The following is a 62,060-nucleotide window of genomic DNA, read 5'->3' as shown; positions in this document are numbered from 1 at the left end:
CCCCTCCCGGGGGCCGCCTGGCCAAGCTCGGCCGCCGGCGGGGGTCTGGGGTCCCCCCGTCCCGGACCCCCGCCGGTGGCGGAGCGCGACCCATGCTGTGCCCCTAAACGAGGGGGGAGTCACTCTTGCAGGCCTACTGGCCGTGCAGTGCTTTCCTTGCATCCCGTAGGTGTCTAGTTTCAGGGCAGGGAAGGTTAGAAACGGTGTTTTCTGCTGGCTCTGTGGGTTTATTTCAGCGGGGTGGGGTAGAAATTGTTATTTTCCACTTGCTCTGGATTTTGGTGAAGGTGTCGAGCTTCTGCTAAAAGTTATCTGGCTAAAAGAGACCCTGTTTACTTATTTATTATTTTTTTTTTTGGCTAGAAGTAGTAGAGAAGCAAACTCTTCAGTTGTAACCAGGATTGCTTGAAATATAGCTGGCTCCGGCACGCAGTAGCGTGGCATGCATTTTCAGAGTCCTCAAACCTGGAAGGGGTGCTATCGCTTTTTTTTTCCCCTCTCAGGAAGGTACCTTGAAATCGTGGCTGCTGCTGGGTGGTAGATGAAAGAGCAGCATCTGGCCGACTGCCTTTTCCCACTCGGTCATGGGGAGCGGCTGTCGGTGCCCAAGCACTCAAGTGCCGCTTCCCCTTCCCGCTCTGGCGTGGAGCCAGTGTGTCACTACCTCCGTGTGGGGGACAAAGGCAGGGCCCATGGCATGCCTTGGTGTGTCTGTCAGCATGTGTAGCCCGGGACAGTATCGAGAGTTTGCACGGCTTGTGTTGCAGTTGCTTTCGGTTGCCAAAAGTTAGCTTTTTTGGAACCGAGTAAATGCTGTGCACCTTGTGCACGGTGTGGTCTAGACTGGCCTGGGGTTGCTGGAAGCATGCTGTGTGGTCAGGCTGTTCTCACCTTAGTCTCTCTGTGCCAAGGCTTTGCAGAGAAAACGGCTACTTACTGTGTCTAAAAGACGTATGCAGGTTTGCTATTTTATTCATTAGACTAGACGGCAGCTTTTGCACAGGGTTCCTGGCTTCTGGAAAGCTAACAAGGTTGGCTGTGTACTCAGGGGCTGAAGCTTTCTCTGGAGAAACACTGATATGTGACATTTTTCCTAAATTGTGGTTTGAATCTGCGATCCTCCCCATGACCTTAGCAAGGGGGATTGTGAGGCACTGGAAATTCTTTCACCTAGATGAAGAAAAACCTCGCTTCTCCCATGCGCTGCACACTTCCAGCCTACTAAGCACAGTTTTCCACTCTCTTGCTACCCTTACAAGTTATAGATGAATTGCTAACCTGAGCGGTGGAGGATCTGCTGAGATGACGCCTTGCTCCTTGCCTTTGATTTCTCCAGCGCATGCTTCTGCTGTTTGGTGGTGTTAAGATAAACCTAATCACAGTGTTTATTGTGTATATGCGGTTTAATTGGTGTGGCAGTGATCAAAACCTTGCTGTGACTGTCTTGGCAAAAGGGATTCAGTAGAGCCCATTTCCGTGAATACAGATTTTGAGGTGCTGCTTACCTCTTCTGCCAAACACGTTGTTCTGGCAATAAAAAGGTGTAGTTTCAATCTGATCTCTTGCACCAGCTGTCTCCCACTACAGACCACAGCGTGCAGTGAGGCTTGTTTCAGAAGGCCTGACCTGTTCACACTCTGGTTTTTGGAAACGGAGTGATGTATTTTTGACTTGCTCTCATTCCCTGCGCCCCAGGTGGTCAAAGACATCCCCTTTCAAGTATTAGCAGGCCTTCCTTCTGGAGTATTTAGTACTGAAATCTCTTTGTGGCTCACTGGCTAAACGGCTATGGCCCTTTACTGGTTAGTGTAGCCATAGGGGCTTTGAAGTACGTTTTAGTACGGTCCTTAGAGCGTGATGTGTAACTGAGATTTGGATCCTGTCGATTGATGTTGTAGGTAGCAGGTACGTTGGTCTCTTTGCAGTGGACTGTGGTGACCGTGATACGATTTTCTTTATTCTTTTTTAGGAAAGATTTGTGTTTCATAGAAATTTGCAGGTAAAAGTCACTTGGAAGCCCTCGTGTTTTGAGCGTTTCCATTTCCTTTGCCCCCCTTAGCTCATTGAGATCCATCCATGCCACTTATCGGGAAGGGCATGTGACTAGGTATCACAGGGGCTGAAGGGTTTTGCACGTTGGTGTTGATAAGATAGTCTGAGCACCCTGCGCTGTGGTCAAAGTTGCCCAAGAACAGGGCCCTTAACGTGTAATAGCGGCATTCAGTTTGTGGTGATACTAGGGGTTTTGTCAGAGGCTTGCATAACCCTGCTAGGAAGCTGTGCCAGGTCTTGGTGCTGCCTTTGTTCGCGGATGCCTGTTCCCAGAACAATTGCCATGCTATCGTCTGCTTTCAGACAGCTCCCGCCAAGACTTTATCTTTTAATGCTGTGTGTACCTCTGCATGGCACTGAGCTACTCGCAAAATGTTTCAAATAAATGCCCATTTTGTTCTCCAGAAGGCATGCAGAAAGGACTGCGTGATCCGCATCTGAGAGTGATGCCGAGTGGAGGAACGAACAAATGTGTCCAGATGAGTCCCAGCACACAGGGAACTGAGTGCTGCTTTTATCCTAATTGTTGCGGATGCTGGGAGAGGACGTTTCCTTGCAGAAACTGCACCTTCTAGGAGGCAGCGACCCACAAGGAGATCCATAATCACATAGGGCATCTATCGAGTGAATCCTGTCTCTTACGAGATTTGAGATCTGTGCTACCTGGAGCGTGCCTAGATGTGTGCGGAGGCTTTGCTTTTATAAATTGGTTTGTTGTAGTGAGCAAAGTGAACAATAGGTAACAACGTCTTGTGCGTGTTTTGGGTTAAATGAAATTTGAAATTGTACCTAATTTTGAAAGTCCATTGGGCTCTCGTAAAACTGCACGTTTTTTGAGCCTTGAATCAGCCTTTTTCCATCTTGTTTCGATAGTTTTACATTCCTTCTCTGCAGTGGAAGCTGGGATGCTGCTGATCTTACTCTGAGTTGCGGCCTTGTTTGTTTTTGTGCTGAAGCTATGATTAGCCATTGTCCAGCCACTCCCCTTGAACTCTCAGGGCTGGTGGGATAGTGCATATACATTCATCTTGCATATACTGTATATGGCCAAAAAAAAAAAAAATTGCTGTCCCTCTGGGGAAAAAAAAAAGGTTTCAGTATGGCAGTGGTGGAAATAAATGCAACACAGAAGAAGCTGGTGGTACCAGTGAGCTGTGGTAAGATGAGCACGACCTGAATGTGTTTTTCTTTTCACATAGTTCAACCCATGCATCTAAAGGTTCATGATTCTTGAGTTCTGAGAGATCCTGTGTCTGGTATCTCTTGGTGGGCCCACATCCTTTGGTGGGGGGGGCAGTACACAGTCCAAACCTCGAGCTATAATTAGGAGCTGACTAACAAATATTCTCTGCCTGGTGCTTATGTAAAGATATTTGTCACGCTGGGGGTGGCAGGGAGGGACAGAGGAGCGGATTCATTACTGGGGTGCGAATCAAAACACTGCAGGCACATGCAGCAACTAGCACCCTCCAAGGCTGAGGTGGCATTGCTCAATCCCATTCCCTGGCTCTCCGGTAGGAAGCTGGCTGGCTGAAGGCTGCAAGTCCAGTACTTACCTGCGGCTCGGCCAGTTACGCTGCGTAGTTACGCTGGTCAGATGCGACTGTTGCGGCCAGAGCCTGTACTGGCAACAAGGTGTTAGCTAAGGCATGGCTAATTGAAGTCTTCCTTCTTCTTAGGAGCAGAATAAATAAACGAAGCTGCTGTGTCTTTGCTGGTTTTGTGCAGGTTTTTTTCAGTCGGGAAGCCTTCTGCTGGGAAAAACTTGTTGCATAGGAGCACAGGCCTTAATTACAGTGGCGATACCTGTATTCTGCGTGTTACCCTAATCAGAGTTGACCTAGCTCGTGCAGTTGCTATGAGCAATCTCCCTCGGCCTTGATTTACTATGTGCCGAGTTGTGCGACACGCCACCTGATTCATCGGCTCTGTTGAAGTGAGGAAAGACAAATGGCAAACGCAAATGTTAAGGTTTGGGCACGGGGAGGTGGTCAGGGGGTCCCTGGTTTGGGAAAATGTGTGGACTCAGAAAGCTGAGGATGTGGTTTGATCTTAGCGGTTCCTGCTTGCACAGTGAGCCTAGGACTCATGCTATTGCTTAAAATAAACTTGCCTTTAAAGGCTACTTTTATTCTGTGGCCTGCTTTAAATGCTTTCCTGGGGGAAGGAAGATTCTGCTGATAAAACCTTTTTTTATACTCTTCCCACAGGTAAACTTTAACGGCACTTCCACTTTACAGTGTCAGAAACAGGAGGCACTTGTAACAAAAGTGTGAGGTCCTCCAGTTTATTGCCTTTCTGTTTCTCTTTTTTTTTTTTTAAGCCTTATTTGAGTCCTAAAACTTGCAGCTGAGGAAATGCTGTTCTGGCAAAGCATTAACTGCAGTTAATTTGTCCTCTTTTGTAGTGGAATAAGTGCTATCCCTGGAACAGCTCAGCTAGCTAATGGCTTTTAGAAGTAAAGTACTAAGGATGTACTCCTAATCTGTGGAGCTAAAAATTCAATATGTAAACTGCTTGGGTTGCTGAGTGCATTAATATTGGTACAAATGAACACTGCAAGTCCTAATGATAGCAATTAGTATTTTATCCGATACCTGTGTCTATCTTAATGCTCTGAGAATTAAAAACAAATCCTCCAGTGGAGATTTTTCCCCCATGCTTTTTAGTGTGCTCATAAGTCGGGCTTTTAAACTGCTTCTAAAATAATCCTGTGTCTTGTGAAGCTTTTGTGGGGGGAAGGTTCTCTTAAGGAAATAAAATCGGCTTATCTACTCTGCTATAATGGGAAGGGAAACTTTTTTTTGATGTCTTCACAAATAAGCAGGTTATTGTCTTACATGAAATTCTGTCCTGTAGATAGGCTTAAAATCAGGCCAGCTTGTTGTCTTTGGCCCAGCTGAGAGAGCGGTAATGGCAGGGGCGAATGGATGCTATAATCCCATAAAGCTGTAAGTGCATCCCTTCTTATTGCATGTGACGAACATTTCTTTTGGCTGAAGTTGATTGGAAAAAAAAAAACCCTGGTTTTTACTCAGTTATGAGCAGCTCCTTCAGGGCTGCAGGGGAGGGGATTCAAATGGCTTGGCTGAATGTAGGCAATATATTTATTACCCCTGCCTCCTCCCTGTAAAATAAGGAAGCGGTGTAGGGCTGCAGCAGCAAGTCTGCAATCACGTGTTGTTGCATGTAATAAAAACAGAGTACATTCGAATGCAACCTTCTAAATACCCTCTAGTTTCTCTAGGATTAAGTTAGTAATTCGGAAAGTAGAGGTCTCTCATATCTTGCTGGATACTTTGGGGCAAAGAGGTGCTTTAAAAACACTGAGTGCGTAGTTAGCCAGAGAGCTGAGAAATTGTATTTCATTGCTAACTCATCTTCCATGCCAATTTTCAGGTTTTTTAATCCCTCTTTTTAGTATCCTCCTAAATTAATCAATATAATCCTTCAAACTCTTGTAAGTATGGAATGACTGAAGAAGGAGAAAGTGAGAAATACAGAGAGAACTTTACCCTGTCAAACTGTATTCTTTGTGGAGTGATCCCAGGTTGTTTTTTAAAGCAAGAAAGGGAAAGAAATTCTTCAATAGCTTAGAATTAACATCATGAAAATCTTCTCTTATTTGTTCAAAACTTGGACATACCATGGAGTTACTATATATCACTGCTGGCGTGCACGCTTCTAGCTTGGGGTAAACTTAAGGTAAAATATTTTTTCTTGCATCTCAGCAATAGAAAAGTGAGTCGAGGCAGAGGCATAGTGCCTTGTATATGCGGTAGGCTAAGAGCAGAAAGGCAGATGTTGCTCATTCATCCGTGATATCTTTGTTATGCACCTGAACCTTTTTTGCTGGTAATCTGGCTGAGAAAATACCTTTGTATGTACGCTGGGGTTACTGTGGCATCATGCATTGCAGGCGTGCCATCTGCACTTCTCTTGGGATCACCTGAAGTTCAGAGTTGAGCAGCCTGAATTTACAAACCAGCGTACCGGTTTGATGGGCTCTCAGAAAAGAGAGGACAGAAGGGCTTTTCCAAGGGTTTGCTTATCCATGTGATAGGATGCAAGATTTGCCACTGGTATTCATTGTGCCTAAAAAACCTGATGTTTTTCCTCCCATCCCAGTGGAGAGCCGATGTGCTGCAGAACGCATTGGTTTCAGTGGGGAGTGTGTGACGACAACAGAATGTGCAGTTGGCTAGGGTCTTCTGTCCACAGCGTTTTCCAAGAGCGAGATCAATCTCTTGCCAGATTCATTTATTTTAACTTGGCCATTGACTTAAGTGACTGCTGTCTAGAAGGTCATGTTCCGTTTTGATTTTGGGCTTATAGCTTCCAGTATCCTCCATCTTCAGGAAAAAAAGCACAATCCATTTTATATTTGATGCTGCAGCATTTTCTTGCCATCAGTTGAGAACAGCTATTGAGACACCAGCACATTAGTGGCTCCGTTTCCATCCTTTAAGTGCAGTTCCAAAACTGGATGATATCCCGGCATTAACTCTTAGGCAATGAACCAAAGTCACTGTTGTTGGTTAAACATGCCTTTCCAGGGATTTTTCAGAGAAGATTGTGCAAACTCGATGAAACTTAAGTACCGCCTCTGGTTAGTTGGAAAAGGTAGCTCTTCCCTTAAATTCTAGGGTTAAATCAGCTTTGTGGTGACTGGATTGGAGGACTGGGCATTAGCTAGGACATTGCCTATTGCAGTGGTTTATGTGGCTGTCTTGTTTTCAAGGCTGAAGTAGCTGGTGTATTTTTAAATTTCCCTTTGCCAAGTGGATGAGTGCTAATTTGTCTTCTCACAGCTGAGTGCTGCTCCTTATGAAGAGACCTGGTTTTGCCCAATTCAGTCCATGTCCTTCAGCCTGTGCTGGGACGTGGTTGATACTAGTCCTCCGTCTGGGTTGACACTCTTGTTTTGCTGGAATTTGTCAGCTTTATGTTTGGGTTGCTTAAATATTTTTAAACTCTCTTGCATTATATGCATTTTACTGCTTTTCCAAAGTAGTGAATATTCATTAGTGGCTTTTTTGTAAGCAATCTTGCCTTTTTCCATTGATTATTTGGAAGAACTTGGCTTTTTTTAGGCTGTTTGTAGCCTCTCCAGTTGTATTGAAATGACGTTACCCCTAAATGTGACCTAAAAAAAAAATATATTAAATGCTGCTTCTGTTGTTGACTTGACCCAGAAGTGAGATCTGTAAAGGGTGCTGAGAAGGGAAGTTTTAGCAGCTTTTAATCGAGTGGTTTATTTATATCCATCTTTGCAAGCCGCTCTAAACTCACCAAGAGTACGACAGCATAGGTATCAAGGATGTATTCCTTCCAAGGTTTATTAACAAATCTTTTGAAAGGCCCCATGTACTTTCTCTGTTGTTTGGAGAGTGAAGCTTTGTAGTGCTGAAGATCCCCCCCAGAAAACTCTCCAGCAAAACTGGGAAAAATTAGGCTTGACAGTAGGTTAAAAGGGGAGAAGGGTTGGGAAGATTGCTCTGGGGGTGGCTGAAGAAGCTTTAAAAAAAGTAAAGTAAAATGCACAAACTTTTGTCTGTAACATGCAAAACCCCCCCCCCCCGACACTTGTTTTTGGTCATAGCTCCAAACAAGGTGTGGTTACCTGGGTGGTTCTTATCCCTAGAAACCTTTTTCCAGAGAATTGTACTGAAGACCCCTGTTTTGGGGGAAAATGGCCTTTTTCCCTTGTGTACATCCATTTTCCCCCACCCTGTTCTTCTGAGACTCTTGAAGAGAGTGTGCTTTGAAGATATTGATTAGGTACTTGGGCAGTAATTGCTAGTTTGACATTGTAATTGTTATTGCATCACAGTTTTCTGGGGTTTTTTTTGGCAGCAGCAGTGTTTGTCTCTTCCGTCCTTCCTTTGTATGGAAAGTACTAATTAGATCTTAAACTTAAGGAGTTGCTGAGTACTTACATCTTCTTTAAAAATCCAGCCCTGGGTACTTAATAGACCATCAGGTGGTACCTGATGAATGGTGGCTTCTCTGATGGGTATATTGTAGTAGTTCAGTCTTCACTCATCACCTAATAATTCCTTGGAAAAAATATTGAGATTAACACAACTGCTTCTGTCGGGCCATGGTAAGATCTGGTGATGAGTCTTGGGACTGTGAAGCTTGCACATCTTACTTGTCTGCCCTTGGCCCTTCTCTCTGAATATTTGAAATCTCTCAAGGTGTGTATTTTTATCGGTGGCTCTTGGCTAGAAATGAATGACAACTATTGCCTACCTGTTCTGTTTACAGGAATTAAGGAAAGCATGGGGTCTGCATACTGAAAAGCACCTTTTTAATAGATAATAGACTCATAGACTTTTTGATGCCCTCTTAGTGTGCATTTGAACTTCTCTCAATATCAGTCTCATTTTCTTTTGTGCAGGATGCCATTATTCCCTACAAGGAAATCCTCCAGATGTACTGGGAGAAAGCAACGAGCTTTGTGAATGCACAGTGCAATGGACTTGAACCTTGGCAACTGATTGGGTTGACATTTTCTTCTACGCTTATAAGTGTATGGCTGCATGGCTTCCTTTTCCAGTCGGAGAGTAAGTATTTGAAATGGGGGATTTTCTTATGTTTGGGGGCAAGGGAAGGCGGGCAGAGTTGTTCCTAAGTAGTGGAGGGAAAGAGGATGAAACAAGGCCAAACACTTGTTAAAACAGACCTTCTGCTGTCAACTAGTATTAACAAAACCCTCTTCCAAATTAAGGTCAAGGCCTGTCTGATCAATGAAACACCTCCATTCCTTCAGAGGGTGCGGTAGGCCAGCCTGAAATGCACCTGCATCTCCTTCCCTTCCTCTCGTCTCCTTTTTGCTTTTGGCTAAACCATTTACTTGTCGCAACACTCTCTTCTTGCTCAAAACCTGGGGCAATTTCTCTGAGAGCTGGGTTCTTGTGAACTTAGTCACTGGTGAAAAGTGTCTGCATAACTCTTGCTCTTGATTGTTTCCCTTCCTGCTGGGGGAGGAGGTGTGGTTTTGATTTGGTGTTGGAGGCATGTTTCATCCTCAGGATGTTCAAGATAATTGCATGTGGTATTGTTGTGTGGATTTAAACACACACACACACACACACCCCCCCCAGCATCTTCCTGTTTTGAGCAGTTTCTGATACTGACAGCTCTTCAGTGAGATCTCTTTTGATGAACCTGCCATTTCCTCTGGCTGTGTGATGGTCAGAGATAACTACCTTGCCCTCAGAGGAGAACATGGTGCTTTGCAGTTCCCACAGGCCTTAGGGTTACACTCCAGTGGCAGTTTGTTAAAAATAGTTGAGTTTTTAACTTGATGTTTACTTCACTGCCTGTCTCTTCCTCAACCAGTCTTTTCTTTTTAAAGACGGGAGTAGCTGAATAGTGGAAACGTCTATGGAAGGAACAAAATGGTATGAAGCTTTTGCTCAATACAGGGTTATATTAGCGTCTTGGCTACTATTTGTACTATTGCATGGTATTTTTTTTTAAGTATTGACTAACTGTTATAAGATCTGATTAGATTGTCTGAATTTTTCAGGTGTTAGCAGTCTTGTCTCACTGTGGAAGTTATTAATTAAACAATGTGCACGCTGAAATGTGCAATAGAAATGTTATTGTCAGAGTGCTAATGAGTATTTGCTACAGAATGTGCCAAACTGCAATTACTGTCCTTCTGTAGCTCTTCAAAATGTACATGAAGTGGCGGGGGAAAATGTAGATAAAATTGCAAAGTCCTAAAATGGTTGATTTTTAAAGTTTGTTTAGTTATTTCTTAGTGTAAGTGTCCTGCTGGTACTCAACTGAAATGCCTGTAGGACTCAAAAGGCATTTTTGGTGGCTACAAAGCATCTGTGTCATCCTGCTTTCATTCCTGCCGTTAGAGCTACCACGGGAGTTTTCTGGTGTTTGTCATCAGTGGCTTCTCTCACTTCAGTATTTGGAATGTGGTGGAATTTCTGCTCTTCCCTCTGTCCATCCCCTTTCCCTGAATCACCTCCTGTTGCATTATGCGTTTCCTATATCGGATGGCCAGGCACCAGGTGAATCCTTGTCATGTTACTGACATGGCTGAACTACTCTTTCCTCCTTTGGTCTGGGAGCCTGTTTCATGTTGCTGAGTGTTTTCATGTTACAGTACTATTCTGGTTTGAAGATGTAGAAAATAGTTTCAAGAAGTATTTTCCCTTTTTGCTGGAGACCTTGCCTTTAGCAAATCCTAGAGTCCCTCTCTTCTCTGTAAAATTCTACATGTGGGTGCAAATTCCCATATAAGTAAGAAAACAAATCAAATTACTGATTCCCATAGATGGCTACTGTTCTGCAAGCCAGATGTTTCTGTAGGCTGGTCCATTTCTGAACCTTGCTCTTTGATATGCTAATCTGTCTCACCATGTGCCCTTGGTCACTGTGTTATTTTAGCCTGGATCAGAAATACTGAGCCTGTGTCATGGGCTGTATCGGAAGTATTGTGCTCTGAGTCCATTTTTTTGTTTCTTGAGTCATTTTAGGTTAATTTCTGACTTTTGTCTTTCAGGTTTAACATCCCGAACTAAAAAACAGTTTTTTAAACTACTGAGAAAAATGCCGTTTATCGGGGCTATAGTAAGTATTGGAACAACTTTTCTTAATATTATCCCAGGTCCTTGTTTCAGCCTGCATAGTGCTGAGACCTTACAGTTCTGTGCATCTTTGCTGTCATGTTGCTGTGATCATAATGATTCAAGGATATAGGTCTGGAAGGCCTTCTGCTGCCACCTGGTTTAATGAAAGTTACAATTTCTACCTGGTCTTTTTGTCATAGTATCACTCAAAAAATGGGGGTACCACCTTTTTTTTTTAACCAAGAATCAGTAAGTGCAGTTACAGAATTTTCCAGTAGTTACAGAATTTTCCAGTAACATTTCCTCGTTGTTAGATTTTAAGAAAATTTTATTTGTGGAAGAAGGGGACAGGATTGAACTTGAGTTGTTCTTCTGAAACAATGTCTTATTCTTGAGCAAGTGTGAGATAACCAGGTGTTTGTTGTGCAACACAGAAAGATAATTTTTTTTAATCAGATGACTGGCCATGATTAGTTTAGAGCTCAGATACCTATTAACAATAGTTAGCATTATAGCACAAAGATAGCAGGTTTGTGTAATCATTAAAATGAAACAAGCTTTAGTGTTTGGGAGATTTTTTTTTTTTGCATAAAAACTTGAAACTACAAATGTCAGCATGTTTTAGCACATTAACGACTTAATGATTGAGAAATGCACAGCTTGGAATATTTTACCTAGTAAATGATGGTATCACACTTGATGATTGTCCTTCTTTCTGCTTGATGAGTTGGCAGATGTACACATTGATTTGGAGGATCAGGTCTGTTATAGGCAATTTTATCAAATGAAAGTAGCAAAGAGGAACTTTTTCCTTTTGCTGTGGATGTGGAAGCTGTTCTCAAGTTTCTCCCCCAGCCCTCTGGAAGGGACTAGCGTCCCCCCTTTATGTCACGTTAAGTGCCCCAACTTTTACCTTCTGACTTGAGTAGCCTTTGGTGAGATGAATTAATGACTTGTTCTCTTCTGCTTATATTTGCTGTCTGCCTGTTAGAAAAGGACACCTTCCAGGCCCCTTGTATACAATCCCTATTTTGTCCAGACTTACCTTCTCAGGGCTAGCACTGTTAAGCTCTCCTGTGCCAGAGGACTCCTGGTGTGTCCTGTCTGTGTACTGTTTCCGCTCTTAGGTTATCAGGTATCAGCCTACCAATCAGTTGCTTACAGGAGGCCTTGACTTTGAGGCATTCCAATGTCCAAAAGTCTTTAAAGCTGATGATATCCCAACACCTGTGTTGCCTGGAAGAAGAGTCTCTGCTTTGGAATGTGTTGTGAGAAGTCTGGGCCTCCTGAATGTAAAGTGTGGGTGGGAGGAAGGGAATCTCCTAACTGTGCCTGTAGTGGAGATTTCTTTATTGTTTTTCTCTATTTCCATGAGTTTGTAAACCTTGTGTATGATGGCAGAGGAGACAAGGTACAAAATAGAATGCATCTGAAGACTTCTACAAATTAAAAACTGTGACTTAAAAAGGTTTGGTGGATAAAAATGCAGTATTTTTGCCTTGAGCTTTGTTTTCTCAAGCATTAAGGAAGGGGCTCAAAGCTCCCACTGCTCATCGATACCCAGTAAAGAACGTACTCTGTCTGAACGTTGTGGTGGTAGTGTCTGTGTTGTTAAATGAAATGCAGCCAGGCAGTGGCCCAAGTGCCACTCTGCAATCGCCCATAGTGGTTACTTGGCACAAATCTGGGCTGTGCCAGCTAGCATTCCTACAGGGAATTCCCAGTGTGGCTTAGAGACTAGTGCATGCCAGTTCACCATTCCAGGCAGCTTGTGTTTGGAGGGAGAGGTTGGTAGGAAGGAAGAGTTGAACTGTGTGGCTGTCAACTCTGCTATGCTTTTTGGTTGTAGAGCTGAAACAGTTCCTATCTATTCTGCTCAATAGTATGGATGTAGCTAGTGAGTTCAATCTTGCATGCACTCAACAATTATTTATAATATAGCCAGCGCCATTGTTGATAGGGTTTTCCTTTCTTTTTAGATTCAAAAGAAGATTGATGAAGCCTTGAATGATGTCACTTCCAGTTTATCCTTCCTGAAAGATGAAAAGGATTATATCAAAGCACTGCCAGAAAAAGGCATGAGCCAGCCTGAAGTACTAGAAAAGATGAAAGAGTACAGCTCAAAAGGTATGAATGTGAGTCCATACTGCAGCAGAGGTGGGTCCGTTTCATAGACCTAACATTAAGACTTACTCTCTTAAATGAGATCTAATGACTCCTGCTCATGGTTTCATCTCAAATATTTCTTCCCTGATGTTCTTTTCTTGCAAATTTTTGTCTGTTTTCCTTCTGGAAGTGACTAAGATCAGTATTCATGACTTCTAATACTGTGTTTGGGTATTTACAGTGAAATTCCGTTCCTTCTCAAAGAGTTCTAGACTGATGATGGGAGAGCTGAGGAGAAGAGAAATACGGAGGAAATTATTTGAATGCATTTTTGATTACATTTCTGAGCAGTTGCCTTGATGTTTGACTTTTACCAGAAATGTGTTTTCTGTGAAACCCCAGGGAATACTCATAATAAAAAAAAAAAAGCTTCCAAGCAGGATTTTAAGGGAATTTCCAAGACGCTCTCTCTTAGTCAAAGTCATAATGGTTTGCACCTTGAAAATGCCACTTAAGGAAGGCAAAGTCATGATGTTGTTCTCCTGGCTTGAGTCCACGTAAGCAGTGTGAGACTTAATTTGAGTTGCCTCACTCATGTAAATACCTCCACCCTGATTCATGTACTTATTACTTGAAATAAGCAAATTTGAGGGACTTGCTGTCCAGAGGAGAAGATATGACTGTCTGCTCCTATACCAAATTTGAGAAATGCCTTGAATTTTCTGCTAGAACAGTACATCTACTCCAAATTCAGAAACAAACAGTTTTGCAGTCAGGTATCCTAGAACAACTTCCTTCTTTTCTACTTTTATGTATTGCTTATGTAGCTTCTGTCTGTGTTTTCCCTCAAATGATTATTTCCGTCCTTCACCAGGGGGTTCTTTCCTTTTTTCTTTTCCTATGGCCCCCTCCTTCCCACACACATGCACTCCCCTTTGAAAGTTGCTTGGAAATGAGGGTTGGATTGTGACTATGTTCTCGTTATATATGCTTGTGAAGCTGAGGCCACTGAGTTTTATGAAGGAGGCTAACAATTAGGAGAGGGAGCAAATAACCAAACAAGTGGAAATACACTGCTGGGGTGTTTGGAGGCAGAAAGTTACTTGGTTAGGTACAATCATGTTGGGTAGTGGGTTGAAACACTTTTCAACAGCGTGTGCTGCTGATGCTGTTCCATCCACCTGCTCTCATTTGCTAAAGCTTCAGCGGCATACTGTTTTACATGGAATTTAATTGAGGCACCTGGCACTGTAGGTTTTAGCAATACAAGCTTGGCCTTTCCATCTCTTCTCGGCTTATAGTGGTGATGGGTGTGAAAGTGGCTTTAACTTTAGCCACTTTAGCGTTCAGTTGGTTGGACAGCAGTTTGGGGAGACTGAGTGGGGATTAAGTGGATTACATATTAATATAACTGCTTGCTGCAGCTAGATGTTGTTTATGTGCTGACTCTTTTTAGTCATCATTGACTTGCAGTTTGCTAAGGTCGTGGGATACACGATGCCAGAGGCTTAGCGTTGCACACAGCTATCTCCGTGGCACAAAAATCATATTTGTTCCTCATCAGTGAAATCTCAAAAGCTGAATCCTCATCTGCAGAACTGGTGGGAGGACTTCTCTGCTTTCTGAGAATGGCTGTGTTTGTAAGCAGTGTGCTCTTCCTTCTCTTTCAGGAGATGTACGTTGGCAGGATGGGAAAGTCTCTGGGACTGTGTATAGTGGTGAAGAGAAACTCACCCATCTGCTAGTGAAGGTAAAGTGCAAGCAGTCTAACTTTGCATCTTTGCAGATATCCTTAGCATCTTCAGGGTGACCAGAAACCCCTCAACACTGTTGCAGCATCTTTCAAAATAAATAGGGAAGATCCGAAACTAAGACTGCCCAACTATGAAGACAGAGCCTAGGGTAAATGTAGGTGGAAGGGGAATTATTAGTAAAGCATTTGGGCAGTGTAAAGCTGGCCAAGTGACCGTCCCTGCGAAAACACAGTGTAGAGATAACTAGGATCCAATCAGATGAGATGTTGTTTTGAGTAAGAGAGAAAGAAGCTGGTTACAAGTGAACTGGAAACTGGTACTGACCTTCTAATTCAGGGAATGGTAGAAGGCATAAAATTGCCATAGACCAGCTTCAGCAAGCCTCCTGACAGATATGCCTTTGCTGCAGGCTGAAGTGAAAGTATCCTTGGCTGTCCTGTTACTGGGAAGCTGTGGGACTTTGGACTGGAACAGCTTCACTGAGCAAAACTGAGTTCCTCTTGGTTTAAGCAAAAAAGACGTTTGTAAACTGGTTTTGGTGGTCCAAATCTTGCAATGATGTAGCATTGGCATGCTTCAGTGGCGTCTTTGTTAGGTCTGTTTATCTACTCAGGAACTTTTCCCTTTGAGAAGGTTGGAAAATAACCTAAACAGCCCAAAGGTCTGTTTTCAAATATATCTACTTCAAGAGGGTTTTTGCTAGAAAGGGAAGTCTAGCCTTCTTGCTCCTGGGAACAGCTTTTATAACAGCTGTAATGAGCTCTATTTGGTGGTTGCTATTGGTGTTTTCTTCTGCTCATTGACATTTTCTGTGCCACTTCTGGGAAAACAAAGCTCCAAGCAGCCTTTCTAGAGGGGCCTCAGCTTGGATTGAGTGTTGTGGAAACATTCCCTCTGTTTGTGCTGATTACTTGCTGGTTTTTCTGCTGTATTTCTTTTAACATCCTTGCAGTTGCTTTTTGATCTCAGCTGCAGGAGGTCGGAACTGGCCTGTTCCAGCCTTATCCTGTGAGCCCACAGTTGCAGAAGGAGCATGAAATACTGGTTTCCATGGCCACTTTTGTTGCAGTGTGGGTAGACAGTTGTGCTTTTCTAGCTGCTTCAGAATTCCCCTTTAATAGTAAACTTGAAAACTAGTTCTGCAAAGTAAGAAAGTAAGTTTTTTGGCCTGCTTTGTGTAAAGCAATCATAGGGTGCGTATTGTGTTCTTTTTAAAAAAATAGCTAAATGATTCAACCTGTCTTTACAAAAAGAAATATTGTGATGTTATAGAATCACTCCGGAGGCCAGAATGCCCTAGAAGAACAAGCGAGGTTTTTTTCCCCCTCAGCCGTAGCTTCCCAGCTTGTGATATTTACTTGCAGCAGGAGTTAAGTCCAAGGAGATCTGCAGTATTGTCTATGGCTAAATATAGCTGATTTGCTTATACAGTGTGTATGGTGAGTTCCCAAATCTGCACTGATAATTCAGTGCTTCATCTGCAAGGCTAACTTTCTGTCTTTGTTTTCTGAAGGTGTATGAAGAGTTTGCCTGGAGTAATCCTCTCCATCCAGATATATTCCCTGGTTTGAGGAAGATGGAAGCAGAAGTAGTGAGGATTGCCTGTACGCTCTTCAACGGGGGCCCCAACTCTTGTGGTGCTGTAAGTAGCCTGTCTTCAAGTGTCTCATGAATGTTTTGGATATTCCTGACTTTGATTTAAGTGTAAATGCACCTTCTGCTATCCGGCTGAGGTCAAGCTCATTCTGGCATATGCCATGCCAACGTAAGCTGTACGGAAGACGGTTGCTAATTGCTCTTCTTGGTGAAGCTTTATGAGAGACAGTTTAACTAGACAAGACCATTTACTTCACCTTTTTTCCACACTCTTAAATGATACAGGCTTGATGGCAGTTGGAAAAGAGAACCAGTGTAATGTAGCCTGGCTGGTTGTCAGTGGGGGATGGTGAACAGAGCAGTGTCACTTTGAGTAGCTCCCCTCAGTTTTAATCTCTGAACTGAAATCTGTGAGCCTGCCAGAATGCTAAGATTGAGGACAAAGCCGGCTGGCTGGCTGGTCACCAACAAGCAGCTTGAAATATTGGTGATCAAGCAGGCATGGCACGTATTGTCATCTGTCCAGCTGGAAAGCTGTCTTTCCAGGCTTATGTGGCCTTCCAGTGTGCTAGGGTGGAAACCAATTTTAAAGCCTTGATAGAGTTCCTAGCAAGAATCCAGGTGTGTGTCCTTAAATTGATGATGATTTCAAAGTTGGTCAAAGAGCAAAAGTTGTGAACTTGCACCGTGAATTATTGTTATAAAAATGAGCCGTGCTTTTTTACGCTCCTTTCTCTTGCTTTACCTTTTTGGTAAGGATCCTGAATTCCTTAAGCAAAATTCTCTCCCTGCTTACATGGTGCATGGGGCAGTGGGGTCTTATCTCCTAGCATGGTGGTCAGGTGCAGCTGTGATACAAACAGACTGCTTAATGGCTTGCGAGAAAGTAGTTCCATTTGTGAGAAGGATCCAGATGAGATTTTTCAGAGGCTGGGCATGAGGTGATTGCTGTCTGTAAATATGCTAGGTAGGGAGAAGGCCAGCAATTGTTGAAGATCAATATGGGAAGGCAGTGTTGAGACGAGGTTATGAAGTGAACTGGCCTTGAATGGGCTTAATCTGACAGTTGGAGGCTTGGTTGTGTTAAGGAGGTAAGTACTGGAGTAGCCTTATAGTAGGTGTGGTTGGGACCAAACTCCAACTGGATTGAAGATGAAACTTGACTGTGCAGTGTCTGGGAGTATAAGACGTGATTGCTTTTGATAGCAGGAGGTTTCACCCTGTGACCTGACTTGTCTTCTCGGGACTGTACTCCTTGTGCCACCTTCAAGTTTAGAGAAGGAACATGTCTCTTTGCTTATAAAAAGCATTTAACCTCACCTCATCTCCTTCCTGGTTTGTAGTGCTGAGAACACTGGTGAGATTATCCCTGGAGTGGGGAAGAGGCTGGGTCTAAAGCTGTTGAAACTCATCTTTATCAACAGTTGAGATATCAATTGATACGACAGTCAGATAGCTCTGTGACACTTATCGTATGCTTGGAGAACTTTGCTTGCTGAAGCCTGCAACGCGCGTTCAGTTTTTGTTACGTGAAGCATGTATTGTAAAAGTGTCAACCTTGGCCCCGTGTGCTCTTTCACTGAAATTTAAAAGTAGAATTGCCTAAGAGGAGAGGTTCAGAACGGGTAAAAAACTGCTCCAAAACAATCAGTGATCATGGCCAATGTGAGACCTCCACAGATGCTCTCTGGGGAATCCTGCTTTTTCCTCTGCTCTGTTCTTCTTCCCCTCCGTTCCGAGGATTGTGCTGCAAAGCTCCAGCTGAGATTCAAGCAGAAGCAAAGCAAACGGGGAAGCGTGCAACCTGCCGTGGAGTTACATTCTAGCTGGTTGAACAGTCAAATTTACAGGGTGAGAGGGAGGGTTGAAAAGTTGATTGGCCGGAAACATAAGATTAATTGCATCCCTGTAATTATCTTGTCCAAATGAGTCTCTCCAGTGGACTTTTTGTCTTCCTCCCACGTTGCCCTTCCTAACTGTGAAGTGTCCAGAGTTGCTAATCATTGATGGAGACATGTGGGTGGATATATGGAGGTCACATGCTCTTTAAGCAGTTGGGCTCAAAGACTTATTTTCTTCTCCCCAAAACAGAATTAACATTTCAAAATTATTTCTGGAGGCTTGGACAGTTACAAAGTAATTTTAAAAGAGCATTTTTACAAACTGATGCTATGCTTTCTGTCTCTGGAAGGCCCTGCTGTAGCTGATCGCTCAGACTGACGCAGTTACGCTTCAGTAATTGGTGAGGCTGTAAAACAGAGAGGGTGCAATGCTGTGAGTTATCTTTATCTTTAAATTGATCTGTTCAGGAGGTGCTGCTGGCTTTTTCTACTGAGAAGGCTTCCGGTTTACCCGATTCAACTTTTGCAGTGTTGTAACTAAAACAATTTTTTTTTCCTGAATTTCATCACTGCCATCTCCAAGAAGCAATGTGTCTTATTGCCAGGTCCCTGTCTGCTGGATTTGCTGACCTGATTTAAGCAGCTGGGACTGCTTCTCCAATTTTGTTGGTGCCTGGTGATGGTCCCTGAAGGCAGATGGAGCTTGTTGGTGTTTCTGGAGAGTGTATCTGTGGCTATGCTCTGTGGAAAACATCAAAAGTTTCTGTCTGTACTTCTCAGTGAGGCAATTTCACTTCCTTTGTGCCCTGATTTCTGTGACACATTGCAGAACAGCGCTTTTTGGGGCTAATTGCTGCTCAGTCTGGGAAAGCAGCACAGTGATGCATTTGTGCTGTTCCCAGGGCTTTCAGCAGCTTGGGGATCCCTGCGCGGTCCTGCCCTGTGTCATGTGGACATCTTTCTAAGCAGGATCTCTGGAGAGCAGTCCTCTGATTCCTCTTCGAATGTTTTTGGTGTGCTTAATAAATGCTAAAATGAAACATGTCTCTTTAGATTTCTGAATGTTAAATCAGATGAGCAGCAGCTCCCATTATTTATAGAAGTTGCCTTTATTTGAGACACGGGGGCTATAATTCTCCTTAGTTTAAACATAGGCATAAAAACACTAACAATGCCCTTGTGGTGGGGGGTGTGCGGGCATGCCTTTTGCCTTAAATTGCACTGAGAGATGTTCCATGTTTTTAAGCAGTTTTTAAAAGTAATCATTTTCAGCAGCGGATGGATGCTTCCTATTTCTCACTAATTACTACTGTTGTTCTTACTTTTAATCGCGTTACACAAGAGCAAAGAGACAGGAATTGGTGATTTTTGGCTCCCAGGAGATTCTAATCACTTTCTTGCAATGATTTGGAAGGACTAATTAAGCTCAGCACATACAGGAGAAGTGGGGGGAGATTGTTCTTGTCCGATGCGTGCATGTGTTCCTGTTCATAAGGTGCTTTGTTTTGCAGTGCTGGTTCTGTGGATTTCCCCTCTAATTTGGGGAGAAATCGCCACTTTTATGCAAGCTTCAATGATGTTTTTTTTTTTTAGTAGTTGTTTGAACTTTAAAAAGAAAGGGCAGCTTTTGAAGTGCAGGGGAAAATTGCGCGGGGGGTGTGCGTGTGTATTTTATGTCAATCTGTGAATTCTTCTCTGCACTTTCTGCAGGAGAGAGGACAGGAGAGAGGAAGCAAAATCAGTAGATGCAAACCTAAGCCTCCTGTAGAAACCATCTTGTCTCTTCTCCCAAATTCTGGGGCTTCCAAACTTTGTTGTAGTGCTGGCTGCACATTTGAAGTAGGACTTTTAACAGTGAAATGTGAGTGATGTGTCTTGGGGGGTCTTAAACTCTGCAGATCTGTCAGGCTTTATCTGTAGTGATGAGCAGGTCACCTTGAGAGAGACAACTAGTGGAATTTACAACCTGCAGGTTTACAGGGGTTTTATGCGAGTCTGCCACTACGTTATGACCATGCAGTGGATTGTGGTATATTTTTACTCTAATGCTACCTTAGAAATAAATTGTAGTTTGCATTCTTATTCACGGGGTAGTTCAGCTCAGTGAAACTTTTGGTCAACTTTGTCTCCAGGGTCTGAATGGATGTGTTTCCTAAGGTGAAAATGCAAGCAAAACTTTAGAGACCACAAACCAAAGTGGTTCTTTCATGTCTGACCATTTGGCAGTGACATGCAAGTGGCATGGCCAAAGAAATCCTAGAATAGGGACCGTACCTCTTACTGCTGTTTTAATGATTTGGAGGGAGGGAGCAATGGAAGGGATATATCGAGTTTAGAAAGCGGGAGGGATATTTTTTTCCCTGTGCTTTCTCCTCTCCCCTCCCATTTGGAAAATAATAAATAAATCAAGAACAAAAAAGTCGGTTTGCTTGCCTTTTTCCACACACTTTGTCTGGCTTTTGAAGATAGCGCAGGGTTGGAAGGCTGCTTAAAACAATGCCTGTTTCCAGTCCCTTTTTCCCATGGCATTGCTTGAGCCTGTGGACTTTATTTAGAGGAGAGAAAAAAAATATTTGTATGAGCCATTGGTGGGTGCTGAATCACTGCGTGTTGGCCAGCTGCCGACATGCTGCAGGCAGTGGGGAAGTTGTATCCTGTGACAGTGATTCAAGCCCTGGCTATAGCAGAACGAGTTTGCTGTTGATAGCTAAGCTGACAAAGCCTCCTGCAAAGGAGCAGACTCCCTCTGCAGGTATAAACTGCGTGGACCAAGAGGGTTTTTGCTGTTGTAGCTGCGCCAAGCTAAAGGTGCTGCTGTAGATCAAGCTGCTCTGGCACATCTCCGTGGCATACACTCATGTTGGTACTGATGTGCCGACTGTGGGCCAATTTAGGAAGCTGATCTGGCTGAAATCCAGCTTTTTGGGTGGATTTTCAGCTGCCTGAACAAGAGTTCTGTGTGGTCATCTGCATTCCAATCTTGGTGCCCGAGAGGAGGATCCGTCCTGGATGCTGTTCCTTAACCTGCATCTGACCAACTGCCGAAAAGCGTTGACACTGACCTCCCTAAAACTGTGTGTGGCTCAGCATATGCATGCAGGTGATAAGCCAAACTTTGAAGGAAGGTTTGTCATATGTAAGGGCAAGATGTTGGTGCTTTGGTGGAAAGATCGAAATGGGAATAAGACTGTGCAGAGGCTGCTCTTTGAGGAGCAGGTTATTTAGATGAGAGTTGAGGTAGGGACTGCTTGCTCAACAAGGAGCAGGCCTGGTGGCACGAACTGTCTGGTGTTCAGTAACGTGAATCCCAAGATCCCCAAATCATGCCTAGCAAAGTTTTCACAATCCATTGCAATATTGTAAGCAATATTGCAAGCAATGTTACAAGTATGCAATAATCCCATTCCTCTTCTCCCACCTGGCAGTAGGAAGGCAATCCATGTTACACCAGCTGTTTTTTTTTCCCCAACGTAATAGCTGACAACTTCCCAGATCTTTTCATAAGAAGGGTTGAGAAGCGAATGACACAGCCCATAAAATGCTTAGGACATTGTGTTCCTGCTACCATCTATTTGCTTCACAATAAATGCAACGATTTCTTTAACCAGTGTGAGGCTCTGTTAGGGTTTATCTGTGACAGCTGTTGCTTTACAAACTACCAAAAAAGCAGAAATCGTCTGTGATGTGACAGTCACTTCCACGCTGCCTGTGGCAGCAGCTGCTGCTAGCGTGGATCATGTTAGGAACAAATGTGGCAGGCTGTTTTGTGTGCCTGTGAACTTTGTTCCTTATCTCTGTACTTAATGTTTAGTCATTGTCACGCAGTCACGCTACTTCTTTGCATTTTGGGGTTTTGCAGCTATGTCAGCTGGGAAAAAACCGAAGAAAACCCAGACTAGCAGATGTTATAAGGCATACAAATGTGAATGCATCCTTTTTATGTTTATTTTTTTTGGGAAGAGGTTAAAAGGGGAAGTTGCAGTTGGTTCAGCAGGTCTGAGGATCAAAATTAGTCTTCCATAAGGGCTATAAGTAGCTTTTGATTCCTCTCTTTCACCTGCAGTTCTGTATACCTGTCCCAGGTACCCCTCATCCTCAAGTTATGGCTCACCCAGCATTAGCAGTAAGTCAATCCTGCAGGCTGCTTGAAAAACCAATCTTACATTTTACTAGGTTAAAATTTTACTTTGGAAGGTTTGTGCCCACACACTTTTCTGTCCCCTGTGTGTCAGAACTCATAAAGGCTGGCCGACAAGAGAGAGTCCTCCCACTTGAGAAATTTCTTCATGTAAAGAGTTTCATTTATTTATTTGCGACAGCTCTTGAGTTTAGTAAGCAATAGTAAACTTGATCAAACAGCTTGTGTGAGTACCTTCTTCTCTTCCACCTCCTGATGCAAACCCCCTTCTTCTCCTATGGTCGGAGTAAAGAGGGCTGGGACAGCATGGGTAGTGGGTTGTGTGGGGAGAGTAATGCAGAAATTCATCCTGCTATAAAATTTCTTGGGTCCTTGAGGACTTACAAGCTCTGGCCTGGTGTTGACCAGACCTAGGCTGGCCTCTGCAGAGAGGAGGTGGAAGAGAGCTCTGTGCTCTGCAGTGTTCTAGGTTCTGGGAAGGTTTTGTAGCTCGGGAGTGGTGCCAATGCTGAGCTGGCTCCGTGCCTCAGTGTGGCACTACTCCAGACCTAATAAACCCTGCTGGACTTCAGTTGACTTAATACAGAATCAACTTTGTTGTTTCCGTATACATGGCATAATTAATCTGTAATCCAGATAAACAATCCCCGGGTAATCAAGAGCTAAGTATGTACTAGTAGTTTCATGAGGTGTGGTGATGTTTGCCAGCTAGTCACTGTGCAGTATAGTCCCCTCTTGTCAGGCTTTTGATGTTTTTTTTTGTTTTCCCTTTCCCCCTCCCCCTTTAGAGGAGTCAACATTTATTTAAATGTGCACTTTCAAGGTGAATGTCAGAAAGCTACCTTGAGCTGTTCAGTGGCTTCTGCTGCCATTGAAACCTGAGTTTTCCTGTACATCTCTTGCCTCTGAAGCACCTCTGGGCAGAGATGCTGTGGCAGTGTCCCTTTGGTGCATTTCTTTTCTGCAACATCCATGTAAGCGGTGGTTTTTCTTGTTTGCTTCTTTTCTTCACGACAGATGACATCTGGGGGGACTGAGAGCATTCTGATGGCCTGCAAGGCGTACCGAGACCTGGCTTATGAGAGAGGCATCAAACAGCCAGAAATGTGAGCAATACTTCCGCAGCTTGGTTTTCGCTTTGGGAGCTTGTGGGACTTACTGTTCCTCTGAGCGGAGGTGGCTGCTAGACCCCAATATTCCTTCATTTCATAGCTCATTACCACCTCCTCCTTGTCCATCTGTGTCTGAAGGAGAGAAACCTGGGTTGAAAGAAGCAGTGCAAAAGCACAGGAACCTTTAAGCAGCCTGTGGGGCATGATGTTGCTGGGGGGCTGTGGTAGCTATGCTGTGCAGATGTTTTTGGCAATACCTGTGTGCTTCTCTAGACAGAGCCTGCTCATATCTGCTTTGGGCCCCTCTCGAGCAGAGATTGTCAGGCCCTTTGAAGTGTTTAAGGGTTTTGATTTATTCAGATCAAAGAAGGTTTAGCCTGAAAACTCTGGGACTAAAGTTGGGGGGCTGATTGGAGCTGAAATGAGGAACTGTGCTAATTGTTATGCTGCTAATAGAGGATTTGCTCTCTCTAGTGTGCTTCTTTTTTTCTAGACTGCATCAAAAATATTTCTCTGGTTAATTGCTTACAAGGGGAAAATGTAAAGAGAGATGAAACACTGGTGTTCATCTTCTGCTGAATTTCTGCGGTTCTTTTCTTCTCTCTAACATTTTTGCATGCTATTAAAGGCCCTGATAAAGATATGATGCCTCAGAAAACAAGGTTAATTAAGGCTGTTCAGCCACTGCCATTCGAGATGGGAGACAGCAAATGTTATGTTCATTTTGTGTATTTATGCTGCTCCTTCCCTTTTGTATCATCTCATATGCCCCTCTCAGGGAGGGTGGTTGGCTGGAGACAGTACAATATCGTGTAATATGACAAGAAATTAGCTTTCTTGGGAATTCTGGTTCCTTGTTCACAGAAGACCATGCAGTGGAATAGAATTACTTCAATAGGTTTTCTCTGTATTGTTCAAGATCTAGTGTCCATCATTTTAATTCAGAACAGCACATGGCCTCTATTCTGTCCCAGAGAGTATTTTCCCCGACGTTTTTCTTTTTTCAGTCTGTATGATTTTTGGCTAGTTGAAACATACAATTGGCCTGTTTGTGACCTGTCTATCACAAATATCTGCAAGTTGAATTTTTTTTGCTCTTTCCCCTCCTGTTCATGGTAAGGCTTAGGTGCTGCCTGGGTTGACGTATGCAATCTGTTATTTTTCTAGGTTGGTCCCGGTGAGCGCTCACGCGGCGTTTGACAAGGCAGCACACTACTTTGGATTGAAGTTGATTCACATACCATTGACCAAGGCTATGGAAGTGGATGTTCAGGTATCACTTTAGGCAGCACAGCACTCTTTCTGTGGGAAATTAGCATTGTACAGCAAATAGCAAGAAATCTACCTATCCAGGTGGCAAATCAGTAGATAGAGAGGGATGAATGCTTCCTGGAAATAAGGAAAAATGGCAGAAGTAAGCGCCTGTCATTGCAGATAAGGTTTTGTTTGAAATAATTGGATGTAAGCAATCCCTTTTTCCTGTGTGATTCATTTAGAATCAAATAACTTACGTATTTCAGAAATAGCCCCATATTTCAGATGAGGGCAAACAGAAGCGTTCTAGTATTTCCAAGTGGATGACTTAAATTACTCAGTTGACATCTGCTGATGGTTGTAGCTCATTGCTTTCCTTTCTATAGGCTTTTGTGTGTTGGTTTTTAAGACCAGACACTGCATGTTTTCACTTTTTATCTTTTTTGGCAGGGTGGCACTTGGTAAATGGAATGTGAGTATCTTCTCTCTTTAAATCTTCAGGCAATGAGGAGAGCTATCTCGAAGAACACAGCCATGCTGGTCTGTTCCGCTCCCCAGTTCCCGCATGGAATTATGGACCCCATTGAAGAGGTGGCAGAGGTAGGGTGCCCCTGGTGGTGTAGCAATAAAACCAGCATGTCCTTCTGTACAAGAAGAGCAGAGGGTGCCAGGATGCCAACCAGTGAATCTGGTGGGAGGAGCAGACTGGTTGGGAGGGTATTAACCAACAGCAGGGTATGTACGACGCAATTTGGAAGTGAGGAGGAATATGGAACTATTTTCTTGCACTCTGTAACTGCTGTGGGAGGGTGGGCTTTAAATACCAGAAGTACCTCTGGGCATTGTCATAAAGCTGTTTGTGTGGGACTGGATTTCAGACTTGAGCTGGTGCATGCAGTGTGTCACAGCAAGGCAAAGTGGCAAGTCTTTTTTGCATGTACTTTGTCTCTGAACTGTCAAGTTTGTGCCATAAAGTTCTGCTGTAACTGAAGGTGTGTATTGTGTACGTGACTTTGAGCTCTGCTGCACCCACTGCGAGACCAACCAGAAGGGCATTCTTTGATATCTGAGAGGAAATAACAGCAAAATAGTCTACCTGGTAAAAAGGCTTTGATTTAGGGCCTACTGGTTGTAGCAAGCTTGGTGCAGAAGTTGGAGGAATGCTTGGAGGGAGTAGGAGTCAAAGGGCCTGAGATCTTACTTTTCAAACATGCCTCTTGATTTTACTCTCCGTGCTCCAGTTATTTATTTTGTATGTAACCAGCCAAGGCCTCTGACCTTCTTTTCATTTGGATCACGCCCTTACACTTTATTGTGGATACTCCTTTCAGACCAAGTTGTCACATCTCTTTGACAAATACAGCAAACTGCCAAAGTGTGGTGATGTTTTTCCTCTTGCTGGCAATCTTCAAATATGTGGAAGGCAGGAGAAGGCATCCCACAAGTAGCCAGCCCTTCCAGATCTCTTATCCTCAATGGCTTGAGAGTGGCATGATGCTCCAAAAGGGTCCAGAAAACATTTAATTGTGAAATGCAGAGTACCTTTTGGTGACTGGAGTTTGGATGCCCTGACCATATCATTTTCTTGCCTGATTGCATGTTACTCACCAGAATCTCTTGTTCACACAGCTTGCGGTGAAGTACAAAATCCCCTTCCACATTGATGCCTGCCTGGGTGGTTTTCTCATTGCTTTCATGGACAAGGCAGGGTTCCCTCTAAAGCGTCCATTTGACTTCCGTGTAAAAGGTGTGACCAGCATTTCTGCTGATACCCACAAGGTAAGAAGGAGGGGAGAAAGGTCTTCCAATGCTTTCATTTCTGTGAAGCAGTTCCTGGTGCCATCCCTGCCTTCAGGCATTTCTGCTCTGTGATGTGGAGGAGTGCTGAAGTGCAGGGGTAAGGGCTGCCCTATTCAGATGCTTTGTGCAATCACCGAAGTACGGGCAAGTGGGATCTTGGTGACTGCATGCAGTGAGTGCTTGAATGTGTTCCTGTGCCCTCCTGCTGCTTTTTAATGCTTTCTGTGCCCCTTGCAGTATGGCTACGCTCCCAAGGGCTCCTCAGTGGTGCTGTACAGCGACAAGAAGTACAGGAGCTACCAGTTCTTTATAGCAGCTGACTGGCAAGGGGGCATATACGCCTCCCCCTCCGTGGCAGGCTCCAGGCCTGGTGGAATCATAGCCGCGTGCTGGGCAACTCTGATGCACATAGGGGAATCAGGCTATGTTGAGGCTACGAAGAGGATCATTAAAACGGCTCGTTTCCTCGAATCAGAGTACGTGTGTGCCTTAGCGTTTTGATCACACTCTTTAACCCCGTTCTAGACACCTTCTCCCAAACTGCTTTTGTTTCTTTTGCGATGTTTTTTTTCCCCCTGGAGAAGCTGTAGCATGTTACCTGCTGGGTGGGGATCCATCAGGCAGTTATGGCAGAAGATGCTTTGTTTATACCCAGGTTGCTGCTCTGTGCCAGATAACCGAGAGGCACTGAGAGGAGGGGTGCAGGCATCTTTATTTAGCTCGCTTTGCTTCGAGAGTTTCTTCTGCCTCAGCCATGGTTGAGGGGGAATCTGGAAGGACTTACTGAAGATGATAAAAGAAGGGTTGTACTCTCTGTTGTTGGGGTGCTTGTGTTGCTATGTGAGTCGATAAGCTGATCTTCTCTGCTACTCTGTCTTCCTTTGCCTCTCTGTCCTCCCTCTTTTCCATTTCTTCCTAAGTGTACTTGACTTTAGGGCCTCTAATGACCTGAGTCCTCTTGCGAGTCCCAACGACTTGGGCTGCTTGTGTGATTTTTTTGGTAGGGATGTGCTGTCATCTGTTCCCTTCTGTAGCTTTTCCTTTAAGGCTCCAGATAGATGGACAGAATGTCTGGCCCCTGTAACCCTGGTCAGTCACTTCTTTTCTCCTTTTTCTTTTTAAGGTTGAGAAAAATTGACAGCATCTTCATTTTTGGGAAACCTGAGGTGTCTGTCCTCTCCATCGGTTCAGACACTTTCGACATTTATCGATTATCTAATTTCTTAGCTGCAAAAGGATGGAACTTAAATGTCCTACAGTTCCCATCAAGGTGAGTTTGTGGAGACCAGTGGAGTGATGTGCGTAGCCAGGGTATGCAAGATGGTCGTCTTCAGGCCATGTAGCTCTCTTGATTTGCTGAGTGGCGTTGTCCATATCTGATAAATTGTGTGTAGACTTTTCCTCTGCAGAGAAAGAATTACTTTTGCAATTCACTGCAGTGAGGATAAGGCAATAGTAATTTTAATGAGCCTGGCAGTGGACATATCTGAGGCTCCCTTTCTATTTACCTCTGTCTAGTACAAGCAGAAAAATAAATATAGCCAGGGCTTTATCTCATATTAGTTAACTGAGGGTTTGTAGCTTTATTTATTTATTTTTAGTATCTTTTTGCTGCCCAGTGAAGGTAATTGAAAGAACAGTGAAGGGCTGATCATTTTCAGTGATCTTTCCAGCCTCGTGTAAAATGAATGTTTGCCAGAGAGTTTTCTTGAGTGGGTAGTTATTGTTTTTCTGTGGATAAAAGGGGCAAATGCTCTCAGATGTAGCTGCACTGAAAAAGCAGCTGCACTGCTACTTGCGAGTAGCCCTGTTCCTTCTGGTGGACGCTAACTTCCATGCTGTGGGTGGCTGATGGCTTATCTAAGCTGGAGAGGAAGGGGAGGGAAATGATGGCAAGGATCACCATGCTTGCAGGCAGCTGCATTTTTCTCACCAGAGGTACCTGGAACGAGGTGAGAAAATTATAGGCCTTTAACCATGTACGGTGAAGTCGGGAAGGAAGGAGGAGTTGCCATTTTGCAGAAGAGCTGAACTCTCTGCAGCTTGGTTCTAGCAAGTATTTTGCAGGGGTTACCTTTAATTGGAAGGGAGTCTTCTCCCATTATACTGCTGAAATGCAATTTTAAGGAGATACATGGTTGTCACTGGCCAGGGAAGGACTAAATTGCTCTCGGTTGCTCAGAAAATGTGGAGCTGTACATACTTGAAATGGTTAATCTCTCCCCTCTCCCCTGCCTGTCCAGCATTCATCTCTGCATTACGCAGTTGCACACGAAGCCTGGTGTTGCTGAACAGTTCCTGAAAGATGTCAAAGACAGCATTGAGGAGATCATGAAGGACCTCAACGCCAAGACCACAGGCATGGTAAGGAGCCCAGCATATAGTGAGGGTGTGTCTGGGGTGAGCCTGTTTCTCTGATGGCATTAACAATCCTATGTAATGACCTCCTCTTCTCTGCTTAGGGAGCCATCTATGGAATGGCCCAGTCTGTCCCAGACAGGAGCTTGGTAGCGGAGATTTCTCAGGCGTACTTGGACAGCCTCTACAGCACGGATGTTCCTTGCAGTGAAAAGCACATGAACGGCTCTCCTGGCCACCACTGACTGGAGTGCAACAATCGGTGCCTTGCCAACTAGCACTGGGGTGGTTCTAAAGGTTTCCTAGGGGAAGGGATTGCAGTAAGCCTTTGTTTCTACAATTGCAGGTCTGATGGCGGCTTGATCTTGAAAACTTCCTTCCCATCTTAGTCTGTTCTGAAATCTGCATTATTTTCATGCCCAACTTTAGTTTTAGGGCTTTCCTTCCCTTCCCTCTGCCTATTTTCATCATGACTATTGATGGTGAATTGAATGTCCATTCCACAACTCCAAATTCCTCAGGTATTCTGTGTGTCACTTCATTCCTTGCTGTTTCTTCTCCTCAGACCTGGTATTCAGCCGGTGTCCAGCCAAGTGTTAGATTTGAGTTCTTATGTTGTGTTCCAAAGCTTCAATCTTCTCAGAAGTTGAAGGTAGAAAATAAATTGAATATTTTGTTTTCTTTTGAGTATTCCTCCAAGCTACTGCATTTAACAGACTGTGCTGGGAGCCTTTTATCTATGTAATGCAGAGCCGATAAATTGGCAAAGGAAAGATAGTCATGTACTCTTTTTGAAATCCCCTCTGGAGATCTCAGTGAGACTGCAATCAATATCTGCTGAGGGGAAAAAAAACCAACACAAAATCCCTTTCTGGAATCTCTTGGTTTGAATAACAGCAGAAATAGAAACCAAGCAGGTGGTGTAGGGAGAGGAACTGGATGGTACTGAAAATCCTAGGTACATAGTAACTGTTTTGCTTCCCTGCCTCTTCTAGAAGACATGCATTTACCACCTAGAGTGCTTGTTGTACCTTGCACAATTCTGGAGGGATGTGCAAAACAGTGATTTCACTGTTCATAACTTGAAGGTTTTGCACTATCTCACAATGCTGTAGTAGAGTCAGTCAGGCCCTGGCGTGTGTCATGGCTAGGGACTTCATGTGCAAATAGATGGCACCAAAGCTGACCTTTTTTTACCATGATCTTTTAGTATAAAAAGGTGACTTTTGTAATAGTAGTAATCTCTGCTCTTTGCACTGATTCTTTTAAGGCACATTCTCAAAAGGGCATTCACCATTGTGCCTTGATGCTTCTCTGGCTTTTTTTTGTGGGATGCCAGGGAGGGTTTGAGGGTTCAGCTGTTGACTTTTGCAGCATTTGCTGCGGTCGTTTCCTTATGGTACTATACTGAAAAAAAAACTCAAAGGCAGACTGGCCTCAGAGAAAGTACACTTGCCTATAAGGTAGAATAGTAGTTGTACTGAGCCAAGTCCCTTCACAGTATTACAAAGATGCTGGTATAGCTCCGAGACGTAGATGATAGGATGTAGCAAGTTGGAGGTATTCAAGCCTTGGGCATATGGCTCACCACCCTTCCTATTTTTCTCCGCTGTTTTTATGGTGAGAGAGTTTTCCCAGTGCAACTGGTGAGGCAGTTGTGGTGCTAAGGACAAGCTAGAATCTCTTGAGTTATTAAACAGCAGTGGAGTCACTCCTGCAGGGCTTTCCCATCTGTTTCCTCTCAGCTTTGTGCATGCTACCGAGAGTTTCCCAAGCAGAGTTCAACACTTGGGAGAAGACTTCGTGCCACATCTGCAGAGTCTTGTGCAGGGCTTCTGAAGGCATCTGTCTCTCTGCTGTAGTGGGCATGTTAGCCCGAAGCTGACCCTCACTGGCTTAACACCGCTGAAGCACACACTTGCACAACAATTATACCATGAGAAGGTTTCTTACCAGCCACTGCCCAAACCAGTGCAGCAGCCTTGGGCCCAGTGATTGTGGGAAGAATACTTGCTTTTTAACAGGTTTATTCTCAGTGCTAGGAGACAAAAGTATTTTGGCCGTCTGCCCTTAAATTGATGACTTTATGCATGTCTCTGTGCCCTTTTGAAAACATCGCATTTGAATTGCCTGACAGTCTCTTGATGGTGTTACCAGCTCTGGCAGTCAGCATTTATGTTGGACCTATTTATTCTGTTAATGTCTTGCCAATGTGACCATTACTGCATCTCTGAGTTTGCTGTACTTTGGAGACAGTCTTAAGTGTCTGGCTACTGTGATGGTTCTCTTTTGAACCGAGATTTAAAAAACAAAACAAAACAAAAAAGGGAGCTACTCTTTTTGTTTCTGCTTTAAAAGAAAGAGGGAATGGATTGGGGTGGGGTTAAGGAGAGAAAAACTCCCTCCTCTTCCCTGGTTGCATTCTCCTCTGAAGAAGTAGATGGATCTAAAGGATCAGTGTTCCATTTCACATTTTTGGATGTATTTGAAGATGTTATTTGTAAGTCAATGTATTCCATTCTGGTCTTCACTTACTAGTAATATTTGTGGGTTTAATTATTTTATGTGTATTTGTTCTATACTGTAAATGTAATCTTCTGGTCAGGAATAGGCCACTGTAATTTACGGGTGTGTAGTCTTTATTCATCCTTGTCATATAACATGTAATCTGCATCTCCTTTATCATGCCAAATGGTCTTAGAAAAATGGTGCGATTAACAGGCTGTATAATTGTTTACAAGACAAAAAAGAAGAATTTTGTGGACTGGATTATGATCTGAAACTGGATGGTACTTTAGACCTGGAGGGATCTTTGCAACTATTAATTCCTGCGAGATTTCTGACTGTCAGGTTTTCCAAGTGAGACACTAAATTTGTTGCTTATACAAAGCACTCCCAAAGGATTTGCGTGCTCTTAGGTACTAGACTGAAGACTATCCAATGGGATGGACCAAGAAGAGGTGTGTGTGTCTTCATGCCATGGATTTCATCTGCACTTTTCTGATGATTTGGGGGAGGGGGGAGTGGAAGGGTTGCGTACAACACAATAATATCTCGCCCAATAAATACGCATTGACTTTTTAATGAACAAATGGGATGAGTTCATCTGATGGCAGTATTCTGTATTGCTCTAATTTGCCACTGTAAAACTGTAGGCTGAAATAGCTGAAAAGATGGTGAAAATGGGCCTAGTTTGTATTAAAATGGTGCATTTAGGTATCTAGGCTCATTGAACTCTTTATTTTTTTGTTTCAATGCTCATTTGAATGAATGGGGACCTATTGCTCCTGGTCTTTGCTCATGCACAGCCTAGTCTGTGGCAGGGAGAATGGTTTATGAATCTTACTAACTCTGCCCGAGGGCTGCTCTTTCATTCTGTCAAGATAAAGGTGGTGTCTGTGGCTACGTCTTGCATGTGGTGTTCAAGGATGCTGAAAATTGTCATTTAAGAGCTATGGATTTTCTCTTAATACTTTATAGAACTTTAAAGGGTTAAAAAAAAAAAGACCTGAATTGGGTGTTTGTAGTGTTTCTCCCAGACTGTTTTGCTGAAAGCAACTACTGTTGGTTTCACAGCAAATTGTTCCTGTTACACCGAAAATGCAGCAATTTGGCTGCAGACTCACTGAATGCAGAGATCATTGTGTTGCTGGACTGAAGATCTTACACCACCAAATTCACCTACAACCTCTTTCGGGAGGTATTCCCCTGTAAGCAGCCCCTGGCCCATTGCTGCCCTGCTTTCGTGCCTTTTGGTTGTGCCTTCCCTGTGTTTGTGCCTTGGCTATGGTACACTTCTGATTTTAGCACAAGCAGTTTTTATCTGATCTGTTTTGGCTTTGATAATCTCATTCTCTTTTAGACCCCGTTCACTTTGAGGTGCAGGCCTGCAAAGGCACGTGCCATTTCTCCACATTGCTTCATCAAGAAGCTTTTCCATGGCAGAAGCACCTTCTTGAGAGCAGTCAGGCCAGTATCTGCCTTGGGAAAACCTGTTGATGTAATTTTGACAGCGAGGCCTCCTTCCAAACTGATACCAAGTTAACCAAGACCTTTATTGTGAACATTTTCAGTTGGTATCCTACTAAAGGCCGGTTACAGTCGGGGTGAGATCACATACCTGCTTATAATACTGCTAGAGAGAGGTTACAATAATAACCAAGTTGCATGTCACAGTTGCTGGTATGTTCTAGAGAAACCAAGCGGTTCACGTACCACGTTTTAGGTAGAAAGCATATTCTGGTAGGTAAAGAAGCAATAGCAGAGTGGCTGGATGGGGTCAGGCTCTGGCAAGATTTACTGGTGCAATTGTGTAACATGACTCCTGGTAAAAGGGCGCGTCTGCTGAAAGCCCCAGGGGCTCAGCAGTTTGTGGGCTGGTAGCACACAGCTAACAAAAGGTTTAAGAATGGAAGTGGCAAGGTCAGAGATGGATATATGCACGGTGCCCAAGAAGTGCCTCCATCCATCTGAGCTGTGGTGGGGAGTTTGGCATGGCGTTAGGCAGTCTGGATCCAGGAACTAGCTTGGATGTGGGAGAAGGCCGCATGTGCAGCCGTCCAGGTGAGACACGGGTTGTGGCAGCGGCAGAGTTGATTTTTGGCTTCATGTGTCTCTCTCTAGTCAGGAGAGAGAAGCTGCAACCTGCTCGATGAAGCTGGCCAAGTTGATGTCTCGCTCTGATAAGCCTCCACACTCATGGGTGCTCAAGGTGATGTGAACCTAAACCAGACAGACAGACAGACCGACCAAGTGTTGCTGGCAGACAGAGCAGGAACGGTTTCCTCCAGTGCTGCAGACAGTTCGCATCTGATGAGGCAGGTAGTGCTATTACTTTCTCCAGACTTGTTAGCAAAATTTCCTGGGGTGGGAGAGGTGGTCTGGCATTTTGCCTGATTTTCTCCTTCCTACAGCTTGTCCTGGCCACAAGAAGTCACTGCCACCCCTGCCTTGGTTACAGCAGTTGGCTATGCCCACCTTTCAACTCATTCTTTCTCCAGAAGCTTTTTCCCTTGCTGCTACTTCTGGTACTGCTTTAAAAAAACAACCCCGATTTTAAAAAAGAGCTCGGTAGGCTCTGCCCACCTTCAGGCAGCTACTGCTCAGCTGGGCAGGAGGGACACCCCCCCACCCCACCCCCCCCCAACCAAAAACCAAAAAAAAGAGAGGGGAGGAAAGGATCTGTAGGTGATAGCTGTAGGCTGTCTGTGATATGCCAAGGGAATAGCATCCGAGGAAAGAGGTCCCACTGATCTGAACAGGATTTGCTGCTGCTGTTTTATGCCTCACAAAAGGGGATCTGTTCCCTGAAGAGCTCCGGTTGCTCCCACCATCCCTCCTTCTTACCTTATTGTACACATTGAACCATTCAGGGTGGTGATCCAGCTTTTCTGCCTGTAGAGCCACTCTGGTCATGAAGCCAAAGGCCTGCCCGGTGGAGTAAGAAGAAAAGTTAGCTCTGAACCACTTACCCTGCGATATATTCTTTTTCACCTCATTGCTATTAATTTTACACCACATGTTTCTAGGTAACCCAACCAAATGCAAGGCCTGGGATGTTCTGTATCTTTGTTAGGGTTTTCTATGGGTTTTGCTGTTTTTGGGGAGCTTTTCCCAGACAAACCATCTGCTGGGTTGAGCACTTTGGTGTCTTGGGCAGGTTATCTTGCTCAGCCATTACATTTCAGGAGAAACACGGAGGGGTTTCTTTGGCTGAGCCTTGCAGATGGGACTCCCTACTCTGCAAACCAGGTCTCCCACATTGTAAAACTCTGTACCACCGATGCTTATACCCGGTTGAAGTCCTTGAAGTGGAACTCTTTGAAGATGGCGTCTCTGCCTTCCACCTCGTTCCACCCCACGGCTCTCAGGTTTGGCAGCAGCTGCTCCCTCTCCTCCGCGCTCAGTCTGTGGGCTTTTCCTGCCTGACACCACAGAAAGGAAAGGGAAGAGGAGCAGATCAGCATGGCAGAGGTAGGATCAAGCAGATGCTCAAAGCAGTGAGGCATCCCATGGGTCATGGAATTAGGGGTCCGTGGAGGCAGCTGCAGACTGGGTGGGAGGGTTAGAGTGTGTGTGCGGACCTGAATTGGGGTGCACTGATGATAGGCGATATCAGTGCTGTCCTCTGCTCCCTGCTCTGGGTACATCCTACATGTACTGAGGTCCAGTGAAGTCCAGCTTGTCACTTTTGTCCTCTGACCTGCAACACCTACCTCTTTACCGGTGTATATATGTATTCATTATAACCTGAGGTACTAAGAAATGATGGCTGTGTGAGGTTAAGCTCCCAAATACATTACATACAATTTTCTGGAAAAAAAACCTGAAACTCTGTGATGGCTTCTAGAACTGGGAATTGCTTGCTTTTGAGGTTCGTGAAGTACCTTCCCGAAGCGGGAGGGCTTTATTTGCAGGTCATTTGCACTGGAAGCCTGCTTTAGAGGAGAAAGAAGTGGTGTGAATCAGAGAGATGAGTCACACTAAATTGGAGATCGGCTCCTTTTCCTTTTCAATCTCTGTTATGTTAAGATGGAGTTTAAGAGGCTGTTTCTGTCTTGAGTAACGAAGGGTAGAGGGGGGGATTGTGATTTAGCGTTGTCTTCCCCTCTTGGGCAGAGCTGCTATCTGTTTTTTAAGGAGGGGGGAAGCAGCAGTTCTTCGCTTTGGGGAGTGAATATGGGCAAAGATGAAACTAAAATGGAGTTCTTGGGGATAGGGGCTAGCTGAGCCAGCGTATCTTCTGGCTCAGTGGGGAAGGCAGGAGTGAGTGTGGAGGGGTAGTTGCTCTATCTGAAAGATGATGTTCTGGTGATTAAAATTCTTTCCTAGTGGGTGTTCTGATCTTTCACGTTGGTGAGGATTGTTGTTTCTCAATGACAAAGACGAACATCTCTTTGCAATTTGTTTTCCTTTATATGCTGTAGAGCAAAGTGTGGCAAGTTAGATATGAGTCCCAGCAAATACAGCTCACTGTTTCTTGTGGGTGTTTGCTCAGCTGTTTAAGATGCTACTTCTGAGCATCAGTGCCCAAGTGAAGCGTCTCAAGGGGCTGCTGACCAAAGAAGGCAAATCATCCTTTCCTGTAGTTCACCTCCTCACAGGCTGTACAAAACCAGAGAGGCAGCCATGGAGCTGATGTTTTTGCGGGTTCTTCTTTTGTTTTGTGTGTTTTGAGGAAGGATTGGAAAGATTATGCCCTATTCCCATGTTGCTGGGTCTGCTAAGCCATTGGGCCGTGTGGATGCCTACCTGTCTGCGTAGTAGTGACCCTTATGCTTAGAGAAAGCTGTCAGCTGCAGAGCACTTCACGAAATGGAGAGTGCCAAGGTGCACGCTGAACTAGCGTGGGATGGTTCCTGTCCCCTTGGCATCACAGCTGCACGCTCTCCCTCTTGCATGATGTTTGGGGAAAGCCTTCCTCGCCCATGCATGCTCTGGCCTCGCTGCTAGTGTACAAACTACCTGTGCCACCCTTCAGTTTGTGCGGTGGATGGCCCCCTGCCAGCCCCGGCTCCACCACCCGCCACGCTAATGTCAACCCCATCCCTTCCCGAGCTCTGGGTTTGGAGGGAAGGTAGTGAGTAAACACAGCTCAGCGCAATAAACCCTCAGCCGTTGCCCTTCTGTGCTGATGGCGTGATAAGCCGTTGCGGGTAGCTTAGCAACTGGATAACGTGGGGACGGAGGCTGGCTCTGCATGGGGCCACTGGCAGGGGGGCACCTGTGGGGGCTGCCCTGGGGGACTCTGATGGGAGTGGGGTAGGGGCTGCACCAGGTTTCGGGACCAGGGGCTGAAAGCTCCTGCTTGGGTATCAGTGCTAAAGAGAGGAAAGGCTGCGTAAAGCCGGAGCTGTTGCTTGCCTGGAGCAGAGAGGTATGGACACAGGGGGCTGGGTGCTGAGCCAGGCTCCTCCAGGCAGAGCAAGAAACCAGGCTGCTTGGAAGGGATGTGGCTTATTTGTTCTCTGAACCCTTTTCTGCGTCGCGACTACATGGGAGGATGGGCCCCGGGGCTTTTTCCAGGCCCAGCTCCTCTCTGAGAGCCCAGTGCCAACGGGAAGCATGGCCAGGCTGAGGTTTGGCCAACAGACCACATGAAAGCCAGCTCCTCCGGCTGTGTTTTGTGATGGCAGACCCTCTTCCTGGAGCACCCTTCATGCTCTCCACCCCGCTCCCTTCCTTCCTTCTCCACCCCAGCACATTGGCCAGCCTGCTGTTTTTGTCAGTATGGCATATTAATGCTTTCGTGTGCACTTACTCCTTTAAAACACACTCTACTCATTAGGGAAATTTAATTATTTTGTTTTCTTTTGCTGGCTCTCAAGTGCCAAGGCATTGGGATTTTTTTTTTTTGCCAGCAGGAAACCAAGTAGATGCATTGTGCAACCAAGAAAAAGGAACCAGCATGGGAAATTGGGACAGCTTTGGGCTTTCTGGAGATGAAACAACCCTCTCTGCTCAAACTAACATCTTGCCTTTTAAGGGTGACTTGTCACCTAGGAGAAGGTAAAAGGGACAGTCCTGGCGTGAGCAGGACCTGCTGGTGGGGCTGGAATGAGGTATGCCACAAGACCCATGGTCTTTTGCTCCTGTCCCCTCCGCTGCCATGAAAAAACTGATTTCCAGCCGGCCAGGGTGGGTTGCATGGGCCATGCAGACGGAGCATGCGTGGGGGTCATACTTGCCAGGGCAGAATTTGAGCGGGGGTCACACTGGCAGTGCAGCCTTGCTTATGGACCCTTTCCCTCCCCCTCGCAGAGGAACCAAGCCTGCAGAGCACTGGCTTTGGTAATTTAGCAGCAGCCGGCGGAGCTCCCTGTGTTACTTATTAACCACAGTGCAGAGCTCTGCTCCTTTCCTCCTGCCTTTTCTCAGAGGCTGGAGCTGCCGCTGAGACGCTCCTGCCCTGTCCTTTGCTACTGCCTGCAAAGCAACAGCCGGATTTCCCAGCAGCGACTTACCATTGCCCGCGGGTCTCCGTGGCCTCCGTCCCCGGTCCAGGCTGGGTGGTGCACGTCGTACTGTAGCCCAGTGGAGCCGTGGCTTGTCCGGGGCGGCAGGAGGCGTGGCGAGGGGGCCGGGTCCACCCATGCTGCCAGCGCCTTTCCCGATGCTGCCCGGCAGTGGTCACCCGCCTGCGGGGCCCTACCGGGCCATGGGGCTTGGGGGATGCTAAAACAGGGTCTCTCTCTATGAACCCCTGCATGCTGAAGCGGTGATGCGTCCACCCCTGAACCACCCGCCCCTCTCCTGTAGGGTCACTTTTTTAACCTGTTGCACAAGCAAAAGGCAGAATGGGATGGAGAAGGGGCAGTTAAAGCCGGTACCGCTGGATGCTGCTGGCAACACGTGATGAATGTGACAGTCATCCTGGCTGAGCACACGTGTGCCTCCCAGCCCTTTGAGCTCTGTGCAGTGATAATCGCGAGCTGAGGACTGCATTATCTGGGGACAGCCTGGATTATGTTGCAGCACGTGGACCAAGAGACAGGGTAATGGGGGGAGTGTGTGCGGCACAATGCTTCTGAGCATTTTTAAGGTGTTTTCTCCCGTTGCTGAGGGAACCGTGTCTGCACGGATGCCGCATGCTGCTCCCCGGCGTGTTTTTGCTCTCCAGGCCTGCCGGATTTGTGCCCATGTCCTGCAGCTCATAGTCTGCTAAACCCACTCACGTGATGGGCAATTTTCCAGTGCTGACAACAATTTTGTACCATGCTGATGTATGTGGTAGACAGAAATTCAGCACCCCGCTATACCCTCATGGCTTTCTTTACCCTTGAAGCAACTGATGCTGAAAATTTTTTAATATAGTGTGACATACCTCCCTTGTATGTATTCTTGTGCACATTTTGTTTTCTGCTGTTAGTGTTCGTGGGTGCCACAGAGATGATTTGTTTCTCTAGCAGGCAAGTTAGAGGGAAGCAAATTCTTCCTTTCCTTTTTTGCCCTCTATAGATTTGCTTGCCAGGGTAATGAAAAGGAAAAATGAACATCTTTTGTGTCCTGGGAGACCCTGAGTGTCTGTCCGGGGAGAAAAGACTTGGAGAGCAACGCAGCACCTGAGAAGAAAATAATTGTGTGCAGATATGAAGCTGGAAGCTTTGATATGGATGAGAAGAGGAGGGGCGCTGTATGGTTTCCAGCGATGAAATCAGGAGAGTGGGATTGTTTGTAAGGGTGGGAAAGGCCAGCAGAATATTTTCTTGGCATAAGTTTGAATTGCGGGACTGGCAGTTTCATCAGCACAGCCCAGCAGAAGCGCCCCTGTAAATAGTGGCATAAGCAGGAGGTAAAGGAAGCAGTATTTTCATGAAGTTGCAGGTGGAGATAGGGGTGCTGCAGATAACAGCTATGTTCAGGGGATCTCAGCTGCAGTTTTCTTGAGAAAATGCAGTGGCAGTTTTGATGGTGACTTGTCAGGGCCTCAAATGCGCCTTGGCTAGGTGACACTGCCTCTGTTGGCGCCTCTATTGATTTGGAGATGGGGGAGGAAGCAGATACCCCATTTCTCATGGTACCCCGCTTTTCCTCTGTTGGATTTTGTTCCAGCACAGCTGGGAGCCGATCCTGTTTATCTTGCCAATACATGTGCTGCCAGTACAGAGCAACTGACAGACACCTCAGCTCATTAGAGGTGAGAATTTCTGTGGTTGGAGAACATTAGGAGAAAAATGATTAATTATACTGTGTCTACTGATTACCCAGCTCCTTTGTAATGGCATTTTCTCTCCTAGGTTATAAATCAAGCCTTAACTGCCAACCTTACATGTGAGAGATCTCTTGCAGAGGGATGTGCTTTTGCTGAAGAGTGTCAACAGGGCAGTTGTGATTTTCCTCCATCTACGGTGTGAAATTGTGGCCGGGGGGATCCTTTGGCTGACTCCAACTCCTGAACCCCTAAGTGCATGAAAGTCCCCCTCTGCACAGCTTTAATTTCTTTTTGAGATGGGACTCTAGATTTGCTTTTAATGATTAATTGAGTGATGTTGGGCAAGGTGTTTGCTCAGAGCAGTTTGCAGCCCCGTGCAAGGGGCATGCTTGTTTACTGGCAACAGTTTTGTTTTTTTTTTTTTTTTTTCCCCCCCTTCCTTGTTGTTTAGTTTAGAGCTGTGCTTCTTTGGGCTAGGTCAATGGCAGCTAAACCCACATGCATGCATTGCTTCTGTGTATTTGGAGGGAGGTCTCATATCACTCACTATTATTATTTTTATTTTGCCAAGACTTTTTTAACAAAATGTGCCTGACCCTGAAAGCTGCTTTGGTTGAGATCCATGTACTATCTCCCACCTCAAGATTTGCTTTTTGAATCCCCCCCCCCCCTTTCTCATTTCACATTCCCTGAAACATTTTCATGATCCCTTTGAGGGAAGAGGGATACTAGTTTCCTCCTCTGAGAGTGTTGGCTGCAATGTGTGACTGCTTGCAATCATGTAAGAGATGTGGAGAGCTCCCCTTCCCTCCCCAGGAGAGGGAAGATCCCTGCAGGAGCTTAGGACTCTCCAACACAGCAACAAGTGGCTTTTTTTGGTGGTTTTTTTTTTCCCCACATGGTTTGATATTTTTTTTCCTTTTCTATTTTTTTATTTCCCTACAGTCTGTGCTGGCTCCTCACTTAACAGTATTAAAAATGTGCTCATCTTCCTGCAGGTGTGTTTTTTCCCGGTGTCCCTTGGGAATCGCTGACCCATGGGGTTAGCATTAGCATGGTTCAAGTCACGGTAAATTCACTCTGACTTTGCATCTTAGGCCCTCTCATGAGACAAATGGGATTAACCAGCAAAGAAAGTGGTGGCTTCTGCCATCTTGTTTGCTGCAATGCAAGTTTGTATTGGATGGGCTGTTAGCAGACCTGCTGACTCAGCAGTGGGAATTTTGCTGATGACACTAGCAGAAGGACTCTTTATCTCAAGCAAGGTGCAGTTACAGGACTGGGTGTTTGTTTTATATTGTACTTTGGAAGAAGGGTACGTGTCCTCCAGCACTGCATGGGAGAGGTTTGTCTGTCACATCTGGGATGGACCCAGTGGAGGTTACTAAATAGAAAACACACAGCATGTGAAGATCTCCTGGGCTGAAAGTAGGTAAAGGCAGAAAAAGGGAGAATCTTCCTTTGTGCTTGCTCTGTTCTTGCATTTCCCAGGTCTGCTTCTAGCTGCAGCTAGAGACAGAGTGTGAACTAGACCCTGTGTCAGGATGTTCCTGCTCCTTAGAGAAGGCCTTTAGAAAATCCTGGGTGTGCTGTTAGTTTGCTTCACCTTTAACTGATGCGCTTGGCTCTTCTTCAGGTCTGGCACCACCTGCTGTTCCTTCTTCCCACCCTTCGGGAGGGAGAAGGGCTTGCTATGCTTCACCTCTTTTCCCTGAATGGGGAGGCCCAGGGCAGTACGACTGTTAGCAACCCACGAGATGGGGGAACAGATTTTTGCCTGGTGGGTACTGAATTGTCCATGTATTTATGGCTTTGAGGTTGCTCCTGTGATGAGACTGAAACTCATATGTTGTGGGCAGGGGGGAACAACTACTTAGTCAGCAGGGAAACAATTAACCAGCTGCAGTGCCTCAGGAATTAACTGGGAATACATTTTCAGAGTTTGCATCCATGCTAATGGCTTTTGAGTGAGTAGCCTGGGACAGGGTCACAATCCCCCGGTGAACCTCAGCCCCCAAAGGGTGTTTTAAAGCCAGGGTGAGCCAACCTCTTTTATCATTGACTACTCTGCTGGTATCTGAAGCATTGCTTTTGTGGCACAATAGATTTAATTAAAGAGTTTGTTTAGCACTGGAGGGGATTTATGGCAGTTGTGACAAGTTTAAGTTGACAAAAGCGCCCAATAAATAGAGATGAATCGTTAATTATTCCTGTGTGAGACTTCCTCTTGTAGCGTCGCTTTATCAAAGTCAGTGAGGGCCGGGAATTGGCCTCAGCACAATGAACAAAATAAATCGGAGGCTGGTACAAATGGGGGCTTCTCTGGTCTGCTCACACGATGCTTTAGGTAAAGGGCCTTGATGTCAGGCAGTGTGCAGGTACCCCTGGAGAAGGCTAGATTGAAAAAAATGGCAATAAAAGTGGCATAACCATTTCTAATGTGTAGAAAACACAAATACCAAAGTGGGAGACAACTGTGTGCAAGACGGTGGAATATCATAGCGTCTGAGAGTGAAGACATATTGCATTGAAGGGATGTTTCCCAGAGGAGGCGGATGATGCAAACCTGTGTCCAAAGTACCTGAGCACACGTTGCCACGGATGCCTTCTCCTGTGCCAAACTGGTGCTGGAAGAGACAACCCATTGCTAGCCGATGCACGGAGAAGCCTGGCATGAATATAGATTTGAAAACTCAAGAGTTGAGTGAGAATAATCCTGCTTTGACTCTGTGTTTGTCCTTGAAACCAAGTGGCATGACAACAACAAGGGCCATGGGCCCTGGCAGCTAATGTACTCCTGTGTCACGAGTCTTGTCCTCGAGCTCCCCAGGAGTTTGCTCTATGGTCCGTGGTGGACGGTGGTGAGATCATGCAGTTTGCTGCCCTGCCAAGGCCAATCCATTCCCTGCAACAGGATGCATTTGCCCTGGGGGAAGGTAATACATCAAAACTGCCTTCTCCCCACCCCTTGCTTTGTCCAGTCTGCTGATGGATTAATCGTGTAACTTGGCTTCCCTGGGCACAGCTGGAGCCCGGTGCAAGGGAAACTTCTTGTATTCAGCTTGTTTCCTGACTTGCAGTCCAAATTTAAGTTTCTTTGCTAAACAGGTTGGATTTTCTGGCAAATTTGCAGGGGTTGTGGAGGGTGAATGGGGTTGACGGTTCTGGAAACCTTTCTCCCATCTGAAAGAGTGAGTTTTGCTCCTTGTTTATGCGGAGAGAGTTGGGCGCTGCATGTTTAGTGGCTGCTGTACAGCCATGTCTTGTCACTAGGGGTCAGGAAAATGCTGAGAAATGGGAGAGCTCCCTGAAACTGCAGCCCATGGCAGAAGGGCATAAGGTTGGGGCGCTCAGAAACCCATCTGATCCCGAAACCCAGGAATGATTGCTGACGCTATCAGCTCTGCTAAAGAGCGGCTGTGCTCAGCAAAGCGGCTTTTCAGCTGGACCTTCATGACCAAATCGTTTCTCATGAGAAGCACCTCCACATCCTTTGGTGTGCACCAAAGCATCGGTGCCACTCCTGGGGCATGCTCGCCTGTAGATACGTAAGCATTGAGGATATCTCTCCAGCCAGATTGCTAGAGGTCTTTGGTTACCATTGCTGTTTTCAAGTCCTGGAAGTCCTTGGGTTTTATTTCCAGCTTCCCAATTGCAGGTCTTGCAGTAAGCTGCCCTGAGGTAGGGACGGGAGTGGGGCCCTGGGTGTGGATGTAAAGGCAAGGTCTGTCTGTACAGACCTTTTATTGGGCAGGATTAGAAGGTAGGATTAGAGAAGGTAGAAGAGCTTGTATGCCCAAAAGCTTGTCTTTGATTGGAAGTAGAAATGGCAGGCTTCAAAGCCAAATGAGTTGAAAACAGTAGCTCAGAGATTAGTGAGTTATTTAAGATGTGTGGTTGCTTTAGAAGGAAAGAGCGGCTGTAATGTACAGGAGATGATGATAGGTGAGTGGAGAAAAAAATGTGCTAAGGCAGTGATTTCCTTGGAGACAGAGACAGGTAGCTTATGGGCCGTGGCACATGGTGAGGCTGGTAGAGGGTACAGTGGCCAACTCCAGGAGCTTTGCTCTACAGTAGAGTTGTGAATTTTATTTCCCGGATCTGCCCTTGGGAGATGTTTCATAGTATTTTTTTTTTTCTCAGATCAGGGCTGAGAGAGCAGAGGGAGCGACTTTTTTTTTTTATTGTGTGTGTGTGATAAATGGTCCCCTGCTGGCTGCTCAGTGTGCTTGTCCCTCGCAGATTGTCTGTGGGAGTCTGTTCGGGCACTCAGTGGGTGCTCAGCTTCATCTCCAGCCTTCCCAGAAGGGGCGGTAGGTGAGCTGGGTGAAGTGCATCACATTGCTGGAAGCACAGGGGTAATATCCAGGCATGGAGCGTGTTGTAGGGGGAGCTGCTGGAGATACATTGGCAAGTTTTGCATTTTTTTTGTGCAGAATCTGATAGCAGAAACTCATGTGTGAAATTCATGTCAGGTGCAGTGCTGTTTTGTTTTGTTTTTTTTTCCTTGTTAGGATTAAACATACTCTTTTGATGAGGTTACTCTCTTATTTATATTACCACCTCTGTTTCTCCCCAGCCTAATGAGTTTGTACTGCTTCTTACAAACTCAATTCATCTGCTTTGCTTGTTCTTGCTATTAGTGGGAATGACCACTGGACCATGCTGTCTTCACTGTTTGTTCAAACCAGCATAAAAATTAATGGGAAAATTGTGTACGCAGCAATCTTAAGAAACCAAAATGCAACTGTGCCTCACCTGTTGGGGGTAGCAAATTAAATAATGTAGCAGCTCGCTTCAAAGTCTGAGGATAAAGAGTTCTTGTGGCAGGCATGGCAAGGAGGGGAGAGATGAAATACTACAAACTGTCATCGATTCACAGCCTGAGCTGGAAGTTTGCTGATGTGCTACAGCAAAATGGAGCTCTGTTTAATTTCAGCTGCCTCCGCTCCCTCCTGTGACAGCTCTATCTTGGAGGGGTTTTGAGCTCAAAACGAGGAACCTGTTATGTGTAATGGTTTGCCTCAGCTTTTTGACCTCTGCTTACATCCTTCTGAGGTGCTGTTGAAGGCTGTCTGAGCAGTACCCTGAACTGGTCTTGGAAGTTGCTACTTGGTGTAGGCTGGGTTTATGACCTTGCAAAAGTGAAGTGTGGAAGCTGGTGGGAAGGAAGGAGAAAGGGATGTGGTAGTTTCTGACCTGAAGTGGAAAATCACTGGTGCCATGAGCTCCTGGGGGACATTGCTTGGTGGCACCAGCTGCTCTGTGTTGTTATCTCAGAGCTAATGTCCTGTGGCAAGATAGCTTTCACTGGGTGCTGCTGCTGTCTGCTTTGAGGCACCATGAAGAGTCAAGATGTTGGTGACAGTATTGTAGCGCTGGGAAAGAGACCTGACTGTTTTTCTGGAAGGAGGATGTCTTGTAGGACTGCTCTGAACCATGAACCCTCCAGAGGGTCCTTGTGAGAGCTTGGTTCTCATGCTGGTCACACAAAGGGAAGGTGAGGAGCAGGAGTGTGCCCCACAATGGGGAGAATGTTTGTTCATGGGATGGGGAGGGTTTCCGATGCGAGAGTATGTTGGGGAATCTGCCTCTGATGTATCATCAGGCCCAGGAGAGCTCATCCTACTGGTGCTTTCCCTTTTCAGCCAGTGTGGTGGCTATGGCTTTGGACAAACTGCCTGCAGATTAAATAAGGAACAGCTGGTTGAAGTGGAGCTGGGACAGGAACAGACCCAGCGGCCAAGGGCAGAAGAGAGAGAACAAAACAGGAATTTTTCTACCCAAACTCCTATTCCTGGATCAAGCAAGTTGTGTTAATAAAAAGGACCCACAGTTCCAGTGCAACTGGGAGATGTGATAGTCTACTGTGGCAGCAAGGACTTAAGTCAGCAGGATCAAAAAGCAACCTCTGTGCACTAGCAGCAACGTTGCTCAGCAAAGACAGGGTTTCTCTCCAGGAACCAGCTATCGATCAGCAGTTTACAATGAATGCCCAGCATGTAAATAAATACAGATCCTGTGGTGGTGCTGCAGACTTGAGCCCGCTGTTGAGGCCCGCATGGCCACGTGCTCTGTGACAACTCAGCTGTCTCTTCTGATGCACAATTGAGCAGGTGAAGCTGATTCACTCAAGCCTGGTGACTGCAGCTGATCTGCCTTCTTAAGCAGGTAACTAGTGGCTTATATGACTGACAGGTGTCTTAAATCAGCAGGGATACTCCATGAAGTATTTGAATGTACCTCACCCCAATAGACGCTTGGGAATTCAGTCTTGCTTTTGCTATCAAATTCAGCATAAGGAGGGAGGGAGGACTGTGATTTTTAAAAGCACCTGCATTTTTGGGTACCTTCCTGGTGCCACTGCAGTTCTCCAGTGCACAGGCGTGGCTGTTGTGGGGGGAAGGAGTGAGAGCCCATCTGGGGAGAAATTGGGTACGTCTTACCCACCCCGTCTACACAGTAAAATTTGGAATCTGAATTGTTCCTTCTGGAGCTTGGGTGTGGACTTCAGCTTAATGCTCCCATTTTGCTTAGTGGCGCATAGCTTTCATTAAGTAATGCTGTAAAATACTTGCGTTATGGGCTATGAACCAGAAAAATCAGACTGTAGTCGCTATGGTTCTGGGTCACATTTTGCATGCGGTTCATTGACAAAAATAACCAACCAGCAGGGATGAGTTGGGTAGAAGTCTTTTTACTGTCTTTGTGGTACCATCTTTTAATGAAATTTGAGAGGCAACCTGAGATCTGCTCCACGTTTAGTTTAAGAGGAAGAAATAGTATACTGGTTTTTATTTAACTTGCTTTCATTTACACTGCTGGAAGGGTTAGCTCTGCTTTAGAGCATGGAATTGCTTTTTCTTTTTTCCTTACAGAACCCCAGAAAGGGTATTTTAAGAGTTTGGAGAAAACTTTTAATGAACTGGAGAGCAGGCCAGGATCTTCCCCCTCTTTGCCCTGTGCCTGTATCTTCAATGGCAGTAAGCATGGTGCAAAAACCACCTGTCTTATTTTCCAAATCACTGTAGCCAGTGATCAAGTCTGCCATGTCAACAAACAGCATTAAGACCTCTGCTTTCTCCTGATGCAGAACGATAATTTGTGGCTCAGGCATTACTGAGATGTTAGACAGTGAAATTATGACCACTCTGTCAGATTGGCTGGATAATTTTTACTCCTAAGCCTTCCACCAAGATGATTTTCAGTGCTTGGAAATTAGTCTTACTCTGCAGAACTGTCAGTGTCTCCCAGCTGTGTCAGTATGTGCTCTAACAAATGTGTGTATATATGATATAGCTATTTCATCATAATTCCCTGCACTCCTCCAGACACCTGGGAAGCTTATCTGAAGTGCAGCGCTCCTCTCCCAGGAGTCACTTTTGTTAATTCTTTTTTTTTGTTTGTTTTCCAGTAGTGTAGAAAAGCCCCAGAACAAGCTGCTTGTTGGTTTTTTTTTTTCCAGGCCCTGCAGACACACAGGGACAGAGTTGTGCTCTGAGTAGGTTGTGCTTGAAATGGATGGGGGAGGTTTTATTTGTACAGGTAGGAAACTGAGGCAAGGAGAAATCAAGACCTCAGACGTGTTAAAAGACCCAGTTCTCAGTGAAAGTTTGTATCCTCAAAAGGTAGAACGCAGAAAACTGTTGTATAGGGAGGCTGTGCTGAGGTCTCCTGGGCAGGTCTGAAAGGGTTGCAGGTCCCCTTGCAAAAAGGGAAAAGCAGTGCTTAAAACAGCAGATCCTTTGAGAAACAGAGCGCCCATCTGCTGACCTTCCTCATCGCTGATCTGCAGCCACGCTCTTGGGTTGACGGAAAGGGGCCACCTCCATCCCCAGGGCACTGTTCCTCCCTGAGGATGCCTGGCCCTGTAGCAACTCATCCTGGACACATCCCTTCCTAGCAGGAGGTGGGAGATGCAAACAAGCCCCCTGGAAGAGTTTCTGCCTTTGCTTGCAGTGAAGGTGAGCTGCAAGCCTACAGTTGCCTCATCGTCCTTTTGGATATGCTCCCTGACCGATCGGGGCTCTATTATTAGTAGCTGATGTGCCAGTAGAGTCACTCTCCTCCTAGCTCTGCTAATTAATCAATGCACTCTGTGACAGCTTTTGACCGTTAAATAATTTTCATTAGTATCCAGACCCCAACAGCATGGATGAACCCATCTATCTTCATTAGCTCTTGGATTTCAACATCAGGAACAGGAGCCAAAAGTGACAGTAAAAGGGCAGTTTCCTGTCTAGTCCCTTCCTCATCTCAGTGAAAACTGACCTTGCTGATATTTTTCTTTCTTTTCTCTCCCCGCCCCTTGTTGTATGTTGGTTAAAGGAGAAGATGGGCAGTAACTTCAGCTCCTCTCCTTCTTATCCCAAGTGATTATCCTTAGGAAAAAAGTGGACAGGATCCTCTAAAGGTAGATGAACAACATATGATTATCCTCATTTTGTAAGCAATCTGAGAATGTCTCTCAGGTCACGAAGGAAAGAAAGTGAAGATCAATACTTATAGATGTCTGAATTACCTTCCTCCGTACTAAAACTTAACTTTGCCAGCGGTGTAGCTGCATCTGCGCACAGGCAACCCTAAATTGGCCAAAATTGTATGCACAACCTCAAAACCAGGAAGGAGGAGTTACACTTCTTGGAAGTGTTTCCTGACCTCACCGAACATCTGATGTTTTCCTGGAAGCGATGAGAAGCCACCACTGCGTGCTCAACCTTGCTCTCCAGAATGAGAGGGCGTTGCTGTCCTCGCTCATCTGCGAAGTTGTTTCCTGAATGCTGGTGTAACATGGCAAATATTCAGTCATGTTGGGAAGTCATGTAATTTCCTTCCTGCCAGTTGAATCTGCCCTGAAGCAATTCCTCCTTTTGTCAGATTAACGTGATTTAGATTAAAGAACTAAAAGGACTCAGAGAGGCCTCCTGAGATGCTGGAAGTTTGTCCCCTGTTCTTGGATTATACGATGTGGTCCTCCAATCCATGAATGTCGTGGGAGTGGTGGGTTTGGCCCCTATTGACTTCTTCTCTTTCTCCTAAATCACATCCTTTCCTGTTGGTTGGGGAGAAAAAAGAGAATAAAGGCCAAGCTTTGAAGAATTGAGCTCGCTGAGCAGCTTTGCTACTCCCATCAGGCATACACCATGTGGAGGCGTATTCTGTGCTGCCCAAAGACCCATTTGGCCATCCTGAACAGTGGTGGTCTGTGGGGCAGGGAGTGCCTACTCCTCTGTTTCCAGCAAGAACCGCAGAAATGCAGAGCGGGCTTTGCATGAGGCTCATCAAACCGAGAGGAGATGGCTTGTGCTTAGCTGCAGTGCTTATGGGGTGAGTTGCAAGGGTGTTTCTTGGGCTCAGGGTGTTTCATCAGGCTAAAAGTGAGAGCTCCCAGAGACTTCTGAAAATCTCATGAGGCAGAGCACCAAAAAGGTGCATTTTGAGCACAAGGAAATTTCTGTGTGCTCCTTTGACCTTTTGCGGCATCGATACCATGTCCCATGGGTGGCCCAGGGAGGGATCGTGCAGTGGATAATTGCGCTGCATCTCGCAGACCCATTTGGGCCTCGCTCCCTCCTGCACCGTGGGTGCCAGAGATGAACAACTCAACGTTATTGTTACAGCTTGCTCCTCCCAGGCCGCTGTGCATAGGCACTGCTTGAGCTTTCGTGTTTTGCTCTCTGTTTTTCCAATAGTGTTTCTGGGATTATCTTTTTTCCTCTTCCTGTAGAACTTACTCGGAGCCACCTCCATTGATACGTGTCTGTATCTGCTAAGAACCCTTCTATTAGTCATTTGCCCGAAGCCACCACTGTAAGTTATTTATACAGTGATTAGTTAAAGCTTCAGATATTTAATGCAATCTTTAAATCACATATCCACCAACAGCTATTGGTCACATAAAATTTCATTGAGCGGTATCTATCACTTACTGTTTTTCTCAATGTGTGCATATGTTTAATTTTCTACAGACCTCTCGCTGATATTTTCTGCTGAGTAAATAGTAAATCGAGGGACTTCAAAAAGTGTTTTGTTGCATTGTAGTGAGTGAATTACTTGTAAAGAGAACATGCAATATAAAAATTCATCTTGCAAAAAAGTTGCCCTGTTGTATAAATCTCATCTATGTTAAAACAGAATCAAACTTTAAAATGAAATGTATTTTTTTCACAGCATACGTAGCTAGTAAGTGCTCTTCCAACCAGCTAGCTTTGAATAATCAGCCTTGTTGGGTTTGCTTCTGTTTTCTGCCTCTTCTGTCTCTGCTTATAGTACACTTATGGGACAACACCTGCTTTGTACTAGGGCTTAAACTGTACATGTAAATGCTTGAATTCAAAGATACAGTCAAAATTTAATATTTTTAAGTTGGCTCAGAAAGCCGAGTTCTTGGGCTTACCAAAGGAAATGAAACTTGGAAGAAATGGAGGTAGAAAATGTAAATTTGAAGTCTAATGAAACAAACTTCATTTTTGAAAGAAGTAGTAATTAAAAGAAATGAAACAAGATTATGCCTGCATCTGCAAGTGGAGTAGCACCGAGAGCTGGGCTGAGCCCAAGCCAACATAGACCCTGAAGTGAAGCATCTGGGTACCTAATCTCACCCCGTGGTCAAGAGAGGCGGCTTGAATGAATCTCAAGGGATGATTCAGATGGTGGGTTGAACTGCTTCATGAGGGTCTGTCCATGGCCCTGGTTGGACCTGACAGTGGCTAGGACCAGGAGCAAGGAGCCTGGAATTGGGTAGGTTGAGTGCCAGCCTAAAGATTCAAGTGCTTCTGTGTATGTGCAATGCAAATCCTCCTTTCCAGGTGCGTGGGTCAGTTTGGAGAGCCACGCTCAATTTGTGTGTCCTCAGCTTGGAATTTGGGGGCAGTATTTTGCTGTGCATTTGAAAACATTGCAGTTCGGTTGGTCTGGAGTAAAATGTTGCAATATGTCTGTGTAACGTGATTGTGACCATCTTAGCCAGCTTGGAGTGAACAAGTCTCTCCCTTTCTGTAGGTTTTTGTAGGGTTGGTGAAGAAAGGAGGAGGCCAGGGACACTGAAGGGGAAAAGGCGTGAGCTTTCCCCAGCTCCGTGTGCTTTAGCAGAGACCTGCCAGCCTTCCCTGCTATTGCAGAGCTGCCTCGATAGCCCCACAGCTACCTTGTAAATGGGATGTCCATGTGCATCCCCTGGCTGGTGTTTCTACCACCCTCTGGGAAAACAGCTGGCAAATTTGGAGCCCCATCTGCTTGTGGCGTTCGATGGAAAGGAAAGAGAAAGTTGCTTGTGAGTCTAGTGCCAAAACAAGGGATGTGCAGTGCTAATGGGGGCTCACTCTGGGATCCAGACACAGCCTCACCTCGGTATGGCCCTTTCCTAGCCCAAATATGGGCCCAGCAACTCCTTTCTCCTGCTTTAACCTGGTTATAAGGAACAGAGGAGAAGAACAGGAGGGAATAAAAGGAGAAGCTGAGGTTGGGGAATGGCAGGAGAGGGTTCTCGGTGGGCAGCGTGGATGGCTGGGTCACGGGTCGGCTGCCCACCTGATCCACACCGGGTCTAGTAAGGTTTTCTCCAACTTCTGACTGCTCACTGCAGTTCATTAATTGATTTGGCAGAGCAAAAAGGAAAACAGTAGTTTTCTGAGTGAAGTGAAACTATGTATTTTAAACTGTCCTCCTGGATCTCGGCAAGATTTCCTTTGCCCTCTTTGGAGCTGGTTGCTGTGTTGGTACCCTGCTGTTCTGCATTCCCCTCGCCCAAGGTTTGATGGATGCTGAGGTCTCATCTTTGGCTAAGAATTGGGATTTCACTCATCCTGGAGGCAAATTTGCCACTCGTTCCTGTGGCAAACTACAGGCAGAGTTAGCTGCTGCCCTTGCTACAGCTACAGCAAAGGCCTCATCTTAGTCTGTGCCATAATTAGGTCATTAATTAAAGAACTCTCTGAATATTTCCTCTCCCCCTTTTTTGAAATAAGGATGGAGTCAAACTTCCATTTGGCCAAACTGTACCTGGTGGGGCTGAGTAATAAAGACAGTGGCAGGTAAATGCAGGTGATGGAGAGTCCTACCTGTGTGTCTTCTCACACAGCTGTGAGTACTTTACTCCAAGCCCCCTTATAAATAGGGGCTTGACCTCTTTTTAACCATAGTTAAAAGCAGTGTAGCCCCTTCCCAGCATTACACAGTACGGTACAAGGAAAGGGAAAAAAACTCCATGGACTTCAATGGACCCTTTCCAGGTGTGAGGGAGCTCCTGCTGTATTTAAAGTTCAGAGCCAAAGACTATCTTTCAATGCATTGTATTTAACTCTGTCCAATTCCGTTCCCTTTTTCTGCAGCGATAAAACCACTATTGCTCTTTCATCTCTCCCCCTTTTTTCTGAGTAGGTTCTGTGAAAACAGTGTTTGGGGGCGGTAAATCACAAAATGGAAGCATGCATTCATAAAATGCTTTATGCCTCCCTCCATCAATATTTCAATGTGCAACACAGACACCAACATTTCATTTTAATTACGCTGCAAATTTCCCTGTCAAGGAAGAAAGCTGAACTCTGCAAGCCAGCCCAACCCGTCCCCTCCTTGCCATGGGAGCGCTGCAACATCCAATTAGCCATGTCTTTTGTTCATCTGAGTCACAGGGCTGTATGCGTGCCCGGTGCACGTCTCTCCCGGAGGAGGAAAACTTCCAGCTGGGCTGAATCTGGCTCAGCTCATCCTTTTCTTGCTACAGGGTGAAGAGAGGTCTTGAAGCCATTCGTGGAAGTATCTGTGGGAGCTGGCGCGTTGCCTGGAGCCCTCCAGTGGGCAGGAAGGACAATCCAACACAAACAGAAGGTTTTGGAAGATAGGCTCTGACAGTGATTAGAGGCAAGGGAAGGCTTCCCTGCTACAGCAAGTGTCATATTTTTTTAAAGCTGTCCTTTCTGAGCTTGTATTAGTTGCTAGGACTGTTTCCGTTCGCAGGAGAAAAGAAAGAACGTGACCGAGGCGTGCAAGTCACTGAATGACACAGGCAAGTCAGCCCATACCCTCTTGTAGCCCTTTCTAGGAGATGTAAGAGATGGCCATTTGCAACTGAGTGGCAATACAGGAGTCAATACGCTGCACACCCAATTAATGTGCTAACCTGCAAAACTGCTTGCCAGAAGATACTGTTGAGTCCCCCCCAAAAAACCATAGCAGATTTTCTCAAAGTATAACATTCACAGGTACGTGAGCTAGGATAAAAATATACATGACAAAATGCTTGAGGAAAGGAGAGGGTCCCCTAATGCAAAGGAAATATGTCCCTCGTGGTGGTGCTGTTCCATCATTGTCAATTATAAGGAGTGTTAAATGTTCCTCTGTAGCAGCTGGTGTGGGGTATTATTTTAGAGAGGGCATTAAATTAGATGGGTTATCAGTGTAATTCAATATGACAATTTCTGTGGTCATATCCTGAAGACAGTGGAAAAGGTGGGGAGAGGGAGCAGCACCCGTGACACACACAAATACTAACTGGAAGGGAAAGAGGCATTCATTTCTTGTTAGCGCTTACAAATGTAAATGTACTGCTTTATGTAACTTCCCAAAGCTTAGCTGCTCGCTGCCTGAAGAAGCATTCTTAAAACACATATCCAAATTAAGATGCCACGTGTCAGATAAATTGCTCCGTGTAGAAACTTTGTTTGCAAAGTCAACATGTTTCCAACAGCCTTTTTAAAGTCCTTAAACCCGAAACAAACTGTATGGAGAAACACATGTCTGTATGTTGTTGGTATTGAGGTCCAAGAGGTGGTTTTGAGGCCAACCGTGTGTCGGAGAAAGCCAGTGTCACAACAGCCTGGTCTTGGATAGACAAGTGTTGGCATCTTTGGATATGTACTCGTTAAAATTAATTCAAGTCCAAACAGCACCAAAGAAATGATTTAACAAATGAATAGCCTTACTTTGACCTGCCCGAGCACAACGATTTGGCATTCTGTAATGGAGGGCTACACGTTTCGCACTGAGGTGGGGAGTGTGGGGTGTGGGATGTGTTATGCTTCACCCAACATCTTAATGCAACATTTCCTCTGTGAGGGAAGGTGTGAAAAGTAAAGTTAAAGCTGTGATCTCTGTTTTTTCCTCTTCCTAGGACTGGTGTCTCCCTTTTACTCAGAGCTACACCAGACTCATACAGAGGAGCTCTCAGGTAGTGTTATCGATGGTGAAATGGGTATTTTCCTGCTCTGTATGTATGCTTAATAATGTATGTACAATGCCCAAACAATGTTGGGATAAGAATAGTTACTGTTTTGGAGAACGTTTCTTAGGACCTCCTTGAAGTTCCTCTGAAAAGGGCTCTCTGGGAGCCCCACCTATGCAAAAATTAATCTGATGTCTGTAAAGACAGAAGATGGGGAGGTACGTACAAGGCAGAGGGCCCTGAAATAAAGTTAATTTGCAGAAAGACCATAATAGGTCAACAGGCAAGTCTTCATCTGCAAGTCTGCAGAGGGTCAAGCGAGCTGGGAGCTGTTAGGAGGATGTGCAATGGGATGAAGGCTAGGCGCACCACCAAAAAGCATTTCTGAAGAGATGGGACTGGCAGTCCTGGTCAGGGCATGCCAAGTGCCAGGTGCTAGATGGGTCACCCCATGCATTAGCAAGGAGGATTTCCTTGCATGGTCTTAAGATGACCCAGACCATCTTCACAGCCAGAAGTCTTGAACAAGACTGTTTAAAAACAGCTGGAATTTATCTGTTTTCACAGGAAAGGAGTGCTGGCAGGTTAGGCTTGATCTGCAGGAGAGAAGAGGAGTCTGGATGGGAAGAGTTGTTTGCTAGGTTAATTTGCCTCCCTGCATGGTGCAGCAGTTGCTGTAAGTCAATCTTAAAGAACCTGCGGCTGATGTACATGGCCTGTAGATGTAGTCAGCAAGGTTTTTTGGGGCGAGACCTTTTTATCTGGACCCTGAACAATAGGGCTATTAGAGAGCGGGCAACAGGAAAAAAGAAAAATGGCAATGTTTTCTGAGCATCCCCTCCCCAAATACACGTTGGCACGTCCCTGTGCAGCACAGGAATAAGCAGAAGGGATCTATTTACGTGGTTATGGGTTTGCTGTCCTTGGATCCTGTTTGAATACACTCCATCCCAGAGTTGTTTTGCATTTCACCAGGGAGTCTTTTGTCTAAAGGGCATCGCTGCTACAGCAAAGTGGAGCGTGTCCCTGCCCCTGCTTTCTCCAGTGGATATCACATTTCATTACCCTGATGAGCCTGAGCGAATTCTCCCGGTTGTGTTAATTTGCCCACAAGCCAGCCTGTGTCACGTCCGCAAGAAGCCTGTGACATTTTCGAGCCTCCCCCATCCCTCCTGGTTTCGAAACCTCGAATAATAATTGCAGCCTTGTCCCTTTTTCTACTTCTTGCTTCTGAAATGCAGGGGAGAGGGAGCGCAGGGGCCGAGACACCCCCTTCCTGTCCGTGCGGATGCGGTCAGCCCCAAGCCAGGCGAGCATGGGAGGCATTCGCCTCTCCAGGCTGTGTGTGTGCGCCGTCTGCTGTGGTGCTGCAAGGGCTCGTGGCAGGGGGAACAGAGGGTGTGCCTTTGCCACCACCTCGGTCTTTGTGGTTTGGAGCTCATCGGTGAAATGGAAAGCGGGCGGTGGTGAGCGGGGTGGCTGTTTTGGCATCATCCTACCCTTTGGTAGGATGATGTACCCTTTGGTGTGCTGTGGGTTGAGAAGTAGAGTGCTTTTGTACATTTGATGCTTTCACCAATGCTTTTTTTTTCCTGAAGCACGGGTGCATTGCTAGGGAGAGGACCATGTAGCATTGGACAACAAATGCTTTAAACCCAGAATCTGAACGCTGCTTTTCAGAGTGTCCTGCAGGCAAGGCATGGAGGAAGGATTTAAAATTAGATGTATGGGGGCAGGTGAGAAGTATTTGTGTTCCCAGTGTGGTGCTGCTCCTTCCCTGTGTCTTCAGTTTAATCCGTATTTTGGACTACATTGATAGCGCCCAGAGAATTGGGGCTGTTTTCCAAAATGTTGGTATCTGAATGTGAAGTGAGGCGTGCTTCTGCATGTATTGCAAACAATATTCTTGCATTTTTTTTTTTTTGCTTTAAATAATGAAACTTCTGCTTACTAATGATGACTACATTGATAGCGCCCAGAGAATTGGGGCTGTTTTCCAAAATGTTGGTATCTGAATGTGAAGTGAGGCGTGCTTCTGCATGTATTGCAAACAATATTCTTGCATTTTTTTTTTTTTGCTTTAAATAATGAAACTTCTGCTTTTACTAATGATACCTTTAAATGATGATAATTTTGCTGTTCTAGCAGCCCTGAAGTTGAGCCATTGAAAAATTAGTGGTGCTTGTATCAGCCTAACCTTAAGGACAGGTATTAATTTCTCAAGAAGTCAAACAAGCTCTAACAGGACAGAGAAAATTAGCTATGATTATTGGGTACTTTTAAGAGAGATGAAGACACTCTTTCAAAATACTTCCTCCTGTGATTATGTCCCTCATCAAACTGTCCCAGGAAGGCAATTCAACACTCTGCGAGGCTTAGCCGTGCCTCGTGCTCTTGACTGGTTATTAGGCCTTTTGGATAACCATCATACTCTGTATTCAGGTTTCCAAGAGGAAAGGTTAATGCACGTTGGCTCATAAACACCACTCAGAATGTGCTGAGATGCTTTGTACCGAGCACATGAGAGCCTTGGTCACGTGCGGACAAGAGTTACTTGCACGTGGAGAACCGGCGACTGATTGAAAGAGAGTTTCAGGCTAAGTGTATGAAGGGGCCTTTGAATGGATTTGGCTGTAACACAAAGCTGTTGCTGGAGAGCTCTTTGGCAGAAGGAAAGAGGGTCCGACTAAGAATTGGTTGTGTGTTGTATCAAAGACGAGAGGTTGGGGATTGGAGTAAGTGGATCTTACAGTAAATGGATCGAAGAGATCAGGATACAGAAACTAAAGCAAAAGAAAATGATAGGTAAGAGTAACCACTAATGAAACTTGAAGCCCTGAGCACTTAAAATGTGGTGAAAGAGCTCCAGGAGCTTCACTCAGCCCTAAATAACCAGGATAGGTGAGAACTGACCTGTGATGTGCTCCTAGGTGGGACAGAGTGATGGTCTGGGCGGCCAAGGACTGCAAGGATTTTGGGAAGGATTCAGTTGCGGATAGCATGGATGTAGCATGCATGCCCCTCCTCAGACCCACTTGGTAAGCAAAATCCTCGTGTTTTCCAAGAAAAGGAAAGGCTAGGACTTCCAGGCAAGCTGGATGACAGCTTGGAGGTTCACTATGCACCAAGGCTGTTGTTACTACCCCTTGCTCAGCTTGCTTCACACCTGGGGACAGACACACAGCACCATATATCCCGAGGATGTTGCTTCTGATTTATATTAACCATTTCACTTAAAACCAAGGTGGTGGGAAGGTTTCAAGTGGCGTTAGGGGGAAGGGAGTAACTGAGGAGGATGTTTAGGGTGTCCTGACTGAGTGGATCACCTTTTGAGGTGTCTGCTTCTCCCTCCAGGAGCCTGCAATCCTAACCTCACCCCTTTACTGGGTGCTTAACGTCTGGGGACATCAACATAACTTCATGGGATAAAGTAACGTGTACCCTGAGCTGGGCAGAAGCAGATGATCCAAACCATCTCCAAACACTCCTAGCCTGGTCAGAAGCTACTGTGGTGAGTGATTTCTAGTCCAAAGAGAAATTTCTTCTCCCAGCATCCCTCTGAGACATTTTTCTTTGCCCTGAAAGGATTCCTCCCTGCATGTTGAGTCATGCTTGAAGAAGTGCTTGTTAAATAAGTACCGCTCAGCTTTGCTTAAAACAAATGAAGTTGATTTAATAGGGCAATAGAACGACCAGGTATCTGTGTTATTTAAGAGTATTGGCACTTTGAAGGCTGAGCGCTAAAAGCACTTCGTTTTTATTTCAACTGTTAATTGAAAATCAGCTGGTTCGTCTTGTTTTTTCCGCTACTGCTCCTTCTCCTCTGCTCCCCGCTCTCATCTCCCCCATCCCCCTGCGATAGGATAACAGCTGTTAATGCAACACCCCTGCACAACGTGCTAGTAAAAATGTGGCACGAGGCCAGGCTTTCACTTGTGGTTTATTGGTTTAATTAACCAGGGTCTTGCAAATACTTCTTTGTAAGGCAGAAATGAGAGAATCTAATGTTTCTTTGGCTGGATCCTTACATCATTTTTAGGCACCTGGTGAAGGCACCAAGGTAAAAACTTGGCTTCTCTGATTAACCTTGACTGAATTCAATAATACCTTGGAGTCACATTATTGCTGACCTTGTGTTTTGCTACCTTCTCATCTTTCTAATTTGTCTTTTCTTCCTGCCTTTGCAATAACAGTCAGAAGTGTTAAAAAAAAAATCTCCCACTGTCTTGTGGGAGAGCTCCTCTACTTGCAGTGATTTTTTTTTTCTTTTACTTTTCAGTATATTTCTTGTTGTTTTTTTTCTTGTGTTTACACACACAAACATTTGCATGAGAATAGCTACTTAAGAGCTGCTTGGAGGTGACCTTGTAATTTTTTTTTAATGAATTTGTGTGATGATGTGCTGAATACTGCCAGCCATCAAGATAATTTGGCATTTGTTCATGCAAAAAGAAATTCTTCCTAAGTGCCATGTTAGGAGATGATCTTGACAATGTTCATGAGAAAAGCAATGTTGAAGCTGGGTTGTCCACAAAGAAAAGTCCAGGGTGCTGCCTGGGTTTATTTTGAGAGATTTGCTATTCTTTTTTCTTTTTTTTTTTTTCCCCCTCCAGGTTCCTGCTGATGTGATGTCCTCTCATAATTTCGGTTTATGCTGCTGAAGGTGTGTGTATTATTTTGGGTGAGGCATGAAACAGAGGATCTGAGCATTTGCAGTAATCTGTAAAGCCTCTAGCATCTGTTTAGAATAAACTCCAAGGTCTTGTTCAGGGGTATTTGTGGGGTGCAGCAGAAATCTTGTAGATCAAAGGACAGTAAGGCCAGATCTTAAAATCCTTTAAGGATTTTGAACACTCTAGGCCTGTTGCAATTTCAATTTTGGGCTAAGTGCCATTTACCCTTCCCTCTTGAAGTTTCTTTTTCTTCTTTGCTTCCTTTTCCTTTACTGATACCTAACATCATACACAGTTCCTGTTGTCCACCGTAGAAGGTGGTAGCAGTGATTCTTTAGGACTTTCTAATTATCTTAAAGGGAATGGTTGCCTTGGAGAGACTATTGATTGTCATCTTAATTGACAGTTCTTCCTTGCTAGGATCTCTCCAAATCAAGCCTATGGCAGGTCACATTCCTATGGGGTGCCTAAAGCATGCTGTTAATTTCTGGAAGCATCTGGTCGCGTGGGTAAATAGTTTACTAAGACTTGCCTTCCCGCAGTGATTTTTTCCATTGGAGTTCAAGATTTCTATGTGAGAAGTGTCTCCTTTACTAGGAACTTTGATGCAGAAATGTGGAGCTTGATTCAGGACTTCAGCAAGCAAAATGCTTGCAAAATACCCAAAATTGGTATGGCCCTTGGTGGAGTGATTTCTGGTCTCTGTGTGCGTGAATGGCTCCAAGACCCAGGTCCAGGTAAGCGGGAGTGCACGAGGCTCTCGCTCTGAGCAGGCCACTATGTGAAGGTGCTTGTGAGCTGAGATATCAAATAGGCTGCAGGGTGTCTCCAGATTTTTTCATAATGTAGCCCTACATCTATGGTGGCTGCCTTTCTCTTCCTTGGCGTTCTCGTGGAAACCCAATGTTGTGATTCTGTGAGTCATGGGCAATTGAAATAACATCATCATCTGCTTCATGGGTGATAAAAGGTAGATAGACTGCAGCTAGGTAAACTGCATCATGCTCTGTCTCCTCTCACCTCGTGTAACTGCTCTGACATCACCCAAGTAGCTGCAGCTGGTTCACCCACCTGCTGATGGTGACAGAGCCAAGTATAGGGAAATGACTGTAGTTGTTTTTACTAGAGTTTGTGGGTGTCTAAGACACGTAGTTGGTATTTCTTCTTCGGTTCTGCTGTTTCAACTACCTGATGCAGCTGGATGATTCATCAGTACGATCATCTGTGTGATACAGGTTTGGCCAGAAAGTCTTTGTTTTTAGACGTAGGCAGGTGGGCCTGGCAAGACCAAGTTGTTGGCTCCAGCCCCCTTTATTTGTGGGCAACCTGAGAAAATGTCGAGTCCAGAAGGGTCCAGGGAGCTTCTGTTGTCCAAAGTCATTGCACAGGCACTAGACCCCAGGCTGGCTGCCAGCCGTGACCCATCCTTGCTTATCCCAATGTCCAGCATTGGGAGCGATCTCTTTGTGAGACTGTACTTGCAACACACTCTGAAACGCCAGCAAGTATGAAATCTGGTAAACATTGCTTTTTTCCTCTCTGAAGCATGTTGAAATGCTAACTGCCTGTTTACCATCTCATGCAACTTAAGATGCTGATTGGAAGTGCAACGTCCTTAAGTGAGATGGTTGCTGGCGACGTAAAAGGTTATCTCCTTGCTTGCATAACACTTCTCCACTGCAAATCACGGCCTTGGTAGAGTTCATAGTCTGGTGGATTTGCGTAGGACCATCTCATTTGGAAACAGATTTCATACCTCAGCTAACACTCTGTCGACCTGTCAGATGCATCATAGGTTCCAACCATTTCTCTAGGACTTTGGGAAAGGGGTGCTTACCAGATGGGATGTTTTATCTTTCTTTGGGAAAGTGGGTTTAGTCCAAGAATATATCAATATAGAATTTTCTTACCTGCAGTTGAAGAGGAAGTCTGTCTGTATTTTTAGAAACACAGACAGTCAAACCATTAAATTCATTTGTCTTTGCTTTAATAAAACCGCTCCTTGCCTTTAGAGAATGATAATGGCACTGGATTAATGTATCCAGGAGTACCATTGTGAGTGGCAGCTGGAGAATGAGAACTTGATGGGATCTAAAATGAAAGAAAAATGTTTGCAATCAGTTTTGTGCTTCGTTCTCCTCTTACCCCAGCTACCTGAGATGTTCAACACATAATTCTACAATTATGTGGTGTTTTTTCTAAAGAAAGGCATTGTAAGTCTGCCATAAGAAACTCTCAAGATGCCATTTTCATGCAGATAGCTTTGTGTGCTAAATTGAGGAACTTAAGAACCACAGAAAATATAGGAAATGTGGGCAGAATGCATTTGAAATGTAAAAGTTTCCTGGGAGCTGTCAACAGCTCTTTAAGAAGTCTATTGCCCGCACCTTTCAGCAGCTTCTCTTTGTGATTGCTGGGGGAAAAAAACAACAATTACCGAACTGCAAAGATTGTATGTAGCTGTTGCACTGAGGAACAACTCTTGAGAACCGATAATGGAGAGGAATGACGTTCTGCAGTTTGCTTTTCTGGCTTTGACGAAAATTGAGACGACAACAATGCCCCAATTCTTTTTCTAGTTCCCAAGTTTAAAGTAAGAGGATACCCAGTTTTCTAGATGGCTTTCCCTTAAGGGTTCTCTGACATCTCCAAACACGTGTCCTCCTACCTGTGCCTTTCCTTCAGTGGCAACCCTAGCAAAGAAACCTGAATTTCCTGGTGGAAGCATCTTTATCGCTCACACAGGCTTGTACAGAAGATGAGTGTATAAACCTTGATTCTTGAGTGCAAAACCAGCCTGGAAAACATCCTCTTGAAATTGAGTGTGGTATGAATAAAGCAAGTGACTTTTCCACACCACAAAGATGAGTACTTTCTACTTCACTGTTGCGGATGATTAAGGAAAACAATTGCATTCTGACAACATGCATTGACATTTTAAAATGAAAAAGAAATGAAGAACAGATTCTGGGAGGCTTGCCATTAACGATAATGGATTTCCCTGAATGGGAGCCTTTTTGAAAGCCTGATTCTGTTGTTTTTTTTTTTTATAAAGTTGCCTAGAACAGGCAACCCTGTCACAGGGGACAACTAGTGGGTCAGAGAAGTTCAGGGGGTAATCTGGGGAGCCGTTCTCAAAGTGAAAGGAACAAAATAGCTTTACACATACAGTCACGAGCCCACTTAAAACCAAACAAGAAAAATGTTTGTGAGAGCAAAGAGGGGTACGGAAGCTAGGTTAATGCTGATAAATGAATATTTGACATTTAAGTTCAACTTTCATTTGCTTGCAAATGAAAACTATTCTGTCAACACTGCAGGAGATGGTCCATGCATGTTTTTGGGGTTTTTTTCCCGAAAGGTTAATTCTTCTTTGATTAAAAAAAAAGTGAGAAACGTTGTCTTTAAATGATAGGCAAACACACACTGTGCCTCCCTGTCAGTGCATGCTGCACGTCGACAGCACAACCCTGCTTGAGCATCTGGCAGGGGGCTGTAGCGTATGTGATAACACAGCATTGAAGGAAGAGCTTTCCAGACAGGTGTAAAATCTATTGCAGTTAGCCATTTTGCTGTAGGAATTTTTTTTGCTCCTTGTGATACTAACTTTCAGCTGTGGGGTTGAAACTGGGACGTTTACAGCTGCATCTTTTTATAGGCACCATGTGATAGGTAATTTTATGTGAAAAATCTATTTAGTCCCTTGATGGAAGAAGTAAATTTAGGTGAGACTCATTCTCCCATGTATTCTTGGCATGCCATAAAAAAAATGTTGCAGTTCTCCAAAATATTAGCTGTAAAACTTGTGCCTTGTTAAAGTTACAATCAGAAGATGTAATAAATGGATTATTTAAGCATACATTACCATGTAATGTTCATCTTGGGGCACTTGGATTTTGACTCTCTAGTACCGTGCTTTGCCTGGCAATCTCATGGTGGCTGCTGGGGTGGAAAACACAAACCCTCC

The 62,060-nt window shown here is 45.1% G+C and overlaps 2 protein-coding genes across 2 annotated transcripts; one reads left to right on the top strand and one right to left on the bottom strand.

The window, feature by feature from the left end:
* Positions 1 to 3,151: 3,151 nt before the first annotated feature.
* Positions 3,152 to 31,827, top strand: SGPL1 (sphingosine-1-phosphate lyase 1). The gene is made up of 14 exons (XM_009290554.2): positions 3,152 to 3,199; positions 8,456 to 8,621; positions 10,586 to 10,653; positions 12,632 to 12,779; positions 14,429 to 14,508; positions 16,026 to 16,154; positions 23,105 to 23,193; positions 24,367 to 24,472; positions 24,955 to 25,053; positions 26,083 to 26,232; positions 26,491 to 26,729; positions 27,377 to 27,523; positions 28,497 to 28,617; positions 28,716 to 31,827. The coding sequence occupies exons 1-14, from the start codon at positions 3,152 to 3,154 to the stop codon at positions 28,854 to 28,856; spliced, it is 1,731 nt and encodes a 576-aa protein (XP_009288829.2). The 3' UTR covers positions 28,857 to 31,827.
* Positions 31,828 to 33,234: 1,407 nt separating this feature from the next.
* On the bottom strand, positions 33,235 to 37,982 carry PCBD1 (pterin-4 alpha-carbinolamine dehydratase 1). Its single transcript, XM_009290585.1, has 5 exons — positions 37,941 to 37,982; positions 37,575 to 37,748; positions 34,404 to 34,535; positions 33,958 to 34,038; positions 33,235 to 33,333 (listed from the first exon to the last, which is right to left on the bottom strand). Exons 1-5 carry the CDS (start codon positions 37,980 to 37,982, stop codon positions 33,235 to 33,237), a joined length of 528 nt encoding a protein of 175 aa, XP_009288860.1.
* Between the last annotated feature and the right edge of the window lie 24,078 nt (positions 37,983 to 62,060).

This window comes from Aptenodytes forsteri, unplaced genomic scaffold (genome assembly GCF_000699145.1).
Source record: "Aptenodytes forsteri isolate BGI_AS27 unplaced genomic scaffold, ASM69914v1 Scaffold349, whole genome shotgun sequence".
Lineage (NCBI taxonomy): Eukaryota > Metazoa > Chordata > Aves > Sphenisciformes > Spheniscidae > Aptenodytes > Aptenodytes forsteri.
This window is presented reverse-complemented; position numbering and strand designations above follow the sequence as displayed.

Coding starts and splice junctions, on each gene's coding strand:
- PCBD1 (XM_009290585.1), bottom strand. CDS start 37,982: ATGACTGTCACATTCATCACGTGTTGCCAGCAGCATCCAGCG. Junction 37,749..37,940: donor GTTGCCAGCAGCATCCAGCG/GTACCGGCTTTA, acceptor AGGGCCCCGCAG/GCGGGTGACCACTGCCGGGC. Junction 33,334..33,957: donor GGTTCAATGTGTACAATAAG/GTAAGAAGGAGG, acceptor TGTCTGGTTTAG/GTTCACATCACCTTGAGCAC.
- SGPL1 (XM_009290554.2), top strand. CDS start 3,152: ATGGCAGTGGTGGAAATAAATGCAACACAGAAGAAGCTGGTGGTACCA. Junction 23,194..24,366: donor GGCATCAAACAGCCAGAAAT/GTGAGCAATACT, acceptor TTATTTTTCTAG/GTTGGTCCCGGTGAGCGCTC. Junction 27,524..28,496: donor GTCCTACAGTTCCCATCAAG/GTGAGTTTGTGG, acceptor CTGCCTGTCCAG/CATTCATCTCTGCATTACGC.